We start from the raw sequence: 57,256 nt of genomic DNA, 5'->3' as shown, positions 1-57,256 counted from the left end.
GGTAACATAAAAGGATACCTAAGAGCACTCAAGACCATCGGAAATCAAATGATCTTAGCGCCACATGGCTTTGTTAAATTGTTTTAATGGCTTAAATCGTTGAATTGATGAATCGTTTAAACATTTAATTGTTTTTACTGTGCTGTATTGCTTTCATTGGTTGTGAGCTGCCCGAAGCCTGCTTCGGCGGGATATAAATCTAATAAATCAAATCACTTCAGTTCCACAAAGTTTAATTCTGGGTATAAGCTTCAGATACAATGAAACGGAACTTATCAGTCTATTCATATAGGTGGAGGGTGAGCGGTGAACTAAAACCCAGCATAATGAAGATGTTTAGCAGATTCAAAGACCGAACAGGAATCTTCGTTTATATGGTTACCATTTCTTTGGGTTTAATTCCAGAGGAGAACATAGTGAAAGAATAAAATATGTCAGCATTGGATGGGCAGATGTACCCTTAATTGTGGAATGCCGAGAGTAATTAACTCGGACCCTGCTATTACACCCCATCCTCTCTTCTCGAGAATGCTCCTTTTTAAGATATATGGCAAAAAAAGAAAAAGAGGCAAGTTTTCTCCCATACACTCTTACACAGAGCAAGATACTGTTACTAGACTAGAGCTGAGAAATAAGGCAGGCAAGAAAACCCACTGAGGAGGGAACACATTACAATCCCCAGCATTCAGTCCAGGGTGAAATGAATGTTTGGCTTGGCTAACCAAATAATTCGTGCCGCCCCTCTGACTAAAGCCACACGTAGTGCTTCAAGCCTCCACTCCTGACCCAGGCAGCTGTCTGTAGTCAGTTAAAAAAAAAGTCCGAAAAGCATGGGGACATTTCCCTTTTAAGCTGTCTGGGCTTTTATAGGCCCCCAAGCGGTTTCTCAGGCGACCAGATGCAAATGGCCACAAACACAGCCCCTGACTCTCCATCCCACAGTCTAGCCTTTGTTGTGATTTCCCTCCTCACTTCCTCCCTCGATGTTTTCCAGATGAGGGGGTGTGTGAACGTCCTTCCTTCACTTCAACATTTGAATATAATGCCATGAATCAGAAAGCCCTAGGAGAGAAACATGTCCTCCATATCAAGGCTAGGGGCATTTCCCCAAGAAGGATATTGTGTTCTGGACTCATAGGGAAAATATTGCCTCACTTTGTGTGAGGAAGTGTGCCTGCACGTGAAAGCTCACACTTTGAATAAAACTTTGTTGGTCTTAAAAGGTGCCCCTGGACTCCCAACTTTGGGAGTAGTGGTTAAGTGTTTGGTGTAGTGGTTACGTGTGCGGACTCTTATCTGGAAGAACCAGGTCTGATTCCCCACTCCTCCCCTTGCAGCTGCTGGAATGGCCTCGGGTCAGCCATAGCTCTGACAGAGGTTGTCCTTGAAAGGCCAGCTGCTGTGAGAGGCCTCTCCAGCCCCACCCACCTCACAGGGTGTCTGTTGTGGGGGAGGAAGGTAAAGGAGACTGTGAGCCGCTCCGAGACTCTTCGGAGTGGAGGGCGGGATAGAAATCCCATATCTTTGTTTTGTTGCTTCAAACCAACATGTCTGCCCACCTGGATCTATTGCCAAGGAGAGTTAATAATAAAACCACAAAAGAGCCCCATTGGATCAGACCAGTGGTCCATCTTGTCCACCGTCCTGTCTCCCCCAGCAGCCAACCAGAGCAAGTTTGGTGTAGTGGTGAAGTGTGCGGACTCTTATCTGGGAGAACCGGGTTTGATTCCCCTCTCCTCCACTTGCACCTGCTGAAATGGCCTTATCCCCTCGTCTGAAGAAGTGTGCTTTTAGCACATGAAAGCTTCCATTCCTAATAAAACTTTGTTGGTCTTAAAGGTGCTGCTTGACTCCTGCTTTGTTCTGCTGCTTCAGACCAACACGGCTGCCCACCTGGATCTATCGGAACGGCCTTGGGTTAGCCATAGCTGTCGCAGGAGTTGTCCTTGAAAGGGCAGCGGCCGGGAGAGCCCTCTCAGCCTCACCCACCTCCCAGGGTGTCTGTTGTGGGGGAAGGAGATCGTAAGCCCTCTGAGTCTCTGATTCAGCGAGAAGGGCGGGGTATAAACCTGCAGTCTTCTTCTTCTTCTGGAGGGCCAACAAAAAAGGCATAGGGGCTGAGGCCTTTCTCCCAATGTTGTCTGCTAAGTTTGCTGCCTCTGAATGTGGAAGTTCCCTTTAGTTCCCATGGCTAGTAGCCCCTGATAGACCTATCCTCCATGAATTGGTCTGGTCCCTTTTTAAAGCCCTCTATGCTTGTGACCATCGCTACAACCAGTCACTTAATTTCAGAATTTTGCTATTTGTAGAGTGAAGAATTACAACCTTCTGTCTGGCTTCAATCTAGTGTCCATCCACTTCAGCCGTTGCTAGGGTTGACAACTTCCAGGTGGCAACTGGCGATCTCCCAGAATTCCAACTCATCTCCAAGTAATCGCATCAATTCCCCTGGAGAAAATGGCTGTTTTGGAAGGCAGTCTCTGTGGCATTATACCCTGCGGAGGTCCGTTCCTTTTGTCCCCAAACTCTGCCTACCCCAGGCTCCACCCCCAGAAATCTCCAGAAATTTCCCAGGGCAGAGCTGGTAACCTCTGAGGTGCCTCTGAGTTCTTGTTTCATACAACAGGGAGAAAAAGTTCCTCCAATGCGCTTTCACCGTCCCGTGTGTAATTTTAATAAGAATGTAACACAGATACGTAGGCTTCAGGTGCAGGGGGCTCACCATTTGGACTAGCAGGGGAATCAGCTGGGTTTGAGACCAGATTTCACTAGCCTGTCTGCTCAATTTGGGTAGCTGAGTTTTGATTCAGCTTCTGCTTTGTGGGCAATGAGCCTGCAAGTTCTTTTCACCCCCTACGCCAGGGGTGGCCAAACTGTGGCTCTTTCACACCTATTGCGTGGCTCTCAAAGCCCCATGGCCCTGTTGGCTGGATTGGAGAAGGCATTTCTCTCTTTAAACCACTCACCCAAGCCAAGCCAACCAGCAAGATGGAGAATGCATTTAAAGGTAAAGTTGCTTTCTTTCCATCTCTCCCTCCCTCTCTCCTCTTGATTTGCCTTCCTTCCTTCCTGCTCTCAAATATCTGACGTTCATGCCTTGTGGCTCTCAGATATTTGAAGTTCATGTCTTGTGGCTCTCAGACATCTGAGGTTCATGTCTTGTGGCTCTCAGACATCTGAGGTTCATGTCTTGTGGCTCTCAGACATCTGAAGTTCATGTCTTGTGGCTCTCAAACATCTGAGGTTTATGCCTTGTGGCTCTCAGACATCTGAGGTTCATGTCTTGTGGCTCTCAGACATCTGAGGTTCATGTCTTGTGGCTCTCAGACGTCTGAAGTTCATGTCTTGTGGATCTCAAACATCTGAAGTTCATGTCTTGTGGCTCTCAAACATCTGAAGTTCATGTCTTGTGGCTCTCAAACATCTGAGGTTCATGTCTTGTGGCTCTCAAACATCTGAAGTTCATGTCTTGTGGCTCTCAAACATCTGAAGTTCATGTCTTGTGGCTCTCAGACGTCTGAAGTTCATGTCTTGTGGTTCTCAAACATCTAACATTTGTTCTATATGGCTCTTATATTATGCATATTTAGCTACCCCGGTGTCAGAACTTGTATCTTTACTGCTGCTTTCTTATAATGCAACCAATGCTGTATTGTACTCTCACTGTGATTCAGAACGGTTTTGTTACTGAACCAAACCGACTCCATGTTGTAACCCTTGTTTAACCCAAAGTGCTTGAATAGTAATTAACCTTGCCCCACTGGTATCCAAAATATTTGGGGCTGTAGAATGAGTTATGTTATGTCTCTGCACATTCTCACACTGGGACCCTTTGAAGCCGAACAGCATGGCCTTCGGAGTAGGGAGGCATCCTCTCTACTGATAGTGATGGTGAGAAGACAGATGTGCCTGTAACGGTGTGAATTGTGGCTTTGTGAGATGTTTGCTTTACGTGTATAAAATTGAGTTGGTGCTGGCTCTCGCCATCACTGTTATCTTGCCTCTTCCAGTGCTTAGTTCTTTCTAATAAAATCCTAGCTTTGTAACCAAGTATGGGATCCGTTTGAAGTTCTTAAGTTCTGACATTATAACAGTGATCCCATTGTTTCGTGGCTTATCTGTACTGGAGGCTTGGCCCGATGGCGGCAAAAGTTCCAGACGACGGAGAGCCCACCACCCCAACGGAGGACCCGCCGCTCGACCCAAAAGTGACGGGGGTTCGGCGCAAAATTAAGGTCCCAGCACCTTTCTCGGTCGACGCGTTCCCCGCCCCGCGAACCTGGAGCCCGCGGAAGTCTACGGCAGCGATCGACGCCGCGGAGCAACGGTACAGAAGCATGTTGGGCGAAGGGGGAGCCGAAGGCGGCGACGACGACCAGGCAGAGGGCCCGGAGCCCCGAGGGGGAGACGACCAGCTCCGGACCCTCCGCAACGACTTATTCGACTGGGTGCGGGAGATCCACGACGACGTGCATCGGTCCCGCGTGTCGATGGCCGAAGAGATGCAGCAGAACCTGGGCGCAATTTACGACCAGCTCCGCACCTTGCAAACTGCGGTCCTGGGGGTCCCGGTTGGAGGGCTGCCGCTGGGGCAACCGCTCGCGGCCCCGCCGGCTCCACCGGCCCCAGCCCCGCCGGCACCGCCTGCCCCAGCCCCACCAGCTCCGCCGGCCCCGGCCCCGCCGGCTCCGGCCGCTCCGGCGCCACCCGCCCCGGTCCTGCCGGCCCTACCGGGCCCAGCGCCACCGCCGGCGGCACCTCGGGCCCCGGGGGGGGCCGAGGGTCGAGGAAGAGAGTTGAAGATTACTTTCGACGGGAATCCCGAGGACGTGGAGTACTTTACAATACAGTGCGACACGTTCTTCACCCACTGGGGTGCCGATTACCCGACCGAGGCCAGCCGAGTGTACCACATCGCGTCCCGACTGAGAGGCCTGGCCCGCAAGTGGTACGTGGGGCTCTTCATGGGAAGAAAGCCCGAACTAGCTACCGTGGCGGGGTTCCTGCACGCGATGCTCCGCCAGTATGGCGACCCTCTGCGGGAGGAGAAGGCTGTTGCTGCCCTTCAGCGCATAGAACAGGGCAACCGCTCCACTCGCGAGTACGCCACCGAGTTCCTGGGTTACTGCGCAGCAGCGAGGGGATGGAACGAGGTCATGAAATACACTGCGTTTATCAATGGCTTGAACCCGAACATCCTCGACCGCTGCTACAGCCAAGGGAGACCCGACACGCTGGTCGGATGGATCCAACTGGCCGGAGAAGTGGAGACCAACCTCCAACACGTAGGGATGCGGCGGCAGCAGCTGGCAAAGAAGGGGGCCAAACACACCCCGACTAAAACCGAAGGGCGAAAGACCCCGGCGACCTCGACTCCGTCCCCTGCCCGCAAATGCTTCAAATGCGGAGACCCGGATCATCTCGCCGCCAACTGCCCAGTGAAAGCGGGGACCACCCCACCCACGGCGAAGCCGACCACCCCGGGCCCGAAAAAGAAGAAGAGTAGCCGCTCGAAGGAGCCCAGTCGGGGCTCCGTCGCCACTTCCTTGGCGACTGACGAGGATTTTACCACCGACCTGGCGACTGTGGAAGAATCGACCGAGGAGTCGGACGACACCGAGTCGGCGGGAAACGACAGCGACCTGCTTTAATGGGTGCCGCAAAGCAGGCCCAACAACAGCCGGCACTCCTAACGGTGAGAGCCTCGGGGGGTTTGCTATTTATGGCCGTTACCCTCCTTAACCCCAACCTAAAGAGATTCATGCACGCCCGAGCGCTAATCGACTCAGGGTGTAACAGAGACCTGATCACCCCCCGCCTAGTCGAGGCGTTGGGATTAGCCACCTCGCCCCTGCCACAGCCGATGCAATTCCAGCAGATGGACGGGGGACGCATGAGGGGGGAGCCCTGTACACTTGAGACTCAGGCGGTCCCGGTAGGAACCGAGGAACATTGGGGGATTGAGACTTTCGTAATTGCCCCCTCTTGCTCTTTCGACGTGGTGGTAGGCTCGGCTTGGCTCGCCCGCCACCAACCAGACATAAGGTGGGAGGAACAAATCGTCCGGTTCCCCGATTGGAGGTGCGAGCACCACCACTGGCGCCCCGAATGGGGGCCGCACGCTCCCCCCCAAAACATGCGGGCTTGCCTCACACTCGAGGAAGTCGCCACAATCCCCAAGGAGTATCGGGACCTAAGATTAGCATTTAGCGAGAAGGAAGCGGACGAGCTACCGCCCCACTGCCCTACAGACTGTGCCATTGAGCTGATCCCAGGGCAACAGCTTCCCAAAGCAAAACTATACTCCATGGGTTGGGCGGAGAAAGCAGAACTCCGAAAGTTCTTGGACAAAAATCTTAAACGCGGCTTTATACGACCGGCCACAGCCCCCCATGCCGCCCCCGTCCTATTCCGAAAGAAAAAGGACGGGTCTCTTAGACTTTGCACAGATTTTCGTGCGATAAACGGGATTTCCATGTCCAACGCCTACCTGATCCCGTTGATAAAGGACTTGTTGAACACCGTAGCAAAGGGAAAAGTATTTACCAAGCTTGACCTCCGAGACGCGTACTTCCGCGTCCGCATCAAGGAGGGAGACGAGTGGAAGACAGCCTTCAACACCCCTCTGGGACAGTTTGAATACTTAGTTATGCCTTTTGGGCTGCAAGGGGCCCCTGGTGTATTCATGAACTTTATCAATGAAGTGCTACGGGACTTCCTCTTTAAGGGGGTGGTGGTGTACCTTGATGACATCATTATCTATTCACAAGATCTAAAATCTCATGTGCCACTGGTTAGAAAAGTGTTAAGCACCCTTTGTAAACACAAATTGTATGCCAAATTGTCGAAATGCGAGTTTCATAAAACAGAACTGGACTACTTGGGTTTCCGAGTGTCGGGGGAGGGATTGTCAATGGACCCCGCGAAGGTCCAAGCGGTGCTGGACTGGGAACCCCCTCGAACCCGCAAACAATTACAAAGTTTTATCGGGTTCGCCAACTTTTACCGCGACTTCATTAAGGGGTTCGCTACAGTCATGCTCCCCCTCACAGAACTCCTCAAAACCAAAGGGAAGGGTGACGAGGCGAAAAAGCCAGGCGCGCGCCTAACGTGGACGCCTGATTGCCAAAAAGCTTTCACTGAACTGAAGCGCCTCTTCACCTCCGAACCCGTGTTGGCTCATCCCGACGAACTAAAACCCTTCGTGGTCCAATGCGACGCTTCCGACGCCGCAGTGGGAGCCATATTAATGCAAAGAGGGGAGAATGGGGTACTCCGGCCGTGTGCCTATATCTCAAGGAAATTTTCCAATGAACAAAGAAATTGGTCAGTCTGGGACAAGGAGGCGTTTGCAGTCATGTTTGCCCTTAAAACCTGGCGTTCCTGGCTAGAGGGAGCAAGAGTCCCTTTCGAGATCTGGACCGATCATAAAAACCTCGAAGCCCTCACTGGGCGCCGCAAAATGACTGCAAAACAAATCCGGTGGGCAGGCTTCTTTGCTAAATTCGACTTTGTGCTGAAACACATCCCTGGCTCTAAGAACTTTTTGGCGGATGCCCTCTCTCGCATGCCGCAACACGACAGTCTCCGGGAGGAGGTGGTGGACTCACTAATTTCCCCCTCAGCCATTTCGGGGGGAGTCACCACCCGCTCCGGCAGGCAGACCGGCTCTCCGGATTCAGACCTGCTGCCTAGATTCCTCTCAGTGTATGGCCAGGAGACTGACCGCCCACCCAATTTAGTCAAAGCCGAAAACGGTCTCTGGCTGCACAATGAAAAGATCTATGTGCCCACTCCCCTCAGAAAGGAAATCTTGGAACGCTGCCATTCTAGTCGCCTGGCCGGCCACTTTGGCTATGTCAAAACTCTCAACTTGCTCACCCGCCAGTTTTGGTGGCCAAAAATTAAAAAAGATGTGTCGGAATTTGTTCTCTCATGTCCCACCTGCCTCATGGCAAAGCGGAGGGGCGGCAAACCCCCGGGCCACCTGGTCCCCCTCCCTACAGCCACCCGGCCTTGGTCGGTAGTCTCCATGGACTTCATTGTCGAACTCCCGCCTTCACAGGGCAAGACAGTCATCTTGGTCGTAGTGGACACATTTTCAAAGCAAGCCCACTTCATCCCATGCAAACAACTACCCACGGCCAAAAAACTCGCCCAGCTCTTTTTCACCCATATTGTACGCCTACACTCATTCCCAGACAAGGTCATTAGCGACCGCGGAACGCAGTTCGTTGCCAACTTCTGGCGGGAGTTCTGCAAACTAGCCGGCATTGAGCAAGGACTGAGCTCTGCCTACCACCCCCAGTCGGACGGACAGACGGAGAGGGTTAATAGTCTTCTAGAACAATACCTCCGCTGTTTCATTAATTTCCAACAGTCCAACTGGGTGGACCTCCTCCCTTTTGCGGAATATGGCTACAACAATAGCCTCCATAGCTCTACCAAAGCCTCTCCTTTTCAGATCATCAATGGTTACGAAGGCAAGCCGTTTCCCACACTTACTCTCCCTGCCAGCCCGTCCGAACCAACATCATGTCAGCAATGGTGGGAGGGCCTTCGTGAAGGCTGGAAGGGTATTCAGGAAAACCTGGAGGAAGCGAAAAAAGCCTACAAAAAGCAGTTTGACAAAAAACACTCCCCAGAGTGGGATCTAAGGGTGGGGGATACAGTCTTCTTGTCAACAAAAAACCTTCCCCTTCCCCAATCCTGCCGTAAACTTGCACTGAAGTTCTTGGGGCCTTTTAAAATCAAAAGGGTCATAAACAAAGTAACGGTGGAACTCGATCTGCCCAAAGCTCTAAGTAAGATCCATCCTGTTTTTCATTGCAGCTTGCTTCGGAAAGACCCTGGTGCTACGTCCTTCCATCCCAGGGCCCCACCGCCCCCTCCGACGACAGTGAGGGGTCAGAGTCACCATGAAGTCCAGGAGATCCTGGACTCCAAAGTCAAAAGGGGGAAACTGTATTATTTGATCAGGTGGAAACACTTCCCCCCGAGCTGTGACGAGTGGGTCGAATCTCAGAACGTAGCTGCTCCGCAACTGCTGAAAAAATTTCACCTACTGTACCCGCACAAGCCCAAGGTGGGCCCCGCGGGAGGGGGCGCTTAGGGGGGGCAGTATGTCAGAACTTGTATCTTTACTGCTGCTTTCTTATAATGCAACCAATGCTGTATTGTACTCTCACTGTGATTCAGAACGGTTTTGTTACTGAACCAAACCAACTCCATGTTGTAACCCTTGTTTAACCCAAAGTGCTTGAATAGTAATTAACCTTGCCCCACTGGTATCCAAAATATTTGGGGCTGTAGAATGAGTTATGTTATGTCTCTGCACATTCTCACACTGGGACCCTTTGAAGCCGAACAGCATGGCCTTCGGAGTAGGGAGGCATCCTCTCTACTGATAGTGATGGTGAGAAGACAGATGTGCCTGTAACGGTGTGAATTGTGGCTTTGTGAGATGTTTGCTTTACGTGTATAAAATTGAGTTGGTGCTGGCTCTCGCCATCACTGTTATCTTGCCTCTTCCAGTGCTTAGTTCTTTCTAATAAAATCCTAGCTTTGTAACCAAGTATGGGATCCGTTTGAAGTTCTTAAGTTCTGACACCCGGTCCTACACCATTTCTGTTCCTCTGGGCCAAATCATCCCCTTAGAAATGTGTGCCTCAGTTGCGTGTAAAAGGTGTTTTCCACACAGGGGCAGGCTTCTGTGGTTTCACTGTTGCTGGTGCAGTACCTATGGGGCTTCCTCATGGCAAGTTCTCCTGTATTTTTCCTGCCAAGGCCCATAGAAGCAGTTTCTCTGAATTCCCAGCTTTCTTTTTTTTCCTCCCAAAAAAGTCTCTAGTCTTTTTCATTGCAGGGTACAAGGGAAAAGGCACATCACCACAAGGAAAAAGGTTAGAAAATTACTTGTTTCACAAATAAAGGCTGGGAATTCAGAGAACCTGACAGATTGTTATAATGTTATAACACTCTAATTATATTCACTTGCCGTTTAAAAAAAAATAACCCTCCGGTGATGGGGACGAAATGGACACTGTGTAGAACTGGGGCACAGGAAATGGCACCCAAAGTGCACGGGACTGTGAAGATTAGGACTTTCCCATCCATATGGAAGTGACCTTGGTTTTGGTGTAGTCTTTCCCAAAAGATCACAGCCAAGGAGGCTTTTGGGAAAGATTACAGAAAGAGAGGGAAAACTCAGGGGTGGCCAAGGGTAGCTCTCCAGATGTTTTTTGCCTACCAGTCCCATCAGCCCCAGCCATTGGCGATGCTGGCTGGGGCTGATGGGAGTTGTAGGCAAAAAAACATCTGGAGAGTTACCATTGGCCACCCCTGGGCTATAGGAAGCCCTCAAAATGAGGCAGATCAAAACCAAGGACAAATGGTTGGATCCCCTGGATACATGCTGTTAAGCAGGCGCTTCCTCCATCCCACAAGAAGACTGCCTTCCCTTCTTGAGAGCAAAAGCACCACCACCAGCAAACCCAACGCAACAAGATATAAAACCAGAGGTGGAATTCTAGCAGGTGGCCACACCCTCCTGATGTAGCCAATCTTCCAAGAGCTTACAGGGCTCTTATTCCAGGGTCTACTGTAAGCACTTGGAGAATTGGCTACATCAGGAGGGTGGGGCCTATTATACAAAAGAGCTCCTGCTAGAATTCCACCCTTGTATAAAATCAAAAAGTAATCAAAATGGCTGCATTGAGTCACGGCAAGGGGCCTGCAAGTCCACCCTGACATGCTGGAGAGAGCCGCCAGCTGTAGGTGAGGAAACACCTGGAGATTTGAGGGGATGAAGCCTGCGGATGGCAAGTTTAGAAGAGGGGAGGGACCTCAGCAGGGTGCAATACCATAGAGCAGGGGTGGCCAACGGTAGCTCTCCAGATGTTTTTTGCCTACAACTCCCATCAGCACCAGCCATTGACCATGCTGGTTGGGGCTGATGGGAGCTGTAGGCAAAAAAACATCTGGAGAGCTACCGTTGGCCACCCCTGCCATAGAGTTCACCTCTCAGAGAGCCAGTTTGGTGCAGTGGTTATGTGGACTCTTATCTGGGAGAACTGGGTTTGATTCCCCACTCCTCCACTTGCAGCTGCTGAAATGGCCTTGGGTCAGCCATAGTTCTTGCCAGGACTTTTTTAGTAGAAAAAGCCCAGCAGGAATTCACTTTCATATTAGGCCACACCCCCTGACATCATTGATTCATGCAGGGGGGTTGTAGAAAAGCCCAGCATGGACTTATTTGCATATTGGGCCACACCCCCTGACACCAAGCCAGCCAGAACTGCATTCCTGTGCGTTCCTGCTCAAAAAAAGCCCTGGTTCTTGCAGAGGTTGTCCTCGAAAGGCAGCTGCTGTAAGAGCTCTCTCAGCCCCACCCACCTCACAGGGTGTCTGTTGAGGGGAGGAGAAGGGAAAGGAGATTGTAAGCCACTCTGAAACTCCTTTGGCTAGCCAAGGGCAGGATATAAATCCAATCTCTTCTCTTCTTCTCCCCCAAAGCAGCTGTTTTCTCCAAGGGAATGGATCTCTGTCATCTGAAGATCAATTGTAATAGCAGATCTCCAGGTGCCACCTGGAGGTTGGCGACCCTGGTTTTCATCCATGAGTGTAAATACCTCCTGGCTGGATCAGACTAAAAGTCTGTCTAGTTTAATGGAAGCCAGCACGGTGTGATGGTTAAAATGTCAAGACTAAGCTCTGGAGAGAGGCAGGTTCGAATTCCAGCTCTGCCATGGAAGCTCACTGGGTGACTTTGGGCCAGTCATTCACACTCTGCCTAACCTACCTCACAGGGTAGTCACCACAGAAAAGACCCTGCTTCTGAAAGCTGGAGACTGTCCTTTCCTGAAGAAAAGAACGTGGAAGGAAGAAATCCCTGCCCTATGCCATCTGATGTTGAAAACTATGCACATAAATTTCTGTGCAAAGGAGCAGAAATCTAATGTGCAACCCTAGGTTCAATTCACCTCAAGGAGTGTCACCTAAAGGTGTGTGGCACTAGTAGAGAGCTGGGTCCAATTCCCTGCCCTGCCCTGCAGGGTTGTTGTGAAAATGGGGGGAGGCCATATATGCTGGCTGAGGTCCATGGAAACAAGGTAGGAGGGGGAAAAATACTCCTGATGCATGCTCTCAACCCTAAGGAAGCTGCTGTGCTCTCAACCCTAAGTTCCATGCAGGAAGCTGCTGTGATCCTTTTTGCCAATTCTAATCAGACGTTCTCATCTCCTGGCACTGATTTCTCCCCCCCCCCCCCACCTCAGCCATTGTCATCTTGAATTCCAGGAAGGTCTCCAAACCTCCCCCTTCCCCCAAACTTTGCCTTAAATGACAGTCTGGGAAGGAAAGGAAAAACCAGCACACGCAGGAAGGAGGTGTTGTTCATAACATGTTTATTCCAAGGATACTTCAAGAGGTCAGGAAAATTCTAGAACACGTTCTGCCCTCCCCCGCTTTGTTTTAAGTGTTTCCCCCCAAAACAGGATCGTCTTGCTTCCTTAGCTACGAATGGGATTTCCACACCTAACAGTGCCAGGCACACGTGTGCCTTCGATTTTTGTGCAGGTGACGGCCCCTGGCAGATGGCTTTCGTTAGGCCTAACTGAGTCATGCGTTTGAGTCAGCAATGGAATCCCCCCAGAGTCTATGACGGGCGCAAACCGTTGAAGAATTAGGAACTGTCTCGAAAGTAGGGGCCGTATCGCTTGTCCACGCTTGACCCTGCCCAGAACAAATGGCAGCTGACTGGAAATGGTGGGGTGACATCTGTGATGTCCCAATAATTACAGATGCCAGTTGCCGGGGGAACAAATTTCCCAGCCACCATTCACAGAGGCTCAATGGGATATTATTGGCCGGGTGATGTTATTGATAGGGCTTTCTTTGTAGAAAAAGCCCAGCAAGAACTCATTTGTATATTAGGCCACACTCCCCGATGTCACCATTGTTTCATACAGGGCTTTTTGGTAGAAAAAGGCCAGCGGGAACTCATTTGCCTATTAGGCCATGCCCCCTAATGCTAAGCCAGCTAGAACTGGCATTCCTGTGTGTTCCTGCTCAAAAAAAAGTCCTGGTTATTGAGCTCCAGGACACAAAGTTTCCTCACATTCCTGTTTCCTCACATCAAGCCTCTAGTAAAGAGACAGCTTCCTCTCCCCCCGCCCCCCAAAAAATGCCAGGTTTGGCCATTGGCACATGTAAGTCATTACTTGATGGTGCACAGTCCTTAGGTGATGGTCATGCAGGTATACATTATCCTTCTCATTTATTTTGTTTTCTTTATCTCCTGCCTTCCTCCCCAGCGGGGAACCCAAGATGGCTGACATCATTCTCCTCTCCTCCTGGAGTGGAATTCTAGCAGGAGCTCCTTTGCATTTTAGGCCACACACCCCGATGTAGCCAATCCTCCAGGAGTTTACAAAAAAGAGCCTTGTAAGCTGTTGGAGGATTGGCTAATATGTGTGGCCTAATACGCAAAGGAGCTCCTGGTAGAATTCCATCCCTGCTCTCCTCCATTTTATCCACACAACAGCCCTGGTTGAGAGTGCATGTGACTGGACTGAAGTCACCCAGTGAGCTTCCAGGGCAGAGCAAGGATTCGAATCTGGGTTTTCCAGACCCTCATCCAACATTTTAACCCAGGGCTTTTTTTATAGCAGGAATTCCTTTGCCTATTAGGCCACACGCCCCCTGATGTAGCCAATCCTCCTGGAGCTTAAAGTAGGCCTTGTACTAAGAGCCCTGTAAGCTCTTGGAGGATTGGCTACATCATGGGGGTGTGGCCTAAAATGCCAATGAGTTCCTGCTACAAAAAAATAGCCCAGCTTTAACCACTGCACCACACTGGCTCTTGTTGGAACTTGTAACACCCCAGCCTCAAATAGAGGGCCCAAAATGTATACAGAAGTCCCTGACCGTGATCTACCACTGGCCTGTCTGACTCAAATTGGAGAGCCAGTTTGGTGTAGTGGTTAAGTGTGCGGACTCTTATCTGGGAGAACCGGGTTTGATTCCCCACTCCTCCACTTGCACCTGTTAGCATGGCCTTGGGTCAGCCATAGCTTTGGCAGAGGTTGTCCCTGAAAAAGCAGCTGCTGTGAGAGCCCTCTCAGCCCCACTCACCTCACAGGGTGTCTGTTGTGGGGGAGGAAGGGAAAGGAGATTGTGAGCCGCTCTGAGACTCTTCGGAGTGGAGGGCGGGATATAAATCCAATATCTTCTTCTTCTTCAGAATGGCCCACTTTGATTGACAGGAGCTCCCAGGCACAGGAAGGGCTGGATCTGGATCTGCTGCCTGAAGTCTTTGAAGAGCAGAGACCCATCTCTGATTTAGGCTCAATGATCCAGCCTGCTAAGAGACCCAGAAGCCCCTTTGGGCAATGAATGAATGAAAAAAGACATTGGATTTATATCCCATCCTATATTCTGAATCTGAGTGGTAACTATCTCCTTTACCTTCCTCCCCCACAACAGACACCCTGTGAGGTAGGTGGGGCTGAGAGGACTCTCACAGCAGCTGCCCTTTTAAGGACAGAGTCTCAGAGCGGCTCACAATCTCCTTTCCTTTCCTCCCCCACAACAGACACCCTGTGAGGTGGGTGGGGCTTACAATCACCTATATCTTCCTCCCCCACAACAGACACCCTGTGAGGTGGGTGGGGCTGGAGAGGGACAACCTCTGCCAGGGCTATGGCTGACCCAAGGCCATGCTAGCAGGTGCAAGTGGAGGAGTGGGGAATCAAACCCGGTTCTCCCAGATAAGAGTCCGCACACGTAACCACTACACCAAACTGGCTTTTAGCTCCCCTTTCTACATCCCCATTCCAAAGGGATCCAAGGCAAGCTAGCTTAATGCTGAATATATATTGCCCTTCAAACACAATATTCCATAGTTAACCACAACCCCTCCGAGCAAAACATCGGTCCAACAAAGGAGGGTTTGTCTAAATGGGGTTTACACGGCAGAAGGGGTTTCTTTATTGACTGCCATTTCTCTCGGCCACAGGGACTCAAAATGGCTGACCTCATTCTCCTGTCCTCAGCTCCATGAGTTAGGTTAGGCTGAGCACGTTGCCCAGTCCAAGGTCATACAACAGGTTTCCATGCCATAGCAGGGATTTGAACCTGGCTCTCCCAGATCGTATCCCGACACTCTAAATCACTACACAACAGGGCTGTCACCCCCAGGGGTGGAATTCTAGCAGGAGCACTTTTGCATTTTAGGCCACACATCTCTGATGTAGCCAATCCTCCTGAAGCCTACAAAAAAGAGCCTTGTACCCTCTTGGAGGACCGGCTACATCAGGGGTGTGTGGCCTAATATGCAAAGGAGCTCCTGCTAGAATTCCACCCCGCTCACCCCACATTACTCTTCATCTAAAAGGGGAAGATGTTCTCTGATGCTAATCGGGCTCAGACCGCATGCCATGCTGGCCTTTTCATGACTGGGACCTCTCCCACGTCCTTTATTGTTCGTTTTGTACATTTTTATCCCACCCATCCTCCCAACGAAAGGCAGGAGTCTCTTTCCCTCCTCCAGTTTGTCCTGTCAGCAACCCCACGGGGCAGTCTGTCTCTCAGCCTAACCTGCCTCAGGGGGGACAACGGAACGAAAGCAGCAATGGAGAATCCCTCTCCCACACACCAAGTAACTGTCACGACTTCACAGGCTATGTGGAAGCGCCCGAACCATAAGGATAGTGTACGCTTTCACGAGCCAGAACCTGTTTCGTGGCTCAGATTCACAGATGTTGATTCCATGAGGAAATGCGTTGCTTTCCGAGGGGCGCACACTTGTCTATAAACCGCCGTCAAGCCACAGCCGACTTCTAGAGAGCCCTCATGGGGGTTTCCAAGGCCAGAGACGGTCAGAGGTGGCTCGGCATGGCCTGCCTCTGCATAGCAACCCTGGACTTTATTGGTGGTTTCCCATCCAAGTAATAACCAGTAGGGCTTTTTTTGTAGCAGGAGTTCCTTTGCATATTAGGCCACACACCCCCTGATGTAGTCAATCCTCTCAGAGCTTACGGGGCTCTGCGAAGGGTCAGCTCTAGGGTGTGTGGCACCCCAGGCACACTTGCCACCCACTGGCCCCTCCATGTTCCCTGCCCCCAGGCCACCCCTCCTCTCCCAATCCCTCCCATTCTTTTATCTGCGGCACTGCCACTGACTGTAGCACTCTCTGAGGATGCTCAGAGAGCTATACAGAGACTGCACAATAGCCAGGCACCTTCCCCGCCCGCTCTCTGATGAGTCCTCCCTGAAATACCAGTAGTCAGGAAGGCAGGGGCAGGCTTTATTCAGCCACCTCTCTGAATATCCTCCAGGCCCTCAGTAGGGGCCAGTCACCAGAGGTCTCCATGACTTCCAGTTGTGCACACACATACCTACAATATACAAAAATACAAAAAAATATTGTGCATCAACTTTGAAGCACTATGTAAATGCTAAGTTCCAGACAATATCTCTCTCGGTCTTTGTGTCTATTTATTTAATTCATTTGTAACCCACTTTCCTCTCCAGTGGGGACCCAAAGCTGCTTAGTTTATTCTCCTCCCCTCCATTTTCGCCTCAAAACAACCCTGTGAGGTAGGTTAGGTTTGCCAGTCCAATCAAAGAAGACGCACTTCAAAACTAAGGTTCAGTTGGTTGGTTGGTTTTTCCTGGGGGCCACCACGGTTTCCAGATTAGGCTGTGCACTTTTCAAGGAGCCGGTGAGAAAATCCCATAACATCTGCCCTAGAACTTTCCTGGAACTTACTTCCCACTTTTCAGAGAATGAGAAGTTCAAAGTTTCATTCCAGAGAATGACGTTTTTAACTTCCTAGGGTAAATATCAGTGTTATCATCTGACCCTCGTGGTCTCCTGATGGCTATCAGAATGATGTCTCCAGATTAGGCTGTGCAGTTTTCAAGGAGCTGGTGAGAAATCCCATAACATCTGCCCTAGAACTTTCCTGGAACTTCTCATTTTTCAGAGAATCATGCAACACATTCCCCCCCCCCCCCCGCCGATAGTTTAGAGGCATCAGGAGACCACGAGGGTCAGATGATAACGCTGATATTTACCCTAGCTGGTTGAGAAGGTCATTCTGTGGAATGAAACTTTGAACTTCTCATTCTCAGGGAGTCTGATGGCATGGTAATGAAGCATTTTCGGGTGTTGGGGACGGGGGGGGGGGGGGAGCTTGGAATCACTTTAACAGAAGCATGTTCCCACGGTGTTCAGGAAATGCCACTTTGACAAACAGAGGGTGATGTTTATCCTCCAGTTTTGGAAACCATCTGCCAAAGAAGACCAGTCGGTTATTCTGATTAATAGTTTCCTCTTTTTTTAATGACTTGAAATGAAACTTCAGGCTTACAAACGGGCTGCGAAGAGGTGGCCGAGGCAAAGATTCTTGCTGCCGCCCTCCCAGCCACCCTTCAGAAAGGCCCACAAGACTTCCTTACAACAGGGGTGCTGCTACTGCCCTCAAGTCGTGCCTCAAGGGGGCGATCTTAGCCATGGGGCATGTAGATTCCTAACAAGCTGTCGTGGTGGGCAGCAGTCTTCCCTCCAATCACCCTATAGCCTGCGTGGCAACACAGCTCTCCTGACCTACAAGCTCTGGTCCATTTGGCTTTCCAAGGTATCTAGGCATCCTGCAATTGTCCTGAGTCCCTGCCCAGTGACCTGTCCCATCTAGGGCAGATGGAATGACACCATAATGTCATTCCACCGCTCTGTCCACCTGCCCAACTCTCAAACAGGTATTCTCTCTTTCTGCTTCGCTCTGCTGCCACCAACAGGCCATGTGTGAACCTATTTAAGGTTAGGTAGCAAAGATATAAACTTTATAAAGGATACAGAAAAACACAAGTAATTTAAAAAAAACTAACAACCTTAAAACATGCTTAAAACATTAGCACTCATCCGTCTTAAAGATGCTTTCTTTGTATTTCTCCCGTGCGATCCAGAGAACTGGACAAAGCTCTGGCTCTTTCCTTCCTTCCACAGGGGACCGGGGGTAGGGGGAGAGAAGAGCCTCAGCCAACAGAAGGAGGAGAGCCTTGGCTCAGTAGCTTTGCCGTGCGATTGAGAGAGCCTGGAAAAACAAGCTCTTCCTCCCCCTGCTTCCTCCCCAAGGGAGGAGCCTCAGCCAATAGAGAGAACAGAGGTTTTGCTCTGTAGCTCCTGTGCAACTGAGCAAGCCTTGCAAAGCAAACTGTAATGCAGAAGGAAGCGAGAGAGGGAGAAGGAAGCAGATGATAGCCAGTTGCTCAGGGGACTGATAAGAGCCCTCCAGGGGCCTGATTCGCCCCCCCCCCCCCCCCCGACTGCATGTTTGACACTCTTGCCATAAGGGCTACTAGTCTGCAAACTACCTTACCTGGGCCTCTGGATTTTTTTTTTACATCCCTACTTCCACCTTCTTGGGAGCCCCAGTTCACACACACACACACATCTTTCCTAAGAATTATTATGTTCAGCATCCCTAATACACTAGTACCCAAATAGTATCCAAATGGTTAAACTGTATAGACATAGATCCACCCCAACAAAGTTGCACACAGCCAGAGTGCAAGGGGAACGTATTTTGATCTCAGCTCAATGGGTCCCAAAAGGAAACTATAAGACTTTGGGGCTAGATGATCATACGTGAGGACAGTCACCTATTTGTTCACATGCTTGCAAAAGTCAAAATAAGGCCAGATCTAGCAAATTATCAGCAGAAATTTCAAGCTCTTTGGTATCCCATAGTAGAGTACCTCATAGGCCATTATGTCATTCAAAAAAATGTTTATTATCATGATTTGCTTTATTTCTAATGTTTTGGCATGCACCTTTGTATTTTCTTAACAAACCAGACCCTTTTCACTCATTCTTTTGTACCACTGTTACGTAGATACCTGTTGTATACAGTTATCAGTCTCATCGAAATGACTTCATTTTGCTATCCCTTTTGCTGTAACCCCCAATTATTTCAATAACATTTGATTTGTTTTTTGGGGGAAAAACAACAACAGGCACTTCCAAAGCATGTGTTGGTATTCCCACCATTAGAAGACAGCGATTTAAGGATGTCCAGAGAAGAAAGGAATATTTTAATCTTTGTTCAATAGTTTGAAACAACCGTCTTGCTGAAGAGTCAGGGCTTCCACTGAGAAACTGATTTCATGTTAGACTAGGGTTCCCAGGTCCCCCACCCTCAAGTGGGGGATGGGAGAGTAGGTTGCCAGCTCCAGGTTGGAAAACTCCTGCAAATTTGGGGGTGAAGCCTGGGGAGGATAAGGACCCCAGTATGGTACAGTATCAGAGTCCACCTTACAAACATCCATTTTCTCTAAGGGAACTGAGCTCCATAGTCTGGAGATGAGATGTAATTCTAGGGGATCACCAGGTCCAAGGCCGGATTAACAATTAGGCCAAATAGGCACTGGCCTAAGGGCCCCCTTGCATTTAGGGCCCCCGGGCTGGCTCCCCCCCCCCCCCGGTTTTCCTCCTTATAGCCCTCCCAACCTGCACGCACAGCCAGCAACTGAGCCGCTCTTTGCCTGACTTGCCTGGTGCGGCTGCTGCTGGCGTTATCGCCAAGTTTGCCTCTCTCTGCCTCTACCCCGCAGCTTTATCAAAAGGGCTTTTGAGAAGATGCCTGCAGGGCGGCTTCTCCAACTCTAAGATTATTTGCGAGGGCCCCCCCAAGATTTTGACTGTCTAGCGGCCTCCACAGGGTTTAATCTGGCTCTGCCCAGGCCCCACCTGGAGGCCGGCATCCCTATGTTAGACCCCAAATTTTCTAAAAATCTGGCTCTCCCAAGGCTCACCTGTGCGAACACATCCCCACCTCTGAGCAGTGGTTGTAGCTAAAGACGTGTTTCCTTTTTTCTCCTTTTTCCTAACAATTATCCTTTGTTAGGAAAAAGAGAAAACCCAGATGTGTGCTTGCTATATAAAATGTGATTTTATTATTTTTTTTAAGCTCCCATTTCAGAACTGAATTCCTTCCAGATTGGCTAAATAGCATCGGGAGGTGGGAAAAACCCAACCACGACTTTCCCCTCTCTCCATGAATGCATAATTATTTGTAAACAACTCACACACTCCCCTCTCCAAACTCACAGGCATCCTATATGATCTCAGTTACAACTTTTTTTTAAAAAGTGGGGAGGGGAAACCAACGCAGGTCTGTAAATCTGTGTCCCGCTATATTATCATATAATTTACGAGAGGTGTTAAATGACAAAATAATGGATCTTTTCAGCCGATGCCCTTGGCACACGATGACAGCTGTGCATTTTATGCATGAAAACCAACCGCAGCTCTTTGGCTCATAAAACGGCAAACAGAAACTTGTACGTTTTGGCAGCAGTTTGGCTCGGGGCGGGAAAGGGAGAGAAAAGAAGCAAGCATTATGCTCAGATTAGAGTAGACCCATCCTGGAGATGCACCAATCGTGTACGGTTCCCCCACCACCACCACCCCCACACCCCTAGCTCTCTTTCAACATCCCCTTAAGAAGACTAGACTGTGGTTTGTTCCAAGAGTTTGGGGGGAAACCAGAAAAAAGCTTGCCCGGTCAATGCATCTGCGAGAACATTCAAATCTCCTGGGTTTACGGGTAAGGAGACACCCTCCCCTCTTTGTGTGTTCAACTTTGGCCTAAAAAGCTCAGCTTTTGAGGGGCGCTTTGCTACTTTTCATTAACTGAGAACAGAGCTCTGGCACACAGAAGCCGACCGCCCTGACACGTAACTCAAAGACGGCATCGGCTGGAAAGGAAAAAGGCCGTTGAAAACAGGAGGAAATGGTGCATGGGGAGCCTCTGCTATCTCTCCCCAGTTCCCTCTCAGCACGAGCTTTTCAACAACATGAGCACGGTTTAAACAAGACATTTCCATTGCTTTCCCGAGAAAGAACAACAGTCATTAAGAATCTAAGAGGAGGCCTCTTGTATAGAGACCAGCACAGCTAGCACGATAAACAGTACTTTCTGGCCCATTTTGAATCCTTTCTCTGAAAAGAAAAAAAGAAAGCATTCAGATATTCAGACATCCGCCATCCAGTTTCCCACAAAGGCCAAACAGATGCCCATCCTTCCATACCAAAGGCCTAAAAGCAGGGGGAGCCTTCTCCTTCCCCAGGGGAGCCAGTTTGGTGTAGTGGTTAAGTGTGCAGACTCTTATCTGGGAGAACTGGATTTGATTCCCCACTTCTCCACTTGCAGCTGCTGGAATGGCCTTGGGTCAGCCATAGCTCTCGCAGTTGTCCTCGAAAGGGCAGCTTCTGGGAGAGCTCTCTCAGCCCCACCCACCTCACAGGGTGCCTGTTGTGGGGGGAGAAAGATAAAGGAGATTGTGACCCGCTCTGAGACACTGAGATTCGGAGTGGAGGGCAGGATATAAATCCAATATCATCATCTTCTTCTTCCCAACCCCCCCCCCCCCCGGCTCTGCCTCCCAAATTTTCAGATATTTCCCAACTCAGAGTTCACAACTTTACTGAAAGTTTAAGTTCTAGTTGGCCAGCACCACTAATAGCCATTGTCGCTGTTAAGTTTATGAATTGCCCAGTCATCTGGATGATGAACAATATTTGATTTAAACTTCAAGATCATAAGATAAAATAAATAATACCGATAAAACAAATCTGTCAGATGATGAACTGCATTCCTTTCTACGAATTGCATCACTTCCTAATTCTGGGTTGCTGGCCACCTCGTAGTGTGGCGGGGGGGGGGGGGGGGGAGAAGAGGTCCTTCCTCCGTGGATCTGTCTTATATGCTTTACAAGCAGCAAGCCACCTATACATAGAACAGATCCTTGCTGCATCAGATCACCGATGGATCCAGTTTCACACAACCTGTTGGCCCGGAGGCCCAACGAACAGTATGGTCTCCTTCTGAGGTGGCCTCCTACCCCTGGGATTCAGAGCTTGCTCTCTTCACAGATGGGGGTTTCCTTTAGTCACCATCAAGCCTCAGATTCAGCAGCTCACAAGAGCGCCGCTCCTGAACCTTCTGAGGGTTCCCCCTCTTCATCCCCATCTACCTACCTTGTCCATTGAAGAGTAGGTGCAGCTGCATAACAATCCCTGGATGAGCTCCAGCACCTATTTTTCTACAAAATGACCCCTGGTCACCATGGCTAGTGGTCACTGACGGACCTCTCCGCATTAGCCTATTTGCCTTTTAAAACCACCTATGCTTGCCACCACTACACCCAACGGCCAGTGAGGTCCACAATTTAATTACCTGTTACCCGTGGTGCAGAGTGGCAAAGCAGCAGTACTGCAGTACTGTGGTGTGAACTCTCTGCTCACGGCCTGGGTTCGATTCCAGCGGAAGCTGGGTTTGGGTAGCCGGCCCAAGGTTGCCTCAGCCTTCCATCCTTCTGAGGTCGGTAAAATGACGACCCAGCTTGCCGAGGGGCGGAAGGAAGTGTAAAAAGACTGGGGAAGGCAATGGCAAACCACCCTGTAAAAAGTCTGCCGTGAAAACGTTGTGAAAGCAACGTCACACCCCAGAGTCGGAAATGACTGGTGCTTGCACAGGGGACCTTTCCTTTCCTAAGTAAAAATGTCCTTTCTTTTGCATTCCTAAAGATTTCTTGCAAGGATCTCCCCTTTGTCTTCATCTCCGTGACTTGTATGTGAAGACTCTCTGTCCCTTTCCATAATAATCATCACATTAATTAACATATTTCTGTTAATAAAGGCTGGTCAGGGGGGTATGCATGTTTTAGCCTGCACCGGAATATGGCTCACAAGTGTATCACTATCTGCTGGAGATGGAAACTCCTGTCAAGTTCCAGCTGACTTACGGTGACCCCGTAGAACAGGGGTGTCGAATTCATTTATGAGTCGGATTTGGGCGGGGCCACATCCACGCAGGCCATGTGTAAACCGATTAGGTAGCAGAGATATAAACTTTATACACAGGCAAACACAATTAAAGATTTTTTTTAAAAAAAACCCAAAACTTAAAACATGCTTAAAACATTAGCACTTGTTGGTCTTAAAGGTGCTTTCTTTGTATCTCTCCCATGGGATTCAGGGAACTGGGCAAAGGAAACTCTGGCTCTTTCCTTCCTTCCCCAGGGGATGAGCCTCAGCCGATAGAAGGAAGAGAGGCTTGGCTCAGTAGCTCTGCTGTGTGATTGAGAGAGCCTGGCAAAGCAAGCTATCCCTCCTCTCCTTTCTCCTCTCCCCAGCCAATGGAGAAAATAGATGTTTTGCTCAGTAATTCCTGTGCGATTGAGCAAGCCTGGCAAAGCAAGCTGTGATGCAGAAAGAAGCAAGGAAGAGGGAGAAGGAAGCAGACAACAGCCAGTTGCTCGGGGGCTTGATAGGAGCTCTCCGGGAGTTTCAAGGCAATAGATGAACAGAGGTAGTTTGCCATTGCCTGCCTCTGTATAGCAAGCCTGATATTCCTTGGTGGCCTCCTGTCCAAGTGTTAACGAGGGCTGACCCTGCTTTGCTTCTGAGGTCTGATGAGGTCAGGCTAGCCTGGCCCATCTGCTAGTCCCCACATTTTCATAGGAAACGGCCCAGAGTTCTTTCCTCTCCACATTTCATCAGTGCCTTAGAAGGAGTGTCAAAGTGAATTCATCACCACTGCATTGAACTTCGTGAGGGAGTTCACTTCTAATGTCTGAGGTAATTCAGCTTGCCAGCACCGCAAAGGAAGTACTATTCATTCATCCATTGTTGTCTGCCGATTGTCCTCTTGACTTCTGTGCCAGAAATAGACTCATAACCTTGAATGGAAATGTAGACAGTAGGATTTCAAGCCCTGGGTCAAGTCGCTTCCCAAATACATTCTGATGTCAAGCATCAACTGCCCCCACTAACACAGTGGACATACCTGAAGGAGTTCTTTCCCTTGCACTTTTCTTCTTGGCCTCTAAGAGCAGCGGTGGAAGCCCTCCATCAGATCCCCTTCTTTTGAGGGGCAACATCGGTAGCCATCTGAGCGGGACCTTATTGGTAGTGGCACTACCTGTTTAGAATGCCCTTCACAGGGATGCTTGCCTTACAGCGGTATTCCATTACTATTGCTGTTTCATTAAACCATAGCTATTTGAGAGGCTTGGCCAATCAATTTGGGTTTTGTATTTTTGTCCCTGCTAAGATATATTTCTTTCCATATTGTTGTTTTATTTTTGTACTATCTGATTTGATTCTATAGTACAACAGCTTATGAATTTTTGACAGAAAATAATTTTATAATTAATAATATCAAAGAAAAGGATTTTTAAAGTTTCTACTAGAATGTTCCTTTTCTTTCAAACTGCTATAGACCTTAAAACAGAATTGGCAGCATCCTGTTATCATTTCCATGTATGCGAGCGAATCTTTTTAACGTCATGACTTGGCTGGTCGGTTGCCTGGGCAGCTGATCATGGCAGCAGCTGCCACAACCCAATCTAGAACACAGGAACAAAAGAGAAGCCATATTGGATCAGGCCAATGGCCCATCCAGTCCAACACTTTGTGTCACACAATGGCCAAAAAAATCCAGGTGCCATCAGGAGGGAGGCCAGAACTCCAGCTCTCCCACTGTTGTCCCTCAAGCACCAAGAACATCAAGCACCACTTGCCCAGACAGAGTTTTGAAATGTTATTGTGATTTTATTGGTTGTGAGCCGCCCTGAGAACCAGTTTGGTATAGTGGTTAAGTGTACGGACTCTTATCTGGGAGAACTGGGTTTGATTCCCCACTTCTCCACTCGCACCTGCTGGAATGGCTTTGGGTCAGCCATAGCTCCGGCAGAGGTTGTCCTTGAAAGGGCAGCTGCTGTGAGAGCCCCTTCAGCGCCACCTACCTCACAGGGTGTCTGTTGTGGGGGGAGAAGTTATAGGAGGTTGTAAGCCGCTCTGAGTCTCTGAGATTCAAGTGGAGGGCAGGATATAAATCCAATATCTTCTTCTTCGGAGGGGAGGGCCAGAGTGTTCTATCTATGCCTTGTGGCTAATAGATGGACCCCACAGACCTCTACCCTTAAGAACATAAGAGAAGCCATGTTGGATCAGGCCAATGGCCCATTCAGTCCAACACTCTGTGTCACACAATGGCCAAAACACACGTGCCATCAGGAGGTCCACCAGGCAGGCCAGAACTCCAGAAGCCCTCCCACTGTGGCCCCCCGAGCACAAAGAATACAGAGCAATCTTAAATTCACTCACCTGGAAGTACAGTCTGTTGACTTCTATGGCACTTGTTAGATTCAAGTCCAGTAACACCTTAGAAACTAAAAAGTTATACACACACACACATATATCCACATATCCGCACATACACACACATATATTGGCCAAAGTTGCTTAATGTAAGAGCCACATAGGACAAATGTCTGATGTTTGAGAGCTGCAAGACAGGAAGGAAGGCAGGCAGGCAGATAGGCAAATAGATTGGGGGAGGGAGAGGTAGAAAGAAAGCAACTTTAACTTTAAATGCATTCTCCAAGCTGCCAGCTGGCTGGACTTGGAGAAGAGATTTAAAGAGACAAATGCCTTCTCCAAGCTGGCGAGCAAGGTGGTGGGGGCTTCAAGGGCCACACAACATGTGTGAAAGAGCCACACATGGCTCCCGAGCCACAGTTTGGCCACCCCTGTCCTATGGGGTGCAAGGCAAGAGGCTGACAGATGTGGCTTGCCATTGCTTTCCTCTGCATAGTGACCCTGTACTTCCATGGTGGTCTTCCATCCAACCCTGCCTAGCTCCCAAGATCCAACAAGATCAGACCAACCTGGGCCATCCAAGTCAGGGCTCAATGGCTTGTAATCTTAATTGTGCTTAGGATCATAGCTTAGCAGACCACATTCATAAGAGAACGGCTGCAGAAGAGGAAAGAATGTTCCAAATGTGTAGCCCAAACAACTGATTTCTTCTACATTTCTCTGCAGATGTCATATTTCATCCAGCTGCACATTTCAGGAGAGCAGTAAGTGCAATCGCTCATCGTATTGTGTGAACTGGGCCATGCATGGGATTCCAATGTGCTGCCCAATTTATGCAATATGGTGATTATGCGTACTGCACTCCCAAAACATGTGGTTGGCAGTGTTCCCTCTAAGTTGAGTTAGCGTGAGCTAGCTTACAGATTTTCAGCCTCCAGTTCGCACATTTTTATCTTAGCTCAGGAAGGATGACCCCAGAGCACACTAATTTATGCAATAGCTCACAACTTTAATACCAGTAGCTCACAAAGTAGAATTTTTGCTCACAATACTTTTTAGCTTAGAGGGAACATTGGTGGTTAGTAAGTTCTCACTCCATGCACCAGGAAGGCAATGTAACATCTACCAAAGGCTCAACAGTAAAGAAAAAGGGTATATTCAGATGCAGTAAAAATCCAAAGATGGTAAAATGTTTTATTATTTATTAGCTTCAAAAGCATAGGGGCAATACATACAGGTAATGTTATTTGAATTAACATATGACGAGCTAGTTGATGAAGATAGTTAGACCACCCAGGTTGCGGTTTTGTTTTTTTAAAAAACTATTCCTGTATAGTTCCCATCGTTCAGAGTTTGGAATCAGCACCATTCTCCTACATTAGAGGTGATGTGGAGTCCTCTCTTGAACCCAGTTCCTGACACAGAGCTGATGCCGAAGGCCCCGGTATCAAAAGTGTGACTCAGACATCAGATCTCTCCCATTCCTAAAGGCCTGGACCCTCGCCTCCTCCTGGATCGTGGGCAGGACCGGATGGGTCGTTAGGGGGGTTTCGGTCCTGCAAAGGGAATCGCTTTTGACGTCCGACGTGATATAGAAAGACTTCTGAAAAGATTCCGAAGTGAAGTAGTAGATGAAGGGGTCAAAGCAGCAATTCAGGGTGGCGACACACAACGTGATGGGGTACAGGGTCCTCGCAAATCTCTCCAAGGAGCAGTTAGTGACGGCTTGGGACCGGACGAGAGCATACAAGAAAAGGATGGAATTGTAGGGCACAAAGCATACAATGAAGATAGCCACGTGCACCACAATCATCCGGAGGACTTTCTCTTTGTTTGTGCCGATCTGGGAAAGGGTATCCGGTTTCCGCAGAGTCCGCAGCACCAGCGAGGCGCAGGTGAGGTTGAGCATCAGGGGAATGATGAAGCCCACCACCTCAATAAATATTGTGATCTTGGACAAGTAGGTCTTCCAGATGCGCTTGGAAAAGCCTTCGAAACAGGTCGTGCTCGTGTTGGAGGTATTTGTGGTGGAAAACAAGGAGGCCGAGATCCCCCCGCTGAGAACCAGGATCCAGACGCCCGCGCACACGATCGCCGAGTTCTTTCGCGTCCGAACGGTACGAGACCGAAACGGGTAGACGATAGCTAGGAAGCGGTCGACGCTGATGCAGGTGAGGAACAGCATGCTCCCGTAGATGTTGGTCAGGAAAGCGGTCCCCGAGATCTTGCACAAAGTGTCCCCGAAGGGCCAGTGCCTGTTGAAATTGTAGAAGATTTTGAAGGGGAGAGTGAAGACAAAGAGCAGATCCGAGCAGGCCAGGTTGGTCATGAAGATGGTCGTCTCGTTCCGCATTTTGATGCGGAAGCAGAACATGAACAGGGAGGCGCAGTTGGTGATCAGGCCCAGGATGAAGACCACGCTGTAGACGGCGCCGTAGAGGTTGTACTTGAAGGAGTCGTCCGTCACGCAGGTATGGTTGTTGCTGTGATTTCCCATTCCAGCTCCGCTCTACGCAAAGCCCCCAGTTCGTGTGACGAACGTCACGGATTTCTGCTGTCCTTCAGAAGTGTGCACCCGGGAGACGGCCTGAATGTCTGTTGCCACATAGTTGGGGTGTTGTTGTGCTTTTCTCCTGCAGGGAACAAGCCAAAAAAAAAGAAAAGAAATCGGTTTAGAAACATTCTTGTCATGTATAACATGATTCAAAGACAATGCAGACCACGTATTTACAAACGAATATCCAACTTGTGTCAGTTTCTTTTCTTTTCGTCTTCTGAAGGGAGGGTCATGTATCTTCTGCAACTCTGAGCAACTTCTGTAAACTTTGAAAAGCCAGGTTTGCAGCTTCGGGGTGCAACTCGACGCAGTGGTCACCTTAGAAAACCAGCTAGCTGCAGTGGAGTGCTTTCACCCTGCTTCAGCTGGTGTGTGAACTGCATCCGTTCCTGGGCCAGTCAGATCTAGCCACAGCGATTCACGCCTTAGTTACATCGAGACCAGACTACCGCAATGCGCTCTACTTGGGGCCACCCTTGAAGAGTTTTCAGAAGCTGCAGCCAGTGCAGAACGCTGTAGCTAGCCTGCTGGCTGGGGCCAGCTACCAAGAGCATGTGACCCCAACCTTACAGCAGACTGCTTACTGATCCTCTCCCGAGCCCAATTCAAAGTGTTGGTTTTCACTTTTGAAAACCAACACTTTGGCTTGAGACCAGGGTATCTGAAGGACTGTCTTCTCCTATATTTTCCTGCCTGGGAGTTCAGACTGCAGGCAGAGGCCCTCCTGACCTGTAAATCCAAGAAGCTAATTTGGCGGGTACAGGAGAGAGAGAGAGAGAGAGAGAGAGAGAGGCAGAGAGACAGCGAGAGCAGCCCCACGATTATGGAACAACCTTTCCAGAGAAGCGCACCTGTCCCCTTCACTTTCCATCTTGAGCCGGCCTTGGCAGGATGGGTGGGATAGAAATCCCATAAAACAGGTGGCCAACGGTAGCTCTCCAGATGTTTTTTTGCCTACAACCCCCATCAGTCCCAGCCATTGGCCATGCTGGCTGGAGCTGATGGGGGTTGTACGCAAAAATATCTGGAGAGCTACCATTGGCCACCCCGCCATAAAACAAACAAACAAACAGTAGGCAGCTGAAGGTTATTTTCTTTTGGAATGCATTTGATTAAAGCAGTCCTAAATGGTGGGTTTAAATTCTGGTTTTATGTGCCTATAAATATTTAATATGAATTTAATATGACGAAAGAAAGAAAGAAAGAAAGAAAGAAAGAAAGAAAGAAAGAAAGAAAGAAAGAAAGAAAGAAAGAAAGAAAGAAAGAAAGAAAGAAAGAAAGAAAGAAAGAAAGAAAGAAAGAAAGAAAGAAAGAAAGAAAGAAAGAAAGATTTATATCCCGCCATTCTCTCTGAATCAGAGTCTCAGAGGGGCTTACAATCTCCTTTACCTTCCTCCCGCACAACAGACACCCTGTGAGGTAGGTGAGGCTGAAAGAGCTCTCCCAGAAGCTGCCCTTTCAAGGACAACTCCTGCGAGAGCTACAACTGATCCAAGGCCATTCCAGCAGCTGCAAGCGGAGGAGTGGGGCACAGATGATCAGATTTAAAGTCCTGGAAAACCACAGCTTTCAAGCAAGGAAGTTTTTTTTATACTCAAGGGTCCAAAGATTACACTTGAATGTCCATGGGCAATAATACGCAGAGGCAGCTGAATAAATGCTGGAGGAGTCAAAAGGCAGGGACTTCAGTAAGAACATCAAAACAGCCATGCTACATAAACCCAACGGCCCATCCAGTCCAACACTCTGTGTCACACAGTGGCCCAAACCCAGGGGCCATCAGGAGATCCACCAGCAAAGCTACTGCACTGCATTGGCTGTCCTGTGGTTAGAGAAGTAACAGAGATTGAATATATGGGAAAACACAGTTCAGGATCCTCTGTGGCACGGCTAAAGAAGGCAAACATCTGCAACATGTTAAAAAAACGGCATCCCAGCTGCTTGTTTCCTATGTGATGTGTGATCTAACATCTGACCTGGTATGTAAAAAGCAGCAGAGAGGATCTGACAGACGGAACTATCGGCTCCTAGCGCTGCCAGCGAGCAGCCCACTTCTCAAGCCCGTTTAACTTGCAAAACATTCCGTGGTCCACAATACAAAAGCGAAGCAAAGATGGAAGCAAGAGGGGACAGATGATAATCCGGGGTACCTCCTCTGAATAGACAGCTGGGCACGGAGTTAGGAGGGAACTGATTTCATCATTGGCTACACTGAAATCCCACCTCTCCTCCACCCCACCCCAAGAATTCAAAGCAAATGGACCAATAAGCTAGAAGTAATGCAGAATTGCAGCATGCAAGCCAAACTTGCACATATTTGCTCACAAGCATGCCCCAGGTAAATCAGTAGGATGTACCTGTTAGAATACCTCGCTATGCAGTCTTGCCATTATCCAGGGCTTTTTTTTTTTTTAGCAGGAACTCCTTTGCATATTAGGCCACACATCCCTGATGCAGCCAATCCTCCTGGAGCTTACAGTAGGCCCTATACTAAGAGCCCTGTAAGCTCCAGGAGGATTGGCTACATCTGAGGTGTGAGGCTAATATGCAAAGGAGTTTCTACTATATATTAAAAAAACCCTGCCCTTATCCTTGACCCACTGGCCAGTTCAAACAACTCTTCTTGTGAATTAACTACCCTGATTATACTTTTTTTTTTAGAATTCAGATAAAAGTAGCTCCAGAACCCGTTCTTTTTAGGACATTGTCAACCATCCTAAAACAATGTCCCCAAGTTTAGCCACTTACCATTTACCAGGGGTGGAATGAGTTCCTTTGCATATTAAACCTCACCCCCCTGATGTAGCCAATCCTCCAAGAGCTTACAGGACTCTTTTTTGTAAGCTCTTGGAGGATTGGCTACATCAGGCGTGTGTGGCCTAATATGCAAAGGAGCTTCTGCTACAATCCCACCCCTGCCATTTACAGTTAACTTTCTGTAAACAGAAAAAGCCCCTCTAGTAGAGGGGGAAAACCAGATCTTTATGCATGTCTTTGGGGTATTTTTTCTACCCCAAAATATTTTTCTACCCCATGAGTTTATTAAATACAGTGACATCCACAAACAAACAAATAAAAAACCTTTGTGGGACACTTTTACCCCTAGATACATGGGGGATTTGTTTTGAGGCGGAAATATACCACAAATCCAACGTGTAGCGATGATCTATCTATCTATCTATCTATCTATCTATCTATCTATCTATCTATCTATCTATCTATCTATCTATCTATCTATCATCTAGATAGATAGATAAATAGATAGATAGACAGACAGGCAGGCAGGCAGGCAGGCAGACACGGGTAGTTGGAGATAATAAGTTTGGATGTCCTCTTCAGCGCTTGCTCTGCTATTCCATTGATGCCCCACATTTGGAGAGTGTGTGTGTTAAAAAAGACATTTCTCCGAAAAACTGGAGTTCTGTGGGTTTGTAGAACTCTATATTTAAACTGTGGTTGATCCCATTGTGTGTATTAACCTCACCACACGGGGATGCAGAAATCTGTATGCAGAAATGGGTTCTGTAAGGGAAGATCTTGCCTCACTAACCTGTTACAGTTCTTTGAGGGGTGAACAAACATGTGGACAAAAGGGAGCCAATAGACGTTGTTTACCTTGACTTCCAGAAAGCTTTTGATAAAGTTCCTCATCAAAGGCTCCTTAGTAAGCTCAAGAGTCATGGAGTAAAAGGACAGGTCCTCTTGTGGATCAAAAACTGGCTAATTAATAGGAAACAGAGAGTGAGTATAAATGGGCAGTCTTCGCAGTGGAGGACGGTAAGCAGTGGGGTGCCACAGAGCTCAGTACTGGGTCCCATGCTCTTTAACTTGTTCATAAATGATTTGGAGTTGAGAGTAAGCAGTGAAGTGGCTAAGTTTGCAGATTACACTAAATTGTTCAGGGTGGTGCGAACCAGAGAGGATTGTGAGGCACTTCAAAGGGATCTGTTGAGGCTGGGTGAGTGGGCGTCAACGTGGCAGATGAGGTTCAATGTGGCCAAGTGCAAAGTAATGCACATTGGGGCCAAAAATCCCAGCTACAAATACAAGTTGATGGGTTGTGAACTGGCAGAGACTGACCAAGAGAGAGATCTTGGGGTCATGGTAGATAATTCACTGAAAATGTCAAGACAGTGTGCGATTGCAGTAGAAAAGGCCAACGCCATGCTGGGAATTATTAGGAAGGGAATTGAAATAAAATCAGCCGGTATCATAATTCCCCCGTTTAAATAGATGGTGTGGTCTCATTTGGAATACTGTGTACAATTCTGGTCACTGCACCTCAAAAAGGCTATTATAGCATTGGGAAAAGTCCAGAAAAGGGCAACTAGAATGATTAAAGGTTTGGAACACATTCCCTATGAAGAAAGGTTAAAACGCTTGGGGCTCTTTAGCTTGGAGAAACGTCGACTGCGGGGTGACATGATAGAGGTTTACAAGATTAAGCATGGGATGGAGAAAGTAGAGAAAGAAGTTCTTTTCTCCCTTTCTCACAATACAAGAACTCGTATGCATTCAATGAAAATGCTGAGCAGTAGGGTTAGAACGGATAAAACAAAGTACTTCTTCACTCAAAGGGTGATTATGTGGAATTCACTGCCACAGGAGGTGGTGGCGGCTACAAGCATAGCCAGTTTCAAGAGGGGTTTGGATAAAAATATGGAGCAGAGGTCCATCAGTGGCTATTAGCCACAGCGTATTACTGGAACTGTCTGGGGCAGTGATGCTCTGTATTCTTGGTGCTTTGTGGGGGGCAAAGTGGAAGGGCTTCTAGCCCCACTTGTGAACCTCCTTTCTTTTTTGGCCATTGTGTGACACAGAGTGTTGGACTGGATGGGCCATTCGCCTGATCCAACATGGCTTCTCTTATGTTCTTATCTGCACGATTCTTTCCAGTTGTACAATTTCCTTATAAAAAGCATCTCAGACTTAATTTTGTTTGAATAATCTATAATAACCTGCCTTCCCCATGACAGACTCAACATGCCCGATGCCATTTATTAATCACATATAGCTCCCCCCCAGTTCTCACTAATACTCCCTTTAAGCTGCTGAAGTCTTGTGAGCAAAAATTCTACGTTGTGAGCTACTGCCATTAAAGTTGTGAGCGACGGCATAGGTTAGTTTGCTCTGAGTCTGGGGCCATCTTTCCTGAGCTAAGCCAAAAATGTGCAAACCAGAAGTTAAAAAACTGTGAGCTAGCTCACACTAACTCAGCTTAGTTCTGGCCCAGGCTTGCTAGCAATGTAGTAATTATCAGACATTCTCACATTCTGACACGTTACTGTTTTATTGGTTTCCCACGCAAAGACTATCCAGACTAAATGTTCTCTCAATTTGTTAATTTCACTATTCTGCCATTGGATTATCACTTTGTACCACTTTGCATTCTAAACTACTGCCCAACAGCTTTATGAAGCTCTGCTCACTGTTACCTCACTCCTTGTCTGAAGAAGTCTGCATGCATACAAAAGCTTCCATTTGGAATAAAACGTTGTTGGTCTTTAAGGTGCTACTGGACTCCTACTTTGTTCTGCTGCTTCAGACCAACACGGCTGCCCACCTGGATCTATCAGCTTAGAAGGAACACTGGCTCCCACCTCTTTTTATCCTGGAAGGTAGACTAGAAGGAGAGAGTGATGCATCCAAAAACCCGCTATGCTTGGCCAGAGACCTGAATCTGGGTCTTCCCAAGTCGGACTCCATCATCCCTGGATCTTACTGTTTTGTTATCAATTTTGAGATTTCATTTTTATGATTTGCTAATAGTAATAATGTTGCCAGGATCCACCCTAAAGATGTCAGAACAGTGTTATTTTTATTAGTGGAGTTTTCAATACATTTTAAAATGCTATGTGTTTAAAAAAAATAGCAACACACTGTACATTTGCAAGTGTTCAATCTGGAAGTGGTCTTGTTTGGGGTCAGTGTAGTTTGTGTGAGAGCCAGTTTGGTGTAGTAGTTAAGTGTGCATCTGGGAGAACCGGGTTTGATTCCCCACTCCTCCACTTGCAGCTGCTGGAATGGCCTTGGGTTAGCCACAGCTCTCGCAGAGCTGTCCTTGAAAGGGCATCTTCTGGGAGAGCTCTCTCAGCCCCACCCGCCTCACAGGGTGTCTGCTGTGGGGGGTAAAGATATAGGAGATTGTAAGCTGCTTTGATCTCTGATTCAGAGAGAAGGGGGGGGGTATAAATCTGCAGTCTTCTTCTTCTTCTTCTTTTATCTGGCTTCAGTCTGTTTTGGTGCAACAAGCTAAATCAAGGCCATCGTTCCAAAGCACAAAAGAAGAGAAGGTATCTCTTTACAAGTAATGCCTATTCTATTCGCATTAAGAAAGCTCTGTTTGATCTCTCTGGCCAGCTGTCCTTCCTCTAGCACTGACAGTCATGCCAAGTGGAATCATCTTGCCAAGAAAGCAAGAAGCAGAACTCTCAGCAGCATCAAAATGAACCCGTCAGAGGGATCAGCAAGTGAATAAGAGACAGCGAAAGAAATACACCATGCGCAATGCTCCCTCTAAGCTTTGGAGTCTTGTGAGCAAAAATTCTGCTTCGTGAACTCCTGGCATTAAAGTTGGGAGCTCCTGCATAAATTAAGTTTCCACTGGGCCATTTTTCCTGAGCTAAGACAGAAGTGTGTGAGCCAGAGGGTAAAAAACGATGAGCTAGCTCAAACTAACTCCACATAGAGGGAACACTGATCATGAGTTATTTGCATGATCATGGATGATGTTTCTAAAATATTATCACAGGACACATATGTAAAACCTTGGGTTGTTCCCAAAGAATTGTGAGCAGAAAGAAAACAGAAGGACCAAAGATCTGATCCATCAGCTACTTCTTATGTTCTTAGGTTCTACACTTAAAGAACATAAGAGAAGCCATGTTGGATCAGGCCAATGGCCCATCCAGTCCAAGACTTTGTGTCACACAGTGGCTAAAAAAAACCCCAAGTGCCATCTAGAGGTCCACCAGTGGGGCTAGAAGCCCTCCCACTGTGCCCCCCTCCCAAGCACCAAGAATACAGAGCATCACTGTTCCAGACAGAGAGTTCCAACAATATGCTGTGGCTAATAGCCACTGATGGACCTCTGCTCTATCTGCTTATCCAATCCCCTCTTGAAGTTGTCTAAGCTTGTAACTGCTACCACCTCCTATGGCAGTGAATTCCACGTGTTAATCACCCTTTGGGTGAAGAAGTACTTCCTTTTATCAGTTCTAACCTGACTGCTCAGCAATTTCATTGAGTGCCCACAAGTTCTTGTATTGTGAGAAAGGGAGAAAAGTACTACTTTCTCGACCATCTCTATCCCATGCACTGCAGCTTAATAAAAAGTTCAACCAAGTGCTTTTTCTAAGAAGGGCCTGGTGAAGAAAGAGGGATGGGGCAGCGGGTACATATTTGGAAACATTCAGTTGGATGTAAATGTTGAAGCCATGGAAAATAACTAGGTGTTTTTCTGTTTTCATTTATCCCGCAAAAAAACAGATATGGAGATTAAGCGAAATGTATTAATACTTTCCCTATCAGCCCTAACCCTATTTTATTGCTTTAGCAACATAAAAAGCATCATGATACATTAGTTAACATATACAATTGTAATATTTAGTGTATATAAGACACTGAAAATATTCCTGTATGAATTTTCTACAAGCTAAATTGCAAATGTACAGAGAGAGAGACAGACAGAAAGACAGAGAAAGACAGAGACAGACAGAGCGAGCACTACAAACTGCTGCTCCTTATGCTACGTTAGCATATGTCTCTTAGTCCCCGCCCCCCTTAAATGCCAAGGAAATAGTAAAAGTAACAGAAAACACAAATTTTGTAGGAAAGGAATGGAAATGTGCTATTTGGACCCAAACTATCTCACGCAGTCACTGAAGAGCTAGCTGCATATCTGAATATCTGAATACTTTGTAACACGTAATCATTAATCTCTTTGGCCATTTATAATCATAATGCATGTTATAACATATTTGGATATATCAAAACAGTCACAGACTTCATGGAATAGGACTGCACTGCTTCCTCTTCCAGCTCACTAATCTCCCAAAATTTTGTGCCTGGGGATCAGCAGATTCTCAGTGACGATACAGGGGGCAAAGTGGGGGAGTTGGAGGGGGAATCTGTAGAAATCACCATCCCTTCTTCTGCAGACAGAAAATATCATGCCATCAGAAGGACCGTGTGGGCGGATACGTGTCATTTGTTACAGACAAAATTTGACTAATTTAAACAACAAATATATCCTTGGAAATATCTCTACAAATAGAAATTATATGCTACTGATTGTGTTACATAAAAATCTGCACAAATAAAAGCTTGTCTTTTTTTTTTTACAGTGGTACCCAAAATTCCCAATGTTTTTACTGAAAAAAGGTTATTTAGGAAAAAATGTGAGGGCTGTGTTCCCTTGGGGCTTTTAGCCATGAGGCACAATAGGGCCTAGCCCCCTCACAATTTCCTTCCCCCATTTATTCTCTCTCTCTCTCTCTTTCTCTCACGGGATGGAGATCCAGACAGGCTTCATTTTGGGCAGGAGCGCACAGGAGCGGAGCTCCGGAACCTCTACATTTTATTGTACTCTTTCTTTCTTACCTCCCCCAAAATACTTGCTTCTGAGCTGCATTGTTCAAACCCCCTGTGAGAATTTTGCTGAACTCTAACATCTGACAAACTTTCTAATATTTCACCCCCCCCCCCCGCAAAAAATGGAAAATAACCAAAACATATCAAGCAGACAGATAGAAGTCTTCCTCATGCCACTGTGGCCACATAGGAGAAAGTAATTTAAAAACTGTGACGGGAGTAAGGTTTTATGATGACAATTCTAATTCAAGAAGCGTTTTACGGTAGATGCTGAGCTGACAGAATTTAGTACACTTTCCAATGATGTCAGGGGGTGTGTGGCATATGCAAATGCGTTGTGCTAATGAACTCTGGCACCTCTTTTTTCTATGAAATGACCCCTGGATACAGGTATAAAGACAGCAAAGAAAAGAAGCACGTCACAGTGCAGGGGTCTGAGGCATCTCAGGTTGGCAGAAGAGAGTGGGCACAAATATAACTGAAAACTGGATTGAGCAGCAGGAACTCGGAGTATCACAGACCTCTAGGCCACAGAGATCGGATCCCCTGGAGAAAATGGCTGCTTTGGAGGGTGGAGCTTATGATCTTCTACCCTGCTGAGGTCCCTCCCCTCCCCAAAGCACTTCCTCCCACAGGTCCCATCCCAAATCCCCAGGAATTTCCCAACACTATTTTAGGAAGGGGTTCCTAACACTGACGCAAACACAAACACCTTCCTCCCTAGGTCTTGCTCAGAGTCTTCTCTACCCAGCTTTGGCGCTAGAGGAAGAAGTGAAAGCCACTCAGCTCCCTTCCATTGGACCTGAAGTATCCAGACCTTGCTGAGAAACTCCTTCCCAAACACCTTCTTAATTGATAACCATGGCTGCTAACAGACGGGCACTTTGGGCCGACTCAGAGACGCCTCTGAAATCAACCCCCCCCCCCCAAAATCCCTCCACACGCAAACATCTGCCGCCCGTCCTCGTCCCGTCCTCACCCCGCCCTCCAGCCTCCGCAGTGCGACTGAAAAAGCTCCCACTTCCAAAGTGGTAGCAAATGTCTGAGCTGCACGCCAGTCGCCCCAAGTTGCATCCGCTTTTTAAAGAATAAAACTGTCCAGTGCGCATGAACGCATGTAAGAAAGTGCATGTGAACTTATGCACGTGCATGCACACTTATGCATGTGGATGCATGTGACTACTGAAAAGGTATGGGGACAGGAATGGCGCGCAACGGCCCTCTGAACATGCCCATGTCACCCCATGGACGGGATGGGGAGCATGTGGAGGCTTCAGAACGGCTCTTTTTGAACCGTCCTGATTCCGGACATCTCCCAACCGCCCCAAAATGCCGGTCTGCTAAAAGGTAAAGGTAGTCCCCTGTGCAAGCACCAGTCGTTTCCGACTCTGGGGTGACAATGCTTTCACAACGTTTTCACAGCAGACTTTTTACGGGGTGGTTTGTCATTGCCTTCCCCAGTCCTCTACACTTTCCCCCCAGCAAGCTGGGGACTCATTTTACCGACCTCGGAAGGATGGAAGGCTGAGTCAACCTGGAGCCGGTGACCTGAACCAGCTTCCTCTGGGATCGAACTCAAGGCTCCGACTGTAGTACTGCAGCTTTACCATTCTGTGCCATGGGGGTCTTAGGCCTGTCTGCTATCAGCCCATATTTTAGTTTTAAATTGATGCAAGCTGATTTGGGAGCCAATTTTGGGCCAATGACCATGGTAAAAATAAAATAAGCAGCCCACCCCCTTTGCATACCCCCCCTTCCCTCCAAATAGAGGTCCAGTTTTGAAACGGCTCTCCACACAGCTTGCCGTGCATCTAAATTGGGGGTTAGGGTTATGAGTGCTTGCATTGATGCAGACTCAAAGCCCCGGTTTCCGTGTGCCCAGTTGAATCAATATGTGCATTTGTTTTTAGGAAACATACCAAGCTGCGCCCACAGGCTGCGTATTCAGAGGCAGAGAAATGGATCTCTGAAAAGCTGGCGCTCCAAAACTAGCATTTATTGTTGACAAATCGACCTCAGATTTCTCCCACAAACAAGGAGGAACGACATCATGTTACTCCGAGCTCACGGAGGGAGGCTATTTGTTTTAAAATCAGTTCTTCTTTTGTTAAGGACTTGCTGGAATAAATATCACTTTTGTTTTCCAGCTGTGCCAATGAATGGAAATTTTCTGCCCAGAGAAGTCTACAGCTTAGCGAAGGCAGACTTGTGTAACATGTGCCTCATCTGGTAACTCCTCCCCCTGTCATGTGACTGATGTCATCGTGTGCTTATAATTCAGTGGGTCCCAATTCTGAAAAGCTGAAGACAACAACTCTAAGAGATTATACTTCTTTTTGGCGGGGAGGGGTTCTTAGGTTACCAGGTGCCTGGGATTTTTCTTGCCCAGAGCTTTGCATCTATAACTTAAAAGGAATTTTAAAAATGGATTGTGACCATGGAGGGTTAGTCAATGTTGTGAGCACGGCTTTTTTTGGTAGAAAAAGCCCAGCAGGAAATTTGCATATTAGGCCACATCCCCTGACACCAAGCCAGCTGGAACGATGTTCCTGGGCATTCCTGCTCAAGAAAAACCCTGGTTGTGAGCATTATGCATTTCTATGATCTACGAAACTGATATCGGACACATCAAGGTCCCCAACATTTTGGAGCCTGAGGGCGCATCTGGAATTCTGACAATGGCTGGTGAGTGGGACGCCACCCCAAAAACGACTTCCACGGGAGGTGAAGTCAAACCATGCATGGCTTCTGCAGGAGGTGGAGTCAAACACAATACCTCCCCTCTCGCGCCTCCACGGAAGAAGGGGGATTGGGAACCACACACTGACTAAGGGCCTTAACCAGTAAACTTCGAGTAAGAATCGTTTCATTTGAATGAGGGCAGCCAGTAAGATGCTCTGCCTTACAATGGCCCCACCCACTTTCTGAAAAGCTTTGGGGGGGGGGGGGACTATGGTTCCCATGGGCAGCGTAATGGAGGGACCCTGGGATACAGAATCAAACATTCTGAGCATCCCAGCCAGTTCAAACTGTAAAACAGTGCTGCGCATACAACAGACACTCACAGAAATGGCCGCCCAGTCCCAGTTGACATTGGTCAACTCCAGTCCAATTCACACAGCCCTGTCTCTCCATGACTTTGGGAAGTACTGCAACAGAATACATTTCTTAACACACAAGCGAGCTCTTTTACCCCCTAGAGGTAGGGATCTACGCGTTCCAAAGCCAAACCAAAAATCCCGACAGAAATCTGGTTGCTCCAGTATCAATCTTTAGGAATCAAAGCAAGCAATCAATAATTTATTACAGTAACAAGCCAGACAGTATACATGGGTATTAGGAATCAAAATATTTGTAATGAAACCTGTATTCGCTACAATCCAGGAGAAAATAAGGTACGATGCCAGGAATCCATGGATTCAAACATAAATAAAACTCTATTTTGGATCACACCCATTCATTTTGAAAAACCCTGTAAGGTAAACAGCTAGCAGCAAGCCCCATTTCCGCTTACTTGAACAATGAGTGTTTCTGAGTGTCAGAATTCCATCGTTCAAACTTGCCAAGACAAAGCAGAGCCATCTCCAAACATTCAGAAAGATTTGCCTCAGATCCAGAGTTGATGTAACATGAAAGAACTCGTGCATTTCAAAACTGATCGAACTTCTCCCCTACCCTTCATTCAAGGGTGGTTGACTTGCCTTCTCATCATTCCATTCTCATAACACCCCTGTTAGTCAGGTCAGGCTGAGAGACAAGGTCCATGGCTCAGTGATAAGAGTCTCCGCATAGCATGCAGAAGGTCCCAGGTTCAATCCCTGACACCTCCACTTAAAAAATCAGATTGTAGGGGATGTGAAGACCTGAGACCCCTGGGAGCTGTTCTCAATCAGAGTAGGCACTACTGACGTTGATGGACAAATGGCCTGGCTCCGTATAAGGTGACCAATCCACCTTGGTGAGCTTTATGACTGAGTAGAAAACCTTGAACCCAAGAGGGCCCCGAGATCCACACCCAGCGCTAGTATGGATGCTACCATTCCACGAAGGAAAGCCTGAAGCATTTCTGCAGCCAGAGGATCCAGCCTTTAATAACAGAAGAGTAACTTAAGTTGTAGGGAGTGTTCCTAGTCTGGAAGAAATCCTTCCACCCTAAGATCAGATCCGCGTCACTCACTAAAAACCTATTAGAGATTTAACACAATTATGAATATTGTTGTTATTATACATAATTAGATCTGCTACTCTTAAGAGAAAAGAAGATGATATTGGATTTAAATCCCACCCTATACTCTGAATCTCAGAGTGGTCACAATCTTCTATACCTTTTTTCCCCCACAACAGACACCCCGTGAGGTGGGTGGGGCTGAGAGAGCTCTCCCAGAAGCTGCCCTTTTCAAGGACAACTCCTATGAGAGCTATGGCTGACCCAAGGCCATTCCAGCAGCTGCAAGTGGAGGAGTGGGGAATCAAACCCGGTTCTCCCAGATTAGAGTCCACACAATTAACCACTACACCAAACTGGCTGTCAAAAAAAGATCCAGTTTTAAATTTCAAACAAAGATCCAGTTTTAAATCTCACCTCAGATGCGCACCCGTTGGAGGTCCTTAGATAAGCCAGAATGCTTCAACCCCTCCATATGGGGGTACAGAAACAATAATGCCAAACCACTGTTTGTTGTTTCCTTCTTTTTAAAGTGCAGCTACACTTACAGACATAAACGTATTTAACATTCATTCCATTCCCCTGGGGAATTCCGGGAAATGTAGTTTGGTGACCAGAGCAAACGCTCTCTAACAGATGCTTCCTCATGAAACTACAGTTTTCAAGACTCTTTGGGGACAGCCATGGCAATTAGCCTAATACTGTACACTAATCTTTAGTGTAAATATGCTCTTAGATTGCAAGCCAACAGGCAGTAATTTTTTTTTGTGGACGGTCATTTGTGTGCCTTTCCCGGCATTTCACATTGAAGATGCTTTCTAAATAATAAATATTACAAACTTAAGGGTTTTTTTGCAAGAGTGACTGAGGAAATTATGAACTTGGGGAAATTCTATGTAATTATTAGGCGGAAATGCAAAACCCATTTACTAGGGAGGATATTCCTGCTCAGTGATTCAGTTGATGTGAGTGCTTCTAAAAGATCATCATTATCAGTATCCTTTAATATGATAATGCTATCTTACACGACACCTTATACCTGCCCTTGGTCTTTCTAGCTCAGTGTGGTCTACTTTGACCGGCAGGTGCTCTCCAGAGTGTCGGGAACACAAAGGTCTTTCTCTGGTCTACCATCTGTGATCCTTTTAGAGGGCAAAGGAAATAATTTCATTCAATTTGCAAACACATTAAGCACCTCCTAGATGCTAGATGGCACTTACTGTATTTGCAAACTGCCATTTGATGGATGGATTGGTTCCGTTATGTTTGGTATCATGCCAATAAAGGTTATTGAATTGAATTAAGTGCCTCCTAGATGCTAGATGAAGAGCCCCGTGGCGCAGAGTGTTAAGGCTGCAGTACTGCAGTCCTAAGCTCTGCTCATGACCTGAGTTCGATTCCCGGCGGAAGCTGGGTTTTCAGGTAGCCGGCTTGAGGTTGGCTCAGCTTTCCATCCTTCCGAAGTCGGTAAAATGAGTATCCAGCTTGCTGGGGGGAAAGTGTAGATGACTGGGGAAGGCAATGGCAAACCACCTCGTAAAAAGTCTGCCGTGAAAACGTGAAAGCAACGTCACCCCAGAGTTGGAAACAACTGGTGCTTGCACAGGGGACCTTTCCTTTCCTTTCTTTCAAATGCTAGATATAAAAAAATTGCAACAGTTTCAATTACCAGTTGGTTCCGAGTTGACAACAAGAAGACAATTTTATATTTGTCAGGCTTCGCTGCTTGCTCACTCAAACAGGGGTCAATTGAGTATGGAGCGGTGGTCAGAGTAAAAAGTACACTTTAGGAACACATGTTCTAAAGTTTCTATCGCTGGACATGCACAGTCTGTTAGCATAGGGAGTTTTATGGAATCTTCCAAGAAGTATTGCAGATGGTAGCACATTGAACCTAGCCTAGTGAATAGGCTCTGCGTTACCCAGGGCAGCTAGGCAGGTGAGATATTCAGCCCTATAACTAGGAGGAAAAAACCCCAAAGAGTGAACATCTGCCTTTAGCAAGGCTTTTGAGAACCTGCAATTAAATATCAACCAATCTTTTGTCTTATCAATAAGAAAGCTGATTTTTCGGTACATAGAAATAGATCTCCAATATTAATCCCGATGGAATTGATTTTGTCCTCTATGTGGCAAAGCAAAGAACTGAAACTGGTACCCTCTGCATGCAAAACATGTCCTCTGTGGCTGAGCTCTCCAAAGAACATAAGAGAAGCCATGTTGGATCAGGCCAATGGACCATCCAGTCCAACACTCTGTGTCACACAGTGGCCAAAAAACCCCAAGCGCCATCAGGAGGTCCACCAGTGGAAGCCCTCCCACTGAACCCCCCCCCCCCAAGCACCAAGAATACAGAGCACCACAGCCCCAGACAGAGCATTCCAACAATACGCTGTGGCTAGTAGCCACTGATGGACCTCTGCTCCATATGCTTATCCATTCCCCTCTTGAAACTGTCTATGCTTGTAGCCACCACCACCTCCTGTGGCAGTGACCAATGGGTGACCAAGGAGATGCTCCCCGGAGCCCTATTGCTACAGCTAAAACCATTAAAAAGCGCTCTAGAGCAGAGAGAAAAGCTTCTCCGGAAAGCCTGTAGAGCAGTGGTCCTCATGGACAGCGTGTCACCCGCCAACACCTTTCCTGGCACTCACCAATCACTTTAGAAAGTAGGAGGAGCACCCTCACCTGGATAGCCCAGGCAAGCCCAATCTTGTCAGATCTCAGCTAGGGAGGGCTAACCCTGGCAAGTACATGGAAGGGAGACCTCCAAGGTATACCAGGAGTGGGAGGCCAAGGCAGGCTGCATCAAGCCACTTCTTTGTCCTCCATGCCCCAGTAGGGGTCGCCAGAAGTCACCATGACTTCCAGGCATATACCCACCCACCCAAATACAAAAAATGCCAAAAAGAAAAAAGGAGGTGGGAGGGGCTAGCTGGGGCTTTTGCCAAGCAGGGCTTTGATTGGCCACAGGAGATCTGAGTACCTGTGCAGGTGTTTAGAAACGGTGTCTGGCACCAGTTGCTACAACAGCTTCCCTTTGAAACAATATGTTCATTTTAAAAAGGTTTCCCTGTTAAACAGAGTTTCTGCCTGAAGTGTTGAGGGAGAGGTGGAAAGAAAGCATCTTTAAATGCCTTCTCCAAGCCATCAGCTGACTTGGCTTGGATAAGTGATTTAAAGAGGCAAATGCCTTCTCCAAGGCAGCCACATGCGGCTCTTGAGCCAGTTTGGCCCCCATGCCCTGTAGGAAACATGATGCTGGGTTAGTTCCAACACAACTGCCCCTATGCACAGTAGAGTAAATTAAGGAGCAATCCTAGGCATGTCTACTCAGAAGAAAGCCCCAATCGATTCAACTAGGCTTACTCTCTAAAAAACATTTTAGGACCACACAGCCTTAGCATTATGCAGAAAATCCCCTAAGTGTTCCACGTATGTAATTACTAGTAACACCCAGGGGTTGTTTTGTAGAAAAATAGGTGGTGGAGCTCATCCAGGGATTGTTATGCAGCTGCACCTACTATTCAATGGACAAGGTGTGGGGGAGGAGGGGGAACCCTCAGAAAGGTTCAGGAGCTGCGCTCCTGTGAGCTCCTGCTGAATCTGAGGCCTGGTAACACCTAGTACTATTACAGTGCTCTCCTACAGACAATGCGAACCAATGGTGGTCAGTTTCACATTAGGATCTGGGAGACCTGAGTTCAAATCACTACTCTGCCATGGAAGCTCACTGGGTGATTTTGGACTAGCTGGTCTCTCTTGGCCTAACCTACCTCCCAGAGTTACTGTGAAGATAAAATGAGGGAGAAGAGAATGATATAAACTGCTTTTGGTCCCCCCTGCGGAGAAAGCCAGGGCATAAATGAAGTACATAAAATAACAAATAAGAACAACAATCAGTCTTCATTGCTCAGAAGTGATATATAATATACTATATATTAAAAATACTCATTACAAAGAACAAATTCTGCCTGCATGCTTACAACCTTTACTTTAAAAAAAAAAAGATTACTGTTTGGTAGGGGTTTTTTTGAAGCAGGAGCTCCTTTGCATATTAGGCCACACCCTCCTGATGTAGGCAATCCTCCTGGAGCTTACAGGACTCTTAGTGCAGGGCCTACAGTAAGCTCCAGGAGGATTGGCTGCATCAGGAGGGTGTGGCCTAATATGCAAAGGAGTTCCTGCTACAAGAAAAGCCCTGCTGTTTGCTAAATGACTGCTGAATGTTCTGGTGCCAGGCAGTATAAATGGAACAGATACATACATGAGCGACAAACAGCTGCTAAAGTGTCCACCCGACAGCAAAAGGGGCAGACATTGCAAGAGGTCATTAAAACAGAAGGACATCTACCCCAGTGGCTAGCCTTTGTGACTGTGTACAAGTTTTAAGCTAATGGCCAAACCAGCTACGTGCTCAGAAACTAGGAGGCAAAAACAGGAAGCCCCCAAATTGCTGTTTTCCTTCCATCCCTTGTGATTTTGAAGTCTGCAGCTCAAGACCATGAAAGCATCCACGCACTCTGGACCTCAATTTAAGAAAATGCATTTCTTAGAGAATAAAAGCGGCTTTGTTCATTAAGTGGATGATAAACAGGAAAACACTGCGCTGTGGGGGGACACGAAACCCTTACCGTAGAAGTCGGAGAGAACCCTATTAATTGTAGCCTGAATTTCTGCTGCTCCCCCAAATCCTGTGCATGTACCAGATTTCAAGCCACCTGGGGTACAAGCAGGGGTGGAATTCTAGCAGCAGCTCCTCTGCTTATTAGGCCACACACCCCTGATGTAATCAGTCTTCCTAGAGCAGGGGTGGCCAAACTTGCTTAACGTAAGAGCCTCATAGAATAAATGTCAGATGTCTGAGAGACGCAAGACCTGAATGTCAGATGTCTGAGAGCTATGAGACAAGGGAGGGAGGGAGGCAGGCAGGCAGGCAAACAGATGGGGGTGGGAGGAGGGAGGGAGAGGTGGAAAGAAAGCAACTTTAAATGCATTCTCCAAGCTGCCAGCTGCCTTGGTTGGAGAAGTGATTTAAAGAGACAAATGCCTTCTCCAAGCCAGCCGATAGGGCAGTGGGGGGTTCAAGAGCCACACAATATGTGTGAAAGAGCCACATGTGGCTCCCGAGCCACAGTTTATCCACCCCTGTCCTAGAGCTTACAAAGCTCTTTTTTGTAAACTCTTGGAGGATTATCAAAGATTTCAGGTTTTCACGGCTGGTAACAACATTAGGGTTTGTAGAATCTTTCGGGATCAAGTGCCGTGTTCTACTGGAGAAAGTTTTCCTTCCAGACGTTTCGTTCTCAGCTGTGGAGAATGAAACGTCTGGAAGGAAAACTTTCTCCAGTAGAACACGGCACTTGATCCCGAAAGATTCTACAAACCCTAATCTTGGAGGATTGGCTACATCAGGGGTGTGTGGCCTAATATGCAAAGGAGCTCCTGCTAGAATTCCAACCCTGGGTACAATGAAAAGGAGAAAGATCTTGAGTGATCGAGTACTGGTGTTTATTTTCTTCTCAAATGGCTTCCACGTGTGGGTGCTGGAATGACTGTTCGTCCTTTAGAATAATTTACAAAAAAAAATATAAAAATCAGGAACTCTTCCAAACCCCCTCCGCATGAACAAAGTTTTTAAAAAAACTTAATTGGGGGCCCAGACACCAGGAGTCTATGACATTTATACCAAACTGTATTTATTTATTCTGGTTAAAAGCACCTTCCAAAGCAGTTTCACCTTTCCAAGTCAGCTGAAGCAAATTTATTATAAACTAAACTCTGTTTAGGATGACATTGTTAGAGATGTAAAAAAATGAAGGTAGTCCCCTGTGCAAGCACCAGTCGTTTCTGACTCTGGGGTGACGTTGCAACACGACGTCTTCACGGCAGACTTTTTACGGGGTGGTTTCCCTTGCCTTCCCCAGTCATCTACACTTCCCCCCCGGCAAGCTGGGTACTCATTTTACCAACCTCAGAAGGATGGAAGACTGAGTCAACCCTGAGCCGGCTACCTGCACCCAGCTTCCGCCAGGATCGAACTCAGGTTGTGAGCAGAGAACTCGGATTGCAGTACTGCAGCTTTACCACTCTGCGCCACAGGGCTCTTCCGTTAGAGATGTAGCCCTGTCTAAAAAGGAAAATGCAGCAGTGTGGTTCACACCAGTGGGATAAGAAGAAACAAAAGTCACATCCTGATGCCCCAAATGACAACCAATTCTGTCTGTGTATGTGGATCAATCGGCCAGCTCAAACTTGTCAGATCTCAGAAGCTAAGCCCTGGTCAATATTTAGACAGGAGACCACCAAGGCACCCCAGGGTCACTATACAGAGGCAGGCAATCACATACCACCTCTTGAATGTCTCTTTCCTTGAAAACCATACAGAGTCACTGTAAGCTGGGCTACAGCTTGACAAGAAAAAAACAAAACCAAATCCATTCTACTCAAGTGTGAGTCCAAACATACATTCACACATCAAACTGATGTGGAAGTATGCTGCATACATAGGAGCTAATTGTCTATGAAGCTGAGCCCTGTAAAAAATCAACTGTGTACAGGAGTGAGTGGCTAGTGCCCAAATGTCACACTTTCCCCCTGCCCCATCTCTGAGCAATTTCCACACTGATCTCGCTTTTAAACATGAAGTGGCAAATGGACCTTTTACATAAATAGATATTTGTGTGGCCGTTCTAAAAGATGGGGAAAGGAGGAGAGCCCGGTGAAGCATGGGTGGAAGAACGAACAGACCTGCTTAGCATTTGATCTGGAAACCAAACTCTTGTTCCTGCTCCAGAACGCCAGTTTGGTGTAGAGGTTCTGTGCACGGACTCTTATCTGGGAGAACCAGGTTTGATTCCACATTCTTCCACTTGCAGCTGCTGATGTGACCTTGAGTCAGCCACAAGTTCTCACAGAGCTATTCCTCTCAAGAGCAGACTCTGTCAGAGCTCTCTCAGACCCACCTACATCACAGGATGTCTGTTGTGGCGAAGGGAAGGGAAAGGAGATTATAAATCACTCTGAGACTCCTTCGGGTAATGAAGGGCGGGGTATAAATCCAATCTCTTCTTCTTGTATCCTATGGCAACGTCATCTCTACAAATCTGCTACCAACTCTTCGAAAAAGCAATCATCTTTGCATAACTCTATTTATTTCTTCTGTTTTGATCACTGCAATTCCCTACGTGCTGCGCTTGTGAAAATATCTTTTTAGAAAGGCAAGCCTAGTTCACAGTGTAACTTTCAGCCTAGTCTTCCCTGCGTGGATCAAATAGTATAAGCATTACAATCGACTTATGTGCTGGGAAATTGCTGATCTTACTGGGGGTGGGAGGGGAGTTGGCACCTGGAACAATCACATTTTTACTTTGGAGAATGCAGAAGGAGCCACTCTCAGAAACTGTTCTCAGCAGTAGATCAATCTAATGAGCAAAGGGGAGGGTAGAATGGAACTTGCAAAGTAGCCTTCCGGAAGTCTCTTAAATTAAGGTAATTTATGATGTGCAAGCACCAGTCGTTTCCGACTCTGGGGTAACGTCGCATCATGTCATTTTCACAGCAGACTTTTTACGGGGTGGTTTGCCATTGCTTTCCCCAGTCATCTACACTTCCCCCCCAGCAAGCTAGGTACTCATTTTACCGACCTTAGAAGGATGGAAAGCTGAGCCAACCTTGAACCGGCTACCTGAACCCAGCTTTCGCCGGGATCGAACTCAGGTCGTGAGCAGAGAGCTCGGACTGCAGTATTGCAGCTTTACCGCTCTGCACCGCGGGGCTGATGTCAATGCAGGGGGCCAATTAGGGCACAGAATAAACTTGCCATCTGCAAAGCCCACCCCACCCCGATCCAATTTAAAATTCCCATCAATTTAAAATCATCCTAAACATGGAATAGCCGAGGCTGCCTCTCAGAAGCACGCACAATTGCTAAATAATAATTTTATTTACTTTATTTCTATCCCACCCAAAGCAGCTTCCGTCAGTCTTTGTTTTGTCTTCACAATGACCCTGTGAGGTAGGTTAGGCTGAGAGCGTGCCTGGCCCAAGGTCACCCAACAAGCTTCCCTGGCAAGGTGGGGGATTCGAACACGTGTCTCCAAGATTCTAATCCGACACTTTAACCAATGCGCTATGCTGGCTCTCTATAACAGCTCTGCATTGCACAGAGAAGTCTGATTTTGCTGTGCAATCCTAAATGTGTTAACTCAGAAGCCCCAATGAAATCGACAGAACTTACTCCCTAAGAGATCTGTTCAGGATTATAGCTATTTTCATTGGAGCAGAAGAAGAAATCGGGACCGATTCCCCACTAGCCTTACCCCGCTCTCACTCTCCTCTTCTCCTTGGCGCTTCCGTCAGATTTCACACTATCTCCCCCGGGGCTGCAACTTGCTCCACCTCTTTTGTGCAGCAAACAAGATCCTCTAAAAACCGGTTTCTGTTTGCCACGCTAAAGAGGCAAAGCGAGTTGCAGCCCCAGGGCAGTTTGTGTGAAGGCTCAGGAAGCCTCGGCAAGGTCAGAAAGGCAGTGGGCGTGGCACATTGGGGGGGTGCCTCATGGCGCACTTAGGCCAGGTGATGCCCCAAGCGGCTGCCTACTTGACCTACTCCCAAGCGCCGGCCCTGAGTAGGGAATTTATACCCTGCTCTTTACTCGGGGTCTAAGAGCAGCTTACAATCTCCTTTCCCATCCTCTCCCCACAACAGACACCCTGTGAGATAAGTGGGGCTGAGAGAGCTCTTTCAAGGACTGCTCTCGAGAGAGCAACTCTGAGAGAATTGTGACGGACCCAAGGTCACCCAGCAGGTGCAAGTGGAGAAGCAGGGAATCGAAAGAGTGGAGGGGGTATCCTTGGTTTCATTGTACATGTATTTTTAAATATATATATATTATTTTAACCAAATACATCTATACAATTCATACATCTGCCAAGACACTAGCAACCAACCACAGATCAGCCTAAAGCATATGATTGAGACGGCTTGTTTTGAGATTTATCACGGAAGCCACTTGGTGTAGTGGTTAAATGTGCGGACTCTTATCTGGGAGAGCCGGGTTTGATTCCCCACTCCTCCACTTGCAGCTGCTGGAATGGCCTTGAGTTAATCATACCTATCGCAGGAGTTGTCCTTGAAAGGGCAGCTGCTGTGAGAGCCCTCTCAGCCCCACCCATCTCACAGGGTATCTGTTGTGGGGGGAGAAGATATAGGGCAGGGATAGCCAACGGTAGCTCTCCAGATGTTTTTTGCCTACTACTCCCATCAGCCCTAGCCATGCTGGCTGGGGCTGATGGAAGTTGTAGGCAAAAAACATCTGGAGAGCTACCGTTGGCCACCCCTGATATAGGAGATTGTAAACTGCTCTGAGTCTCTGATTCAGAGAGAAGGGCGGGGTATAAATCTGCAGTCTTCTTCTTCTTTTAGTCTGCTTCCTAGAACCTAGATCAAAGCAGCACAGAAATGTCCCAAAAGAATGCATACCGGCTCCTGAGAATTAGCTTTCACTGGAAGATGCTGAATTCCAGTGGGCTGAGAGAGGGAGAGAATTTCTTTCCCCACTCTCTCTCTGCACTGCTTGAGCAGCCGTCAGTCAACACCTGGCCCAGAGACCGAGAATGTTTATTTTATACATAGAAGGAGACGATTCAATGTTGTAATATGAATTCAGACCCGCGGTCTTTTTGTCCGTTTGATGTCAAGATCAAGTATAAGTTGAAAACAAACAGAATCGTTCAGTGCTGAAATAGATGTGACTCTGCGTATGAAAACAGCCATTCACAACTCTCTCAGAAAGCAGTGGAAAGAGCAGGCAGGCAGGCTCTCTTCTAAGGGGCTGCACATCCAGTGTTAGATCCCATGGGATTCATTCCACTAACCGTGTCTTCCACAGCTGCAAGAGAGGCCGGGGGAATCTTCACTGTCGGCAGAACAGAGCCACAGAATCCCATTTGAAATGCCTAGTTCAATCACCTGAATAATTAATTGTGACCGATTTCCCACTCGCTTTATGCCGCTCTCACGCTCCTCTTCTCCATGAGGCTTCTGTCCGATTTCACACTACCTGCCCCGGGGCTGCAACTCGCTTCACCTTTTTCGAGCGGCAAACAGGAACTGGTTTTTAGAGGATCTTGTTTGCTGCACGAAAGAGGCGGAACGACTTGCAGCCCCGGGGCAGACGGTGTGAAATCCGATGGAAGCCCCACGGAGAAGAGGAGCGTGAGAGCGGCATAAGGCTAGTGAGGAATTGGTCCCAGTCTTTCTTTCTCAGGATTCCTAGGATCCAAGCTTTGACATACAAGGTGTTTTCTAGTATTCCTGTATCCATAGTCCCACCTGCAAAGAGGATTATTGCAGTGTTGGAAGGAGAACTTGCTCCAACTAGGTACATCATCCCAATCCAGAGAATCCCTGTTCTTGCATACGTAGAGCTATGGCCAAAGACAAGAGACGTGCACAATCATCACAGTCTTTCTCTGTGCTCGCAGCCTAAAATTAAACTGTTTTTCCATTTCGAGTTCCGATCCAGAGCTAAAAGAGCTTTCGCAAAGAGATACCAAAACTTAGATTCACAGAAGAGGAGGAGGAGGAAAACGTAAGAGAAGCCATGTTGGATCGGGCCAATGGCCCATCCAGTCCAACGCTCTGTGTCACACAGTGGCCACAAAAACCCAGGCGCTATCAGGAGATCCATCAGTGGGTTGAGGACACTAGAAGCCCTCCCACTGTTCCCCCCCCCCCCAAGCACCAAGAATACAAAGCATCACTGCCCCAGACGGAGAGTTCCATCAATACCCATAGTGGCTAATAGCCACTGATGGACCTCTGCTCCATATGTTTATCCAATCCCCTCTTGAAGCTGTCTAAGCTTTCAGCTGCTACCACCTCCTGTGGCAATGAATTCCATCTGTTAATCACTCTTTGGGTAAATAAGTACTTCCTTTTATCCGTTGTAACTTGACTGTCCAGTGCCCATGAGTTCTTGTATTGTGAGAAAGGGAGAAAAGTACTTCTTTCTCCACCTTCTCTATCCCATGCATAATCTTGTAAACCTCTATCATGTCAACCTCAGTTGACATTTCTCCTAGCTAAAGAGCCTCAAGCGTTTTAACCTTTCTTCATAGAGAAAGCGTTCCAACTCTTTAATCATTCTAGTTGCCCTTTACTGCATTTTCCCAATGCTATAATATCTTTTTTGAGGTGCGGTGTCCAGAGTTGTACACCGTATATATAAGGAGAAGATTGGATTTATATCCCACTCTCCACTCAGAGCAGTTTACAATCTTCTTTCCCTTCACCTCCCCACAACAGACACCCAGAGGGGCAGGTGGGGCTGAGAGAGCTCTTAGAGAACTACTCTTGAGAGAACAGCTCTGAGAGAACTTGTGACTGACCCAAGGTTACACCAGCATGTGGAAGAATGGGGAATCAAACCCAGTTCTCCCAGATTAGAGTCTGCACTCTTAGCCACTACACCAAACTGGCTCTCTGAAAAATCATGGCTGATAAAAACTGTATATTTCTATTGCATCAGGCTGTAAGGTTACTCTACCATCTCGTACCTCCATGGGAAAATGACAGATCACATGACTGCATGAAGCTAAGTATGCAATCACTTCTGCCGGTAGAGTCGCCACTGATGGACCTATCCTCCATGAATCTGTCTAATTATCTCTTAAAGCCATTGATCCTTGTGGCTGTGAATATTATTATTTTGTTATTTATCTGATTTATAAGGCTCAGGGTGGTGTCTGCTATGTCCACTAGCAGTGGGTTGCACAACTTGTTGGGTTATGTATTACTTCCGTTTGACCATTCTGAAACTATTGCCTAACAATTAAATTGGGTGCCATGAGATTCTGCAGTTATGGGAGAACAAAAAAAGCTTTACCTATCCACATTTTCCACCCCATGTATGATTTTATAGGCCTCTATCATGTCCCTTCGTAGCCACCTTTTTTTTTTTTAACTGAGAGGCCAGACTCTTCAGTTCGTCCTCATAGGAAAGATACTTCATCCCTCTTTTTCATTTTTTTCCAGCTTGCAATATCCTTCATGAGATCCATTGATAGAACTTTACAATATTCCCAATGAGGCTACAACATAGCTTTATACAAGGGCATTACAACATCCACCATTTTATTTACAGTCCCTTTCCTAATAATCCCCAGCATGGAATTTGCCCTTTTCACACGCCAAGTTGGCATTTTCACTCCACTATTCACTATAACCACAAGATCTCTTTCCCTCTTGGAAAGTTCAGAACTCATCAGGATAGATTTAAAGTTATGTTTTTTTGTTCCAATGTATGGCTGTGAGAGCTGGACCATAAGAAAGGCCGAGCGCAGAAGAATAGATGCTTTCGAGCTGTGGTGCTGGAGAAGAATCTTGAGAGTCCCTTGGACTGCAAGAAGATCCAATCAGTCAGTCCTAAAAGAAATCAACCCGGACCGTTCCCTGGAAGGTCAGATGCTGAAGCTCAAATACTTTGGCCACCAAATGAGAACGGAGCACTCACTGCAGAAGACCCTGGTGCTGGGAAAGACAGAAGGCAAAAGAAGAAGGGGACGGCAAAAGATGAGATGGCTGGACAGCGTTACTGATGTAACAAACACGAATTTGAGCAGACTTTGGAGGATGGTGGAAGACAGGAGGGCCTGGCATGACTTTGTCCATGGGGTCACAAAGAGTCGGACTCGACTGTGCGACTGAACAACAGCAAAGTACATCCCCTTACCGTTACCTACACTGAACTTCATTTGCCGTACTGGTGCCCCTCTCACCCAATCTTGAGAGATCCCTCTAAAGCTCTTCAAAATCTGGTCCTTCATTATCCTGAATAATCTGGTATTGCCACTACGCTACTGGCCCCCAGTTACAAATCATTTATAATAAACAAATAAGCCCAGACCCAGCACAGATGTGCATGTGGAAAAGAAACAGAAGGAGGAGGTGAAGATGATGACATTTTTGGATTTATATCCTGCTCTCCATTCTGAATCTCAGAGCAGCTCATAATCTCTTTTATCTTCCTCCCCTACAACAGACACCCTGTGAGGTGGGTGGGGCTGAGAGGGCTCTCACAGCAGCTGCCCCTTTCAAGGACAACTCCTATGAGAGCCATGACCCAAGGCCATTCCAGCAGCTGCAAGTGGGAAACCAAACCCAGTTCTCCAAGATCAGAGTCCGCGCACTTAACCACTACACCAAACTGGCTCTCAGTACAGATATGGAAATGTCAGTGACCTCAAATGGAAGAAGCCAACTCTAGACCGAGGTCCTAATCCTGACATAATTAGCCTTCAAATGGAGCAGAATTTCAAGAGGCACAACGGTTCAAGAAAACATCACGTAATGCACAGTAGGAGAGTTCATCTTGTGGATATGGAGCAGTGCATCTCAGGCTCTGGTGATAAAAACTCCCATCCAGTTACAGCTGATTTATGAAACCCTGTGGGATTTTCAAGGAGAAAGGCGTTCAGGGGGCGGTCTGCCATTACTTGCCTCCGCATCACAACCTGGCTCTCCTGCTTCGCTTCTGAGATCTGACAACATCAGGCTAGCCTGGGCTACAGAACTGTAATCCCTTTCTAATCTCAAAACCTCAAAGTCTCCACTCTCACTTTGACAACTCCCAGCTCTCCTTCTCCCTGTGAGCTATTCCAGCAGAAAGTCATCCCCTGGATTTGGGAAACCTTGAACATCAACCATTCAGAGGCCCGTGCAGATTCTTTATAGGTGCCGTGGCATAGCAGAGTGAAGAGGTGGGTTTTGACACCAGAAGCACTGAATCAACTCTCCCCTCTGCCATGAATTTACAACGGGGTGAGATGAGAAGCTATTGGATTTATATCCCACCCTATACTCTGAATCTCAAGAGTCTCAGAGCAGTCACAATCTCCTTTACCTCCCCGCCCCCAACAGACACCCTGTGAAGTAGGTGGGCTGAGAGAGCTCTCACAGCAGCTGCCCTTTCGAGGACAACTCCTACAAGAGCTATGGCTGACCCAAGGCAATTTCAGCAGCTGCGAGTGGGGAATCAATCCTGGTTCTCCCAGATAAGAGTCCATGCACAACCACTACACCAAAATGGATTATGCTTTTCTACTAGTCAACCGAGCACAGCCTAAATTCAGATTGTGATCATGCAGGAAGAAGGTTTGAGCCTTCATTGTTTAATTAATTAAAGCTACCAGCTGCTCACTTACCCTATCAGACTTTCCCACTAGGCCCCTATCCAAACCGAGGGGCCAGAAAACAGCCACTGAGCTTTACAAGACTCTCGGATGACCTGAGCATGGATCTCACCAAGTCTCATCTATTTTGGGCTGCAGGCAAGCGAGTCACTTTCAGCATCAACTCCTCACTTCAACACAGACCTTAGGATTGATCTATCATACGGAGCTGCTGAAAGGATATACCAGGAGTGCTCTAAGACTGCAGTCCTAAGGGCACACGTGACTGGCTTGCGAACATCCATATGAAGTATTATTGGTATTGGACATTCCGTAACCTTCTAAGCCTGCCTTAAAATGGCTTCCAAAACCTCCATATGACATGAACTTGAAAAGGAAATAGTGCAGGTTTAATGTTGTTAATGGTAGCCTGAGACCAGATAGATTCCCTGAAAAGAATATGTTGCATCTAACGCAGAAAGCTGTGTTTCTTGAAAGCTTATGCTACAATAAAACCTGTTAGTCTCAGGAGTGAAATTCTAGAAGCTCCTTTGCATAGTAGGCCACACACCCCTGATGTAGCCAATCCTCCAAGCGCTTACAAGGCTCCTTTTTGTAAGCTCTTGGTGGATTGGCTACATCGAGGGTGTGTGGTCTAAAATGTAAAGGAGCTCCTGCTAGAATTCCACCCCTGGTTAGCCTTAAACGTGTTACTGGACTCTACTATTTTGCAGCAACAGACTAACATGGCTAACCCCTCTGGATCTTGAAAGGAGGATCATCCAAGACTAGATAAGCAGGTCCATATGCCTAACACTACTATCTAACAGAACAAAGTTTGAGTCCAGTGGCACCTTGAAGACCAACAAAGTTTAAATCTGGGCAAAAAGCTTTCATGTGCACATCCACTTCCTCCGATACTATCCGAATCAAAGTTGGTTCCAAGCAAATCTGCTGAAGTCAATGGGTTTCGAATGAGGTATCACTGAATAACATTGCACTGTTAACATTACTGAATAACATTACACTGCCTGCCCTTTGAATTTATGGTAATAATTTTATTTATTTATTTAGCAGACTTCTATTCTGCCCTTTCCCATAACGGACTCAGGGCGGCTCACAACATGAGCTGAACAACAATGAAAAAAACTACCATTTAAATTTAAAAACAATACAATAAAATTAGCAAACCAAAACAACAGAAAAATAAAACAAGTAAGGTTCCTCGTCAGGCGGGAAGGGCACATTTCATAGGCTACAGGACAATATGATGTATGCAGGGCTTTTTTTTTAGTAGGAACACAGTTGTGACTGGCTTGGCGCCAGGGGGTGTGTGGCCTAATATGCAAATGAGCTCCTGCTGGGCTTTTCCTACCAAAAAAAAGCCCTGCGTGAAACAACGGTGGTGTCAGGGGGTGTGGCCTAATATGCAAATGAGCTCCTGCTGGGTTTTTCCTACCAAAAAAGCCCTGGATGTATGTATGTTTGTGCCCTCAAGGTGCAAGTGACTTACGGCAACCCCAAGCAAGCAACTCTTAAGGCTAGTGAGAAGCAAAGGTGATCTGCCTTTGCCTTCCTCTACGGTCTGCTTCATAGTTTACCAGGAAAACCCACATTGCTGCAGATAACAGTGGCTGACCCACGGCCATTCCAGCAGCTGCAAGTGGAGGAGTGAGGAATCAAACCGGGTTCTCCCAGATAAGAGTCCGCGCACTTAACCACTACACCAAACCGACTTCTCCCAGAAGACTCAAGACAGACAGGAAGGAGTACATTTCTTCATGCAACAGAAAGGCAAGTGAGCTGAACAAGTGACCTAACTCTAGGGCGGAGACACCTTCCTTTTAGATGGGGACAAAGGCAAAACAGTACAAGACACCAATCTAGCTTCCTATCTTTGTTATTGGGGTGGGTGGGTGTTTCAGAGAAGACCTGTCAAATGCTCACTGATTTATCACAACTCTCCTAGTAAGAGGAGAAGGAAGATAAAGAAAGCCAGGACAAGAGGATATCCTTAGCAGAATTTGAACTCTGAACTTTCCTATCCTGTAGATTTACCATCCATTGTATTTATGCACAACCCAAATAATAATTTTTTTAAAAAAATGCAGCATAACAATGCTGAAACCCTCCTGGATCAGGGTCTTAACTGCCGCTACATTTTTTATGTTTACTGTGATCATTTAGTATGAACTGTAATTCCTAGGGATACTGTTAATACTAAAAAGTGCACAACAAGGATAACCAAAATGATTCCCTCACCTAGGAGGCATAGCATCCCAAGCTTTTCAGTTAGAAAAAAAGGTGATGGAGGAGGAGGCATGGCAGAAGGCAACGCTATTACAGACGTTATTTAGAAAGCAGATAGGGAGAATCTCTGCTTCCCTTTCCTGAAGCTTGGAGCCACCCTATGAAATTAACTGGTGGCAGACTCAAGACAGACAGGAAGGAGTACACTGCCTCATGCAACAGATAACTGACTTGTGGAACTCACATCCACAAGATGCTTGGTGAAAAGTAGGCTGGACAGATTGATGGAGAAGAGCTCTAAGACTGGCAATAGTCTACTGGAACCTCCTGGTTGAGAAATGAGAATG

At 47.4% G+C, this 57,256-nt stretch overlaps 1 protein-coding gene across 1 annotated transcript; it reads right to left on the bottom strand.

Moving 5' to 3' along the window:
* Window positions 1-26,360: 26,360 nt before the first annotated feature.
* LPAR4 (lysophosphatidic acid receptor 4) lies at window positions 26,361-27,761 on the bottom strand. The gene has a single exon (XM_060249823.1). The coding sequence runs from the start codon at window positions 27,666-27,668 to the stop codon at window positions 26,619-26,621; it is 1,050 nt and encodes a 349-aa protein (XP_060105806.1). The 5' UTR covers window positions 27,669-27,761; the 3' UTR covers window positions 26,361-26,618.
* Window positions 27,762-57,256: the final 29,495 nt, after the last annotated feature.

Source organism: Heteronotia binoei, chromosome 11 (genome assembly GCF_032191835.1).
Source record: "Heteronotia binoei isolate CCM8104 ecotype False Entrance Well chromosome 11, APGP_CSIRO_Hbin_v1, whole genome shotgun sequence".
Classification (NCBI taxonomy): domain Eukaryota; kingdom Metazoa; phylum Chordata; class Lepidosauria; order Squamata; family Gekkonidae; genus Heteronotia; species Heteronotia binoei.
The sequence above is the reverse complement of the archived record's forward strand: the minus strand, read 5'-3'. Positions and strand labels throughout refer to the sequence as shown.

Coding starts and splice junctions, on each gene's coding strand:
- LPAR4 (XM_060249823.1), bottom strand. CDS start 27,668: ATGGGAAATCACAGCAACAACCATACCTGCGTGACGGACGACTCCTTC.